We start from the raw sequence: 72,089 nt of genomic DNA on the forward strand, positions 1-72,089 counted from the left end.
ATAAGCTATTGTAATGGTTGTATCCACTTTAAAAATGTGTTCAACCCACATAATCTATTGTAATGGTTGTATCCATGAGCACTTAGAAGGCTTTGAAAATCCTCTCTTTTTTCTTTTTCGATGTTTTTAAGTGGTTTCATAACAACTCCCCATTGACTTTTGGGCATTCTTCATTTGCTCACTATTGTTGTTAGTTTTTATTTTTGTCTTCTTTTCATAAATTTTTCAAAAATGTTTACTTTTTTGTTTTTTTCTTTTCTGAAGTTTTTAAGTGGTTTTATAACAACTCGTCCATTGGCTTTCATGCATTCTTCATTTTCTCACTATTGTTTTTAGTTTTAGTTTTAGTTTTGTTTTACTAATTTTTTTTTCTTTGGAGATTTTATTTATTTTTAAATAAATATATAATTATTTAAATGTCTATTTAATTAACCTTGATTTTATTTATTAGCATTTATGCATTTAGTGTTTTGGTTTTTGTAATTTAACGTTTATCAAATAAAATAAAAAAGTAAGATATTAAAATATATGTTATAAATATTTAAAAACTAAACATTAAAACCTATTAAATATTATTTTTTAGTAATATAATAATAATAATTATTAGTTAATTTTTATTATTATTATATTAATAATCTTAATATTGATATATTGTATATCTTAATTTTTAATTTTATTTGACATAAAGCATATTTACTAATATCTTTAACAATAAAATGTCAAATAGATGTTATTATTTTACTTAAAAATAAACAAACACCCAATAAAAATTGTCATACTAGTGAATTTTTTTTATTTTTATTCATTTAATCTTTTCTTTTAACAATCGTCTCAAATCATGGTTATCATTGACCCTTTTAGTTAACTCATTTAAAACACACTTTAACTAATTGACATTTTAAATACTCACACAAGTACACCTGAGCCTTAGATTTTATATCATTTACCCTATTTAGTCCTAAGACTTTCCTTCTTCACATGAATATACTTATATATATTATTACTTTGTGTTTTTAACAATATCCCACTTGAAAGTATTCATGTGTATCACTTACAAAAAATATTGTCTATATAGTTCTTATCAAACCACACAACTAAGATGATACTTTATAAGATTTGAAATTTAAACACTTATGAAATTTGGCGAGAACCTAATGACATTTTGAGTGAATATATGACATACCATCTCCATGGTAGAATACATAATATAAATTTGATTTATATAACACTTTGTTGTAGAATTTTTCTTGTTACATGTGGTCTACCTATCACTCAACACATATAAATATATATGTCAATGGTTTTGATGCACTTATATATACATCCCACTTGTTGGCGATGTTGATTAATGACTAATATCATGTTGATTCTACCTATGTGATGCATTTAATTCAGATGGGGTTTATTTAAATAATGGATCTACTTGCTTTGAGGATCTCGAATGATTTGGTGATCAACATTATTTCTTCATATTGGATAGTATAGATTTTATGGCAAGGACATTAGGGAAACTACCCTACCTAACCCTACCATCTCTGTCTCATTTTTTGTTTGCTTTGATGGTTATATAGAGCTCTCCTCCGTTGCCTCCACTCCTTTTTAATTATCACTTCAACTCAGAAAAAATTCATCATTCTACCTTTAAATTCTTCAGGATTATGTGCAAAAAATTTCAAGGGAAACCATAAAGTACAATATGAATTTCTTTCTAATAAGATCCATGCAAGCAGTCATGATATGACCTTCATGGAATATTCATAAATTTTTCAAAATATAATTGAAGAACAAAGGTTGTATACTTTATGACTCTGTGGAAAAAACCCCTCTAACCCTAAGATGTAAAAATTATTTTAAACCAAACATGCAGGGCATGACATTTTCTATGTCATGGTAGTAAGGATGCCATACTAGCACCTTTACAAATTTAACCTAGAACAAAATAAAGTCACTTAGAACCTAAATAATGCTTATTAGAGTGTCAGAAGGATGCTAAAGATGATGAACATGAAACCCTTGAACCAAGATGGAATTTTGAAATGCCTATATACCTACAAGAAATTATTGCAAGATAATTAGTAAACACATTCTCTTGTGACTGCATAAAGGAATGAAGAAAAACATATATTTTTTTAGGGATGTTGGTTATACCTTTAAGAAGAATGTAGAAGAAGGACACACTACCCATGTGACCACCTGATAGAGGATTAGAGATAAGGTTATAGAGAAAAGAGAAATGAAAACACTTAATTTGCAGTGATAACAACTAAGGGTTTGAGGTTTTACCTTGCAGCTCCATTGGAAACACTTAAATATTACTTCCCTTAGTAATGGTTGTAGTAACTATGGAAAAAGATTGAATCATGCAACCCTCCTTCCATAAAGAGAACTTGACACTCATATCAATGCATAGAAAAAGGATTAGCAAGAGAACTTGACACTCATATCAATGCATAGAAAAAGGATTAGGAATGCAACAAAAGTAATCACTAATAAAAATGAAGCAATAAATTAAACAATACGGACAAGTAATTACCAGAAGTTGAATTTCAACACTCAGAATACAAAATTGCAGAAAATGGATGTCAGAATCTTAATGAAAACCTGCTTGCAAGAACTCCTGAAGAATTTAATGGTCGCCATCAGAGCAAATGGAAAATGAGACAGAGATGGTAGGGTTGGGTAGGGTAGTTACCATAACCTCCTCGCCATAAAATCTATACTATCCAATATGAAGAAATAATGTTGATCACCAAATGATACGAGATCCTCAAAGGAGGTAGATCCACTATTTCAATAACCCTCCTCAAAATTAAAAGCCTCCCATAGCTAGACTCAACATGATATTTGTCATTAATCAAGAGAGCCAACAAGTGGGATTCATGTATAAGGGCTTCAAAACCTGTGACATATATTTTTATATGTGTTGAGTGATAGATAGACCACATGTAACAAGAAAAATTCCACAACAAAGTGTTATATAAATCAACTTTATATTATGTATTAGACAAGCCTTTTTCTAAGTGAGGCATGAATACTTTCAAGTGGGGTATTGCTAAAAAAACAAAGAAATAATATATATAAGTATATTCATGTGAAGAAGGAAAGTCTTATGACTAAATAGGGTAAATGATATAAAAACTAAGGGTTAGGTGTACCTGTGTTAGTATTTATAATTACAATTACTTAAAGTATGTTTTAAGTGATTTAACTTAAAGGTTGAATGATAACCATGGTTTGAGAGAGTTGTTAAAAGAAAAGATTAAATTAAAAGAAAAAATAAAAGAAATTTGAGCAGTGTGTGAGATTTCAATCTCTTTATTTTTTTACAGTTATTCTATGAGAAAAGTTGGGATGTCACAATTTTTATTGGGTGTTTTTTATTTTTAAGTAAAACAATAAAATCTATTTTACATTTTATTATAGAAAGATATTTCTAATATATTTTATGTTTAATAAAATTAAAAATTAATATATACAATATATCAATATTAAGATTATTAGTATAATAATAATATTAAATATGTGTCAATGTGTAATTTTTTAAATGTTTATAATATATATTTTAACATCTTAACTTTTTATTTTATTTGATAAATTAAATTTAAAATAAATTTACAATTTTTGAAAAAAACCACTCAATTTTGAAAACCAAAACACTAAATACATAAATGCCAACAAATAAAATTAATATAAATTAAATAGACATTTAAGTAAGTATATATTTACTTTTAGAAAATAAAAACTTAAAAAAAAAGTTATGAAAACAAAACAAAAAATAAAAATAAAAAGATAATAGTGAGAAAATGAAGAATGCACAAAAGCGAATGGGCTAGGATTTTGAAAGCCTTCTAAGTAGCCGTAGATACAAATATTACAATAACTTATGTGGGTTTAACACTTTTTTAAAGGCTATAACATTTATATGAAGCCTTTCTCTTTGGATTTCAATAATGCCTTACGGCTGAAGCCTTTCTCTATCTTTTGCAGAGATGTTTATTTTGTCAAGAGATGGATTTATAAATCTACAATGAAGATTTGAAAGTAAAATTCCTTACAATTTCCATATGATTTTTAGTTTTTTTGGGCAATATATTCTTCTATTTCTTCCATTCTTTTATTATTTAGAGTATATTGTCATAGGTGTTTTCCACTTTTTTATTATATTAAGTCTAGCAAATTTCCAGGTAGTATTGCTAATTCATGTTTTTTAAAAAGGTTACGAGATTATAGAATGATATTTTTGATCTAGTATCTCTCATCTTTGCCAAAGAATTTGAGCTAGTATCTCTCATCTTTGCTAATGTATTTTTATGGCCCGACTCCAATTTATGGCCCGACTCTAGTGCAGAGAGACATGATTTTTTGGTCAGACCAACTTACTCTATGATTAAGGTTATGTTGTGTTTGTGGATGTGGATGTTTTCAATTTTTTTCTATTTTTCTTTTGGAATTTTCACAAAATGGAAAAGGAGAAATATGAGTTATACTTCGTTTCAATAGATTATTGAAAATTTTAAATGAGGAGGAAAAAATATTTAGATTTCATTTGATTCATTTGTTTTTAACTTGTCTATTTTATTTTCATGACAAGGATGAGTATGATAGGAAATACATCTATATTTTCATAGCATGGGTGAGTATGGGGTTTTGTTTAATATTCTCCATTTTTATTTATAAGAATATAAACAAAATTTTGGTTGGGTATTTTTTGTTTTTGCATAACATAGTAAAATGTGTTTTACATTTTATTATTAAACATACTCATAAATATATTTTATGTCAAACTGAATCAATACTATATATTAAATTAAATTAAAAATAAAATAAAATAAAATAAAAAATTAGGCACAATCTCAGGCCATCACAAGAGATGCCAAAATTAAGCAAGAGGTGGATTCCTGCCCTCTCCTCTTCATGGCCTTTAATTACTTTTATTTTTATTTCTATTTCATTTTATCTTACTTTATTCTATTTTATTTTTATTTATTTAAATAAATTCTTTTAATCCTTTTTAGATTTCTTAAATAATTATTGCCTTATGGTGTAATATTTAATAATAATATTAGAATTATTTTTGGATTTCTTTTTCTTATATTAAATATTAATTTTATCTAATCTTAAAAACAAATTGATAATTATAATAATAATAATTAATTAAATAGTTTTCTATAATTCCAATTCCCCATAGTTAATTCCTTACCAACACCAATGACTTTTTATTTTTCTATAATTAAATATTACTTTGTTCTATTTTCATAAAAATTTACAATACAAAAAATTAAAATTATTAATATAGTAATAATATGAATTAAATAATAATAATTATTAAAGTATGTGTCTTTTGTGATCCATAAATTAAAATTTGTATTCAAACTTCTGTGATTATTATAATAATAAAACATAAAACATAAATATTTCAAACATATATATTTGTTTTTGTAATATTTAATAATTTGAAATTAAAATCAATTTTAAATTAAAAAAAAAACATGGAAATAAAAAATATAGAAATATCTAATTAATAAATAATTTTATATTTGTTATATATATAATTAAAGAAAAAAATTATATAAAAAAATGGAGAAACTAACAAAATACTTAAAAGAAAAAAAACATCCTGAAAACAAAGTGACGAGATGAGTGTGACTGAAAACACCAGAAAATCAAGAAAGCAAAAAACACAAAAGTTGATAATCTTGTCATTATAAAAGAAAAAAAAAAAGAAAAAAAGCAAAAAAAATTGATAATCTTGTCGTTATAAAAAGGTAGAAAAGTCAAATCACAAAAGCTGATGAGCTTGCCCTTATAACAAATAAAAAGATGAGAAATCACAAAAGTTGATGAGCTTGCCCTTATAACAAAGGTAAAAACCTTAAATGCTCACGGAGCCATTACATTAGATTTTGAAGTTCATACCACCATTACAGATCTCATACAACCACTACAATGGGTTCCACACATTTATGAAGGCCTTAAAATCTATGCATCTGTGTCACATACCCCGGTAACCTCGCATGTAAAAGTAGGGAGTTAGAATTTTTTTATACAAATTACCACAAGTAATTAACCAATTCACAACTCCACAATTCATCATTAACCATTAAATATAATATTCATTAGTACATCAAGTAAATTTCCATCAAGACAGTAAGTTGCATAACCATTGCATAACCTTTAACCACCACTGTGGTAGTGTAATGACATAAATTGTCTCATGAATCCTTGCATCCATTTCTTGATATCCTTAACCATATTAAATAATCATGTACTAGGACATTATGGTTGTCACATCAAATAAAGAACCATCAACATCAAGGACTCATCATTATCAAACTGACACAAAAGGCAATCACACCATTTGAACACCAATTTACCCTGGAAACCCCGTAGGGTGAAAACCAGCAAACGTTTAATCTTATTATTAAACGCTCGTGAGGGATTTCACCCCTCACTCAATGGCTTATAAGGGCTTCCATCCCTTAACCTTTGTTATAAAATCATTACAATGAGTTATCATTAAGTTATCACATAACTAGCTAAAAGCTAATACAATTTCCATGTAATCTTTCGCTTACATACCGCCACATGCAACATTCCTTGTGGCATGATTTCCAATAATCCTTTTCCTGCCATAATGTTAAACATCACTTCCCCTTTGGCACCAACCGCCATTGTTTCCTATCAATGTAGTTGTCAACAAGCTTTGGCAACAATATTAGATACATTATTAATAATTCATTAAACAATCTCTAAAAGTGATCTTTTAACATCTACTCATCTGCATGAGCAGGCATAACATACTAGCTAACTAGTACATCTATTCAAGTAAATTCATGTTCTACTTTTCACAATGCTTATTCACACTTGTACGTATCACTCTCTAAGAGATCTAACCATTAGTTTTACAAGTCCATATTTTCTTTTTAAAACATATAACACAATGATTATGTTTACATACCAGGTAATAACTATTGTTCTGCGCCCTTGCACATGCGTTCCTTTCACATAGTTATTTTCAAGAAATTAACATAGTTTTGCTAACATACAAAGAACACATCTCCATAACACAACGACTGTTCTTTGAGCATCCACTAGCTTATCCTAATAGCCTTTCTTCAGTATATGCAGTGCACATAATCTTTTAATGATACAAGTAAGGGTTTTCAATATATTAGGAACACTATTCATATTTTTTTTAAAAGAAAGAACCTCTATTTTGTTTCCAAGAAAACTCCCCTTGAATCCTTCATCTTCATGCTTGAAGTATGCATTCTTTTACCAAAGAGAAACTATAGAAATGAATAACTATGTGCCCAAAAGCACGTCATTAGCTAACTCCCTCATGCATGTAATGCATTTTTCAAAACATAGAAAGTTAGCTAGAATCATAAAGCATTTAACACAAGATTCTGTAATTTTATAGAAGGAAAAACTACATATACTTAGCTTTTATGTCCACACATTTATTTCACGTTCTCCCAGATGTCATTTGGAAAAACTCGGTCCATGTCCAGGTTCATCTACTTCTGTGAAGAAGTGCCGAAGCCAGATCTTGAAGACCTTCATGGTCGCTGTTGGCATGTTTCTGTCCAGCTAAATTCTCACAGACCTGGGATACGTAGTTTCATTCAGTGGTAGACAAAGTACTGAAGGCGCTCAAGCTGTAGTCTCCCTGCATGCAGGAGAAGCTATATGAACTCTCTTCTTCTCTCACCTCGCCATGGTAATTATCAACTGCAACATTTCCCAATGGGTTTGGTTGCATGTTTCCCCAAGGAAAAGAACGCCATTCGTAAGGAACATCTCTATTCAATATCGAAGCTGAGATGTTGGATTTCTTGCCCTTTATATGCTCAGAATATCAATGTCAAGTAGAGTTCCGGTTACGCTATGATAACCGTCAAGCTGAGCATAGAGAGCGGCTGGTTTTCTGTTTAAACAGTTGCACATTCCTCTGGTGACAAGAAAATAAAACTATTTTGCATTTATCACCAGCGTGCTGAGGCATATCATGATTGAATGTGATGCTAAGAAGAAATATATTCTCCACATGGGACGAGTCAGGTACATTCATGAACATGCCGAGCATGAATGGTCCAGTTTCTTGTATACTTTATATTAAAGAAAAGATCATGTCATCCCTGTAACAGGGTTCATCTGCGGGTTTAATGGACGACAACAGTCCACGATAAGCAACAAACCAGACCTTTTCAAATACCAACTTTACAAGACGCTCTAAAGTGCCTCCTCTTTTACTCTCGGTATCTAACTTCTACAGAGAAAGAATCAATGAAAGAGATAGAGAACCGAAGCTCCGAGGCATAAAACGGTGCAGTAGGCTAAACTCTTCCATGAATCCCTGTCCACGGAACCCATGTTCCCTAGAATGTAGAACTGAAATAAACTTTCTGACCTTCACATATAATGGAATTGCGTCCACGTTTCTGACCAGTCAGTCCATGTGGCGTCCATGCTTCTCATTCAGTTTTTGAGTACCGAGAATCGGTTTCATAACTAACTATCAACTACTCATAACTGAAAACTTACGTTGAGTTATTACTGTAGGGATGTTACATACTCCCCCCCTTAACAGGAACACCGTCCTCGGTGTTCAGCTTTCATTGGAACTTTAGATTTTACTCATGGTATTACCATCTAAACCACACAAAATGTGATCCTTCCTCTTTAAAATCAACGATTTCATTCCAAGAAAATACGACAAACAAAATAGTATTGATATAATCATAAAAAAGATCATTAGTTATAAGCGTCAACAGTCATAAGCATTCATAATTGCAAAAATATGCGGGTTCTAATTGCCACCACTTTATTCAAATTCAAAAAACAACTCTAGATCAACTTACCATTACGTACCATCTACTCCTGAAAATCATGAGCACTTTCACGTAAACATTTAATAGTGGTTGAACAACTCTTCAACCCTCCATGGTAAGTAATCCCTGTAATATATGACTAACAAATTCAATCGCATTAGCTACTATATTTTGAGTCAAATGAAATACTTTTGACTATCAATCAATTGTGCATTGTTAGATGATTTTTAAATCGCAGTACTTTTACAAGTACTTAAAGAGCACTAACAGTAATCATCAAATGATAAATCACTGCTCTACGTGCACACTGAACGAATTTTCACTAAAGACATCCACAAAGTACTTCCAGAAGTACCAAAAGAGCACCTAGCTCTCTAATCATCAAAACAGTCAATCACTGCATCATTTGAAAATGGTCTTAGCCCATACCAAGACTTTCACAAGATTAGTAATACGACAAAGGAATTAAAATTTCCTACAAGATTAATGATACAATAAAGGAATTAAAATTTCCAATAACTCCTTATTGAGTACTAAATTCATTTCCTGTTAAACGTGCATAACATATTTTACACAACTATACATAGAATTCATCTTCAACATATCATATAGATGATTCGTTAATTTCTTTAGCTATGAGTACCATAATAGGCTAAATAATTCCCAACCCATGGGATCTGGTTTCCACAACCAAATCGAGTCATTTTCACATCCAGATAGTTTCTTTTATAGAGACCTTACTAGGTCTAACATAGAATTCCACTGGCCAACCATCTCAAGAATTCTAAGGAGAGGAAATCCGGGCACACAAGTACCATCAACCCCTCCGGGCAGGTAACTGCCATCAACCCAAATCCAGGCAGACAAGTACCATCAACCCCTCCGGGCAGGTAACTGTCATCAACCCAAGGCATTCCAGCCTTTCACAATCTGGGCAGACAAGTACCATCAACCCTTCCGGGCAGGTATCTTCCATCAACCCAAGGCATATCTGCAACTGTCTGGCATGTTAAATTTCTCTTTTATTACTCTTTCTCAAAGTAATTTACACAATGAACCATATGAACATTATCATTAACAAAATAAACATGCATGTACACCATGCATTTACACTTATCCCTCATCATGGGTCCACAACATCTAGATTGATGGGAAACATATCTATCATACATGTTGTATGCATGCAAATTTCCCAAATAACATAATTCATGCATATCATATAACATCATTCTTTCTCATTTATGATTGCAATTCACATTGCAGCAATTTACGTGATGAGTTTTCTTGTTGCCATTAAGCTACCACTACTTAATCCCATCAACAACGTTAGTTATAAATATGCATCAGTTATCACATATTCAATTTCCAAGAATTTTCATGCATACAATATTGTCATGTATAAAAGCATATGCAAATATTCATCAATGTATAAATTTCAACAACAGTTGAGTTAATAATCTAAACATTTCCAATTTTGCCATAGTCTGTTGTCTTAATCCAAATCGTCATTAATGGAGTATTATCTTACGTTTACTATGGCCAACATTGGCCATGCATCATTAATATAATTAAGCATAATCTCTCTAACATACAAAGAACATAACTCTATATCACAATGACTAATCTTTCTGCATACCTTTGCTTATCATATAAGCCCTTCACTAGAATACTCCCGTCATTTCATACAACAAACTACATACCTATTTCTTAAAGGAAGTCATTTTAACCTCATTCTTCTATCTTCCCTTTCAGGGAATTATTAAAGATATCCATCTTTATGCATAAAAATCAAGATACATAACAAGATTTACTTATCCATCCAAAATCAAGAAATTAACACAACTCATCTAGCAAGACAATCTCTTCAAAAGATTATTGTCTTCAAGAAAGTTAACATGATCACTTTCTCTATGTACACAAAGAGTCATAGTTCCAAAGTCACAATAGCTACCATTATGCAACATGTCTTTTCCTAACACAATTACTTTACTTCAATGCACATAGTTCTTCTCATGAAACAAGTAAGGATTTTGTTCCAAGAAAAATGACAAGAGACAAACATTTCTCACACAAGACTCACATGTAGTCTTTCTAGGAGGAACTACCTATTTTCTTTACTAAGAAAACATATAAACAATCAATCTTTACTGTAGAAATCAACCCCATGATATTTCCAACTATTTAGTAAAACGCAACTGATTATTCTCTATAAAGAATAGAGTTACTTATCTTTTCCTTGGTTCAACATGCATAACTAACAAATTAAACCACCCTTACCGGAAGCAATTGCTCTACTTATGCAATTAGAAGCATGATCTCCTAAGTGTCACACATGCACCAGAGTTACCACTTGATGCTAGATGCAACAACTATCATAACACTACTATGTGACCATTTCAGAATAATGACTTCAAGGAGACATTACGAAAATCATTAACATCAACACACTATAGTTATCATTTTCCAACTCCTTAAGCATGGTCAAGGGAATACTCACATGCACATCGAGCACTATCTAGTCATCCCCAGACTTAGCGTCTTCTGCAAGATTCTGACACTCAAAGCTTGCTCTATCTGGTCATCACCAGACTTAGCAATTTATTTTTCCCATCTCCGTCTGTCCCTACAGCATTGTATTCTTCCTTCTCCTTGCTTCCTTTTCCTTTGGAAGCATCTATAGTTGGGGAAGGTAGTTAGAGTTTACTGACAACTGTATTAACACAGGTAGTCTATTTATGAATAATTATCACATGTAATTATACCATGAATGGGTCCTAGAAATGTTACCCACTGAACATGCCTCTACAATTAACTTCACACCGGAATGCAACATGCATAAGAAATCCATCATTCCCATAGTAGAGATAAACTCAACCATCATTAAATCGAGGCTCCAATGGTTTTAATCTCACAACAAGTAGTAATTAACATAAACACATACCATGCTAATGAATTTTCAATTAATTAGAGGGTAACATCATTAAATCTATTAAGACATAAGCATATACTATTCATCATGCATTCTCATGGTGAATAAAATTAAGAACTCTTCTCATAAACAACCGGAACTATAGCACAAAGAGAGTAAAAATCTCCATACACACATTCCATGCATGTGACATCAATCAACCTTCACTTGTTTATGAATTGTAATAATCTTAAGTCCAATTCAATTAATTCATATAAGTTCTATGGGTTAGCCATACAACACTAACCAATCTCAACTACCAATCGTCTTCATGCATCCATGACAAGACTGAATCAAAAGTTAGCTATTACAATCAAGTCTCACTACTTGACTCATTGTTTACTTTCAAGTCTAAGGGGTGCTTACAATGTTTTTTTTATAAAAAAAACTATATCATCATATCCAAGGATATTCCCCACATTCTACATTCATGCATGGACTTATTAAAATTAGTTCATTGTAACTTCAATCATGTTCATTAAATGCATCATTGTTATTGCCATATTTGCAAATCAAAACTTGGTAGTTGATTGTCACTTCCCTCAATGAGTGTTCAATATTGTTCATAAGTGTAATGAGTACTCAATATTGTTCTTAGGTGTGACAAAAGTTTCATTGTCTTTTATCCTCATCAGGAATCTAGTTTCATGAACATAGTTATGCAACATCTTTATTACTTACTACTCAAAGCAGTTATCAACATGAATCACACATATCATGCCGAAAGTAGTGTACTACATAAATCAATATGTGAATGGTTGACTCATACATGAGTTAATGACCACTGACGGCGTACCTCAATTTCATTTCGCTTACCAATTCCCAAAGGTGCCAGTACTGCAACCTTTAGCTCTGATACCACTTGTCACATACCCCGGTAACCTCGCATGTAAAAGTAGGGAGTTAGAATTTTTTTATACAAATTACCACAAGTAATTAACCAATTCACAACTCCACAATTCATCATTAACCATTAAATATAATATTCATTAGTACATCAAGTAAATTCCCATCAAGACAGTAAGTTGCATAACCATTGCATAACCTTTAACCACCACTATGGTAGTGTAATGACATAAATTGTCTCATGAATCCTTGCATCCATTTCTTGATATCCTTAACCATATTAAATAATCATGTACTAGGACATTATGGTTGTCACATCAAATAAAGAATCATCAACATCAAGGACTCATCATTATCAAACTGACACAAAAGGCAATCACACCATTTGAACACCAATTTACCCTGGAAACCCCGTAGGGTGAAAACCAGCAAACGTTTAATCTTATTATTAAACGCTCATGAGGGATTTCACCCCTCACTCAATGGCTTATAAGGGATTCCATCCCTTAACCTTTGTTATAAAATCATTACAATGAGTTATCATTAAGTTATCACATAACTAGCTAAAAGCTAATACAATTTCCATGTAATCTTTCGCTTACATACCGCCACATGCAACATTCCTTGTGGCATGATTTCCAATAATCCTTTTCCTGCCATAATGTTAAACATCACTTCCCCTTTGGCACCAACCGCCATTGTTTCCTGTCAATGTAGTTGTCAACAAGCTTTGGCAACAATATTAGATACATTATTAATAATTCATTAAACAATCTCTAAAAGTGATCTTTTAACATCTACTCATCTGCATGAGCAGGCATAACATACTAGCTAACTAGTACATCTATTCAAGTAAATTCCTGTTCTACCTTTCACAATGCTTATTCACACTTGTACGTATCACTCTCTAAGAGATCTAACCATTAGTTTTACAAGTCCATATTTTCCTTTTAAAACATATAACACAATGATTATGTTTACATACCAGGTAATAACTATTGTTCTGCGCCCTTGCACATGCGTTCCTTTCACATAGTTATTTTCAAGAAATTAACATAGTTTTGCTAACATACAAAGAACACATCTCCATAACACAACGACTGTTCTTTGAGCATCCATTAGCTTATCCTAATAGCCCTTCTTTAGTATATGCAGTGCACATAATCTTTTAATGAATTAAGTAAGGGTTTTCAATATATTAGGAACACTATTCATATATTTTTTAAAAGAAAGAACCTCTATTTTGTTTCCAAGAGAACTCCCCTTGAATCCTTCATCTTCATGCTTGAAGTATGCATTCTTTTACCAAAGAGAAACTACAAAAATGAATAACTATGTGCCCAAAAGCACGTCATTAGCTAACTCCCTCATGCATGTAATGCATTTTTCAAAACATCGAAAGTTAGCTAGAATCATAAAGCATTTAACACAAGATTCTGTAATTTTATAGAAGGAAAAACTACATATACTTAGCTTTTATGTCCACACGTTTATTTCACGTTCTCCCAGATGTCATTTGGAAAAACTCGGTCCATGTCCAGGTTCATCTACTTCTGTGAAGAAGTGCCGAAGCCAGATTTTGAAGACCTTCATGGTCGTTGTTGGGGTGTTTCTGTCTAGCTAAATTCTCACAGACCTGGGATACGTAGTTTCATTCAGCGGTAGACAAAGTACTGAAGGCGCTCAAGCTGTAGTCTCCCTGCATGCAGGAGAAACTATATGAACTCTCTTCTTCTCTCACCTCGCCATGGTAATTATCAACTGCAACATTTCCAAATGGGTTTGGTTGCATGTTTCCCCAAGGAAAAGAACGCCATTCGTAAGGAACATCTCTATTCAATATCGAAGCTGAGATGTCGGATTTCTTTCCCTTTATACGCTCAGAATATCAATGTCGAGTAGAGTTCCGGTTACGCTATGATAACCGTCAAGCTGAGCGTAGAGAGCGGATGGTTTTCCGTTTAAACAGTTGCACATTCCTCCGGTGACAAGAAAATAAAACTATTTTGCGTTTATCACCAGCGTGCTGAGGCATATCATGATTGAATGTGACGCTAAGAAGAAATATATTCTCCACATGGGACGAGTCAGGTACATTCATGAACATGTCGACCATGAATGGTCCAACTTCTTGTATACTTTATATTAAAGAAAAGATCATTTCATCCCTGTAACAGGGTTCATCTGCGGGTTTAATGGACGACAACAGTCCATGATAAGCATCAAACCAGACCTTTTCAAATACCAACTTTACAAGACGCTCTAAAGTGCCTCCTCTTTTACTCTCGGTATCTAACTTCTACAGAGAAAGAATCAATGAAAGAGATAGAGAACCGAAGCTCCGAGGCATAAAACGGTGCAGTAGGCTAAACTCTTCCATGAATCCCTGTCCACGGAACCCATGTCCCTTAGAATGTAGAACTGAAATAAATTTTCTGACCTTCACATATAATGGAATTACGTCCACGTTTCTGACCAGTCAGTCCATGTGGCGTCCATGCTTCTCATTCAGTTTCTGAGTACCGAGAATCGGTTTCATAACTAACTATCAACTACTCATAACTAAAAATTTACGTTGAGTTATTACCGTAGGGATGTTACAATCTGCTTGTTGAGGATTATCTTTGTCGAGGATGAAGATATAGTCCTACAAAGCTTGCAAAAAAAAAAGTCAATTGCATATCTATATCAAATTGAAAAAAAAAGGTAATGAGGAATTAACATATAATATTATTATAAATTACTTACATTCATTCTTCCATGTCCATCCTTCCATGTGCTAGTTTCCACAAAAAAGAGACAAATTTTCACGCCATTTTGTTCCATAATTAATTTCCTTAACTCTCATTTGTAAATTGGGGATTGAATCTCACATCTAAGAACCCTCCTTAATGGTAATTTTTTATTATTAATTTTATTATATAATTTTTTTATTTATAATTATCCCTTCTACTTTTTAGGTATTAGTTTTTTATTTAAGGGAAATGGAGAAAAACATGTGTTGAATTATTGTTTTGTTTACAACATAAAGAAAAATGGTAATTAATGAGAAGTTACGTCTCTCATAAATATGTTGGAGGGTAACATCAGAGATTAACCTCTAATTGTCAGGGAAAACTAATTGAGTAATTATGCCTAAGGAGACACAAAAAATAACAAGAAGAAAAGAACTTTGTGTTGTCTTTTTGAATCAAAAAGAAATAGTAGTTATATATGAAAAGGAAAGAGAAGATACACATTGATAATATAGGGTGAGAGATAAATACCATCTGGTGTAAATGATATAAAAACTAAGGGTAAATGATATAAAAACTAAGGGTGAGGTATACCACAATGAATATTTATAATGTCAATTAGTTAAAGTATGTTTTAAATGAGTTAACTAAAAGGGTGAATGATAACCATGATTTGAGGGGAATTTTAAAAGAAAAGATTAAATTAAATAAAAAATGACCAGTGTGTGATATTTCAATCTCTTTATTTTTTTATACAGTTATTTTATTAGGAAAGTTAGGATGTGGCAATTTTTATTGGGTGTTGTTTATTTTTAAGTAAAATAATAAAATATATTTTACATTTTTTTATTAAAGATATTCCTAAATATGCCTTATGATAAATAAAATAAAAAATTAAGATATACAAGATATCAATATTAAGATTATTAATATAGTAATAATATAAATTAACAAATAATAATTATTATTATATTACTAAAAGATAATATTTAATATGTTTTAATGTGTAGTTTTTTTAGATGTTTACAATATATATTTTAGTATCTTAATTTTTTATTTTATCTCATAAATTTAAATTTAAAATAAATTTATATTTTTGGAAAAACCCAATGAAATATAAAAACCAAAACACTAAATACTTAAATTCCAATAATTAAAATTAATATTAATTAAATAAACTTTTAAATAATTATATATTTACTTTTAAAAAACAAAAAGTCTAAACTAGATCCTTTTTTTTTGAAAATAGAACAAAAATTAAAAATAAAAGTAACAAGATTGAGAAAATGAAGAATTCTGAAAATCCAATGGGTGAGTTTTATAAAACCACTTCAAAAGTTTAGAAAAAGATAAAAAGAGTATTTTGAAAACCTTTTAAGTAGCCAAATACAAACATTACAATAGCTTATGTGGGTTGAACACATTTTTAAAGCCTATAACATGTATGCGTCTACATATTTAAATTTAGATGAAGCATTTCTCTTGGGCCTTAGTAATTCCTTAAGACTGAAGCACTTCTCCATTCTTTGTAGCAGTGTTTATTAGGCCAATGGATGGATTTCTAAATCTACAATGAAGATTTGAAAATATTTTTTTTAGAATTACCATGTGTTTTTTAGTTTTTTTTGGCAATATATTTTTCTTTTTCTTCACTTTGTTTATTATTTAGAGTAGTATTGTCATCAATATACTATTGTTAACTGGATAGAGTTTCATATTTCTTTTGGAATTTTCACAAAATGGGAAAGGAGAAATAGGAGTTACACATTGTTTCGATGAATTATTGGAAATTTTAAATTAGAATGAAAAAATATTTGGCTTTCATTGCTTTCTTTTGTTTTTAACTTCTTTATTTTATTTTCTTACCAATTAATTTATTTTACATTTTATTATTAAGCATACTCATAAATATATTTATGTAAGTTTGAATCAATGAGATATATTAAATTAAAAAAAATAAATTAGGCACAATCGGCATAATCATTCCCGTTACTCAACTTTAGCTGAACATGCTGTGAAATCTAAGCACCATGCATCGCAAGAGTTGATCATTTCCATCATATGAAGTTAAGAGAGAGCATCGATATTGAGAAGCATGTGATCAATCTCAATTCATTTCCATCATATGAAGTTAAGAGAGAGCATCGAGATTGAGAAGCATGTGATCAATCTCAAGCACCGTGTCTGCAGGGTTGATCACTTCCATCATATGAAGCTAAGAGAGACCATTGAGATTGAGAAGCATGTGATCAATCTCAAGCACCATGTCTGGATTCTTACGTCATCAGAAGGGTTTATAACTTCCTTCATATGAAGCTAAGAGAGACCATTGAGATTGAGAAGCATGTGATCAATCTCAATTGTTGGAATTGGAAATTAAGAAAGAGGTGGATTAGTGCCCTCTCCTCTAATGACCTTTTATTACTTTTATTTTTATTTTTATTTCATTTTATCTAAATTTAATCTATTTTATTTTTATTTATTTATTTAACTAAGATATTTTCTTTTTTTAGTTTTTTTAAATAATTATTCCCGATGATGTAATATTTCATAATAATATTACAATTATTTTTTGATTTCTTTTACTTCTATTACATATTAATTTAATTTAAAAATAATGATATTAATAATAATAATTAATTAAATATTTTTCCATAATTTTAGAATTCCAATTCTCATCAACCCATGAATTTTTCTTATTTCTATAATTAAATATTACTTCATTCTCTTTTAATTAATTTAGTTTTATTCTATTTTATTAACAACAAAAATTAAAAAACTAAAAATTAAAAATTAAAAAATTAAAAATAAAATTAAAAACAAAAATAAATAATAAATCTTCTATTATGCTTATTCCAAACAACTAATTCCCAACATCTAATTCATGACAACCAATTCCTAGAAGCTAGTTCATTATTAATAAAAATTTACAATACAAAAAATTAAAATTATTAATATAGTAATAACATCGATAAGCTTGAAGGCTATTTAGAGGAAGGAGGATGTGATGGCACGATCTTAGCGACATCCTTCTTCTCTATGTTGATGATATTGTTGTTTTGGCAAGGTGCCCATCTGATCTTGATAAGCAACTCAAGCTTCTTAAGGATTTCCGCTCTACCATGGGTATGACTGTTAACACTCACAAGACAAAAGTTATGATTATCAAATCCAAGAAGGACACTTACGCTAATTTTATGTATGAAAATAATAACTTGGAGGAAGTGTATTCTTACAAGTACCTAGGAATTGATGTTCATCACAAGCTTGACTGGAACCTTAGCATTGAGAAAAGGATTAATGGGGCGTGGAAAGCTTATTTTGGTCTTGAAAATAATTATAAAACAAGAAACCTTGTAATGTGGGATAAAATGAAGTTCCTCTTTGAAAGTTTATTCACTCCTGTTATCTTATATGGCTGTGAGGTTTGGGGTTGCAGCATCTCCAGAGAATCATAGAGAAAGATTGAGCAAATCCAGAAGTGTTTTATAACCTATAACATGAAAATTAAAAGTAATACACCCTATCCTATTCTCCTTATAGAAGCAGGTCTTTCCCCTATTGAGAGCCTAACTATGATTAGGTTTTTATTGTACAAGCACAAACTCAATAACATGGATGATCATAGACTTCCTAAGCTAGCTTTAAATTCCAACAAAAACCACCTAAGGCTCAATCGGGAGTGGCACAAAGACACAAGGGCCTAGTTAAAATATTGGGAGATCAACGAGAATGATGCATTACAAAACATAAATAACATTAAAGATATTGTTACTTCTAAGTTCAAAGAAAAAATGTGGTGTGAGAAAGATTTAGCGGCGAAAAGAAAATTAAGTTATTATAAGAAGGTCATCAACCCCACCCTAGAAGATCAAAAGTATCTATTTATTTTAACTAGCTCAAAGAAGAAAATTAATATAGCAAAGATTAGATGTAATTCTCATGAGCTCCATAGTGAAACAGGTCATTGGGTAGTTCCTAAAATCTACCATATATGTGAGAATAGGAACATCGAGGATGAAAACCACTTCCACTTTGAGTGCCCCGCTTACAACCACATTAGATCTCAGTTTCACATTCTTTGTTACAATACTGACCTTCCTAGCCTTTTACAATGTCAAAATTATAGTGAGCTTCGGAGGCTTCTCTCCAAGCTTTTTGTGCATAGGAATAAAATCTTAAATCAAAATAAATAATTTGTTTCTTTAGGTCCAATAGACCAATGTTTGGTCTCAGAGGACGTTAACCATCATCATCATCATCAACATGAATTAAATAATGATAATGATTAGTATAATAGTAAAACATAAAACATAAATATTTCAAAGATATATTTTGTTTATTTTCTTGATATTAATAAATTCAAATTCAAATTAATTCTAAAATTTATAAGAAAATTCATAAAAATGTTTAATTAATGAATAAAAGTTTTATCTGTTATATCTATATTTAAAATAAATATATATTTAATTAAAAAAATAGAAAAAACTTTAAACAAGAACAACTAAAAAGTAAAAAAAAATAAAAAAAAAAATTCAAGAAAGGAGATCAGATGAGCACGTTATAATAAAAATTTAAAATAAAACCAACAAAAAATGAAACATCAAAAAATCAAGAAAGCACAAAAGATGATAATCTTACCGTTATAATAAAGAAAAAAAAGCTCGGAAAAACAAGGTGCAAGGATTCTATAAACCGAAACGATAACTACAACATCAAGAAATCAAATCAAGAAAGCACAAAAGGTGATGGGCTTTCTCTTATAACAAAGCTAAAAAGAATCTTGAAACCGAAACGATAAGCGGAAAATAAAAAAAGCACAAAAGCTAAAAAGATTCTAGAAACCGAAATAAAAAAAGCACAAAAGCTAAGGAGCTTGCACTTATAACAAAGAAAGCACACAAGCATTTTGAAACCAAAGTGCAACAAAGAAAGCACACAAGCATTCTGAAACCCGTAAACGCTCGCTCATACAGCCATTACAGATCTCATACAGCCATCTCATACAGCCATTACAGATCTCATACAGCGACTACAATGGGTTCAACACATTTATGAAAGCGTTAAATCATATGCATCTGTGTGTTCATGATGCTCTTTGTCCATTATGTGCGGCGGTGTTTATTTGACATAAAAAGCATATGCATCTGTGTGTTCAGGATGCTCTTTGTCCATTCTGTCCACCGGTGTTTAATTCATATAAAAAGCATATGCATTTGTGTGTTCATGATGCTCTTTGTCCATTCTGTGCAGCGGTGTTTATTTGACATAAAAAGCATATGCATCTGTGTGTTGAGGATGCTCTTATCTGTGTGTTGAGGATGCTCTTTGTCCATTCTATACAGCTGTGTTTATTTCGCAATTCCACCGGTGTTTATTTCGCAATTCCAGCGGTTTTTATGTCGAGAGTACGAGTTGAAATGCATCGAAATTCGCTTAACCGTGTTTTTGAAATGTTGGATTTCTTGAAATGTATTAGCTGTGTTTTTGAAATGTATGAGCTCTGCACATTCTAATGTAATGGCTCTGCGAGCTTTTTGGGTTTTCGGAATCCTTTCCCTATTTTTTATAATGGCAAGCTCCTCAGCTTTTGTGCTTTCCTGATTTTGTGCTTATCGTTTCGGTTTCTAAAATCCTTTTAGCTTTGTTATAAGATAAAGCTGATCATCTTTTCTGCTTTCTTGATTTTATGCTTACCGTTTCGGTTTCTAGAATCCTTTCACCTTGTTTTTTCTGAGTTTTTTGCTTTATTATAACGGTAAGATTATCAGCTTTCAAGGCTTTTTTTTTCTTTATTATAACGGTAAGATTATCAGTTTTCAGGGTTTCTTTATTTTTAGGCCGATAGGCCTTTCCTATGCATCAACTTTTCGTCAACACTTTTACTTTGATCCGTTAGATTAGATGAAACACTTTCAACCGTTGATCTGAACCAGAAAACAAAACAATGGAAAATCAAGAAAGCACAAAAGCTCAAAAAAGATTCTATGCAAAAAAAATCAAGAAAGCACGAAAAAGATCATAAAAATCAAAGATGGAAAGAAAAAAGCTCAGAAAAGCAAAGATTTTTGAGGATTTTTAATTTTTAAATGCAATGTATTATTACTTTATTTTTATAATTTAATTGAAATATAAATTTTAAATTTTAAATTTAAAAATTAGTTTACATTTATTTTTAGTTGTAAGTTTATTATGTGTTAAGAGGGATTTTTTTTGACACTTTGATTTTTTAAGAGTGAAAAGAGATTTGATTTTTTTGGCATTTGGTAGATGTAGAGTTAAAATGAATTTAGATTAGTTTAAATATTAACCTTTAAATAACTCACATTAGAGAAAAATACCATGGGAAAAAACCATAGATTAAAAATATGATAAGGAAAAACCATGGGTTGGAAAATTTTATATTTTATATTTTAATTTTAATTTGACTAAGTCAAAATGTTAAACATTGTAAAATCGCTCTAAAATAATTAAATTCAATTTAATTCCATGCTAGCTCCCATCATTTTGCTGCTCAAAAGATAGGCGTTCTCAACACCTTAGCTACTTCGGCGGGCTTTGCAAGTTTATGACGAAAATCACCTTGAAGATGAGAAAACTTATCTCCTGGAAGTTTTTAATAAGAATGGTTATAGTAGGTCTCAAGGTCTTAAGGCTTTTCAAAATGCTGAAAAGGGTCCTAAGAGTAAGATTGACCCCAAGGATTGGTCTTCCGGTGTTCATCTTCCCTTTATTCAAGGGACCACGGATAAAATTGCTAGGATCTTGAGGAAGCATGAGATTCATTCTTCTTTTAGACCTCTTAACACTATATGAAGTTCTCTTCATTTTGTTAAGGACCCGATTAACCCCAAGGATTAGAAGGGTGTTTATATCATTCCCTGTTCTTGTCGAGCTCCTTATATTGGTGAGACTGGTCAATCCATTAACCAAAGGATTTGTGAACATGCTGCTGACATCAAGCATGGATGGTTTCGCTCCTACGCTTTGGTAGAGCATGCAGAAAAAACCAATCATCACATCTCCATTGAAGAGGCTAAAGTCATTGCGAGGATTGACCATTTTCATTATCGTACATTTAGAGAGGCCTTAGAAATTGAAAAAAAAAGACTTGTTAATTTAAATAGAGATGATGGCTGGAGTATCAACAGATGCTAGATTCCTGCGCTTTCTTCCTAAAAAATTATTTTTATTTATTTATAGATTAATTAATTAATTTTTTTTGTTAATCCCCATATTGCTTAGTTTATGACTCTCTTAAATTATTTTTGGTAATATGAATAGGATTAAACCTTAATATTAATATAATATTATATATAATAATATTCATTAATAAGATTATATAGGGTTATGAATCCTTTCTCACTTGAGGGGGGATGTGAAAAAGAGAGCAATGAGGGCTCTGTCGGCAGGAGGACTCGAACCAGGGCAGCCTAGGCCATCGACCTAGGGTGCTGCAGACTAGACCTCATTTTGGATGACGAAGACTAGGAGGTACGGGGTGGGTCAACAGGTTTTTTGTGGAGATGGTCCATACAATGGCCATGTAGGCCGTGGGTTGGATCCAGGGTGCTCAATCTGCAGGGATCCCAAGGAATATGTTTACTGGGACAAATTTCATCTAACTGAGAGGGTACAGTGGATGATTGCAGAGGAGGTTTTGGGTGGGGATTCTTCCTTCGTTTCTCCCATGAATCTCAAAGGCTTGATCCAGTACACAAACCCCACCCCTTCCCCCTTTGATCCTTTATTTACGTAATAGATTATACCCTAAATTATTCATTAATCGAGCATGTCCAAAGGTATGAATCAACAATCCAACTGTATATATTTGTGATGCTCACTGGTGCAAATTTTCATTTTTTCACAAATGCGTAATAGCAAATAGATTTACCTTAAATTATTCAACGTCCAAAGATATCAATCAACAATCCAACTGTATAGGTATATGTGTGACGTTTACTGGTGCAAATTTTAATTTTTCACAAAAGCAGAATCGTTGTCAGGGTTTACCGGGAAGAGTTGTGGCAGTGTAGGAAACCAGGCTGATTGAACCAATATCTCTTCTAAAAAAATTCAACAATTCCAATTTAATAATCCTATCGGCCTCTATTTGTACCTTTTGGGACAATTGCTAGTTTTTACTAGTGTTGTTGTTTTCATTGGCAAGTCGATTTTTTGTTTTTCGCCATTTTTGGAGCCTTAGTTTTTGTTTTAATTATTTTTTATTTTTATTTTTTTTAATTAAATATATATTTATTTTAAATTAGATATAAGAAATAAAAATTGTATTTATTAATTAAATATTTCTTTATTTAGTCTTTTATGTTTTTTCTCATAAATTTTAGAATTAATTTGAATTTCAATTTATTAAATATCAAGAAAATAAACAAAATATATGTTTGAAAAATATTTGTATTTGTGGTTTTTAGAAGGTTTTCAAAATCCTCTCTTCTTTTTTCTTTTTCTGAATTTTTTAAAGTGGTTTTATAACAACTTGCCCATTGGATTTTGGCAATTCTTCATTTTCTCATTTTTGTGCTTTTATTTTTAATTTTGGGAATTCTTCGTTTTCTCATTTTTGTTGCTTTTATTTTTAATTTTTGTTCTGTCTTCATAAAAAAAAAGTTTGGATGTAGTTTTGAGTTTTTAATTTTTAAAAGTAAATATATAATTATTTAAATGTTTGTTTAATTAATATTAAGTTTATTTATTGACATTTATGTATTTAGTGTTTTGGATTTATATTTCAGTGATTTTTTTTCGAAAATATAAACTTAATTTAAATTTAAATTTATTAAATAAAATAAAAAATTAAGATACTAAAATATATATTATAAACATTTAAGAAACTGCACATCAAAACATATTAAACATTATATTTTAGTAATATAACAATAATTTATTACTTTTTAGTAATATAATAATAATAATTAATTGCTTATTTATATTATTACTATATTAATAATATTAATATTGATATATTGTATATCTTAATTTTTTATTTTATTTAACATAAAACATATTTAGGAATATCTTTATTAATAAAATGTAAAATAGATTTTGTTATTTTATTTAAAAATAAATAACACCCAATAAAAATTGTCACATCTTAACTTTCCTCATAAATATAAAAAATAAAGAGATTGAAATATTACACATTGGTCATTTTTTAATTTTATTTAATCTTTTCTTTTAACAGTCCTCTCACATCATGGTTATCATTCAAGCTTTTAGTTAACTCATTTAAAACATACTTCAACTAATTAACATTATAAATACTAACACAGGTACATCTCACCCTTAGTTTTTATATCATTTACCCTATTTAGTCCTAAGACGTTCCTTCTTCACATGAATATACTTATATATATTATTACTTGTTTTTCTTTAACAATACCCCACTTGAAAGTATTCACATGTCTCACTTACAACAAGTGTTGTCTATATTGGTCTTATCCAATTACACAACTAAGTCAATACATTGCAACCTTTGAAATTTAAACACTTGAGAAATTTGCCAAGCACCTAATCAAATTTTGAGTGAATATATGACATAGCATCTCGATGAGAGAATACATAATATAAAGTTTATTTATATAACACGTTGTTGTGGAATTTTTCTTGTTGCATGTGGTCTATCTATCGCTCAAGACATATAAGTATATATGTCACGGGTTTTGAAGCCTTCATACTTACATCCCACTTGTTGGCTTTATTGATTAATGGCTAATATCATGTTCAGTCTAGCTATGTGAGGCTTTCAATTTGGAGGAGGGTTATTGAGATAGTGAATCTACCTCCTTTGAGGATCTTGTACGATTTGGATATCAACATTATTTCTTCATATTGGATAGTATATATTTTATGGCGAGGAGATTAGTGTAACTACCCTAGCCAACCCTACCGTGTCTGTCTCATTTTCAGTTTGCTCTGACGGTGACCTAGAGCTACACTCCATCGCCTCCACTCCTTTGTAATTCTTGTTTCAACTTGGAAAATGTCCATCATTCTACCATTAAATTATTGAGGAGTTCTTTCAATAGTGTTTTCATTAAGATTTTGACACCCTTTTTCCCTAATTGAGTATTCCTAGTGTTAAAATTTGGTTTCTGGTAATTACTTTTTTTATTATTTAATTTCTTGCTTCATTTTTTTTAATGGGTACTTTGATTGCATTTCTAATCACTTTTCTATGCACTGATATGAGTATCAAGTTCTCTTTATGGAAGGAGGCTTGCATGATTCAATATTTTTCGATAGTTACTACAACCATTACTAAGGGAAGGAATATTTAAGTGTTTCCAATGGAGTTGTAAGTTAAAACCTCAAATCCTTGTTTCCTATTACTTTACAACCTCCATCAATAATGCTAGTATAATAACGTATTTTTCTAGTATGATGTGTTGAATATTTATTTAATATTTAGAAATAGACTAGAAGCTTCCATGTTCGTCTTGAATTGTCTTGTACAGGAAATACTCTTGAGTTGTTCCTCTAATTGTAAGGTAAATCAAAGAAGATATCTGGAGTTCTAGCCTACACACCCTATGCAGCATCCTAGAAACCATTTCCTAGGTTTACTAGTGTTCCTCTCCCACTAGAAAGGGTTAACCAAATACTATATTTATCTCCCAAATTATCTTATTCATATTCCACGACAAGGTATTTATCTCTCACCCTATATTATCAAGGTGTATCTTCTCTTTCATTTTCATATATAACTTTAGGTATTTCATTTTTATCCAAAAAGACAACATGGAGTTCTTTTCTTATTGTAATTTTTTTTTGTGCCTCCTTGGGCATAACTACTCAATTAGTTTTCCCTAACAATTAGAGGTTAATCTCTCATGTTAGCCTCCAACATATTTATGAGAGAAATAATTATTCTGACATAACTTCTCATTAACTAAATAAAACAATAATTCAATGAGGTAATAAAGAAGAGGATTTGGAGAGAGGAGTCATAAGGAAAGATAATTTGTGGGAGATTTAGGTCATGCTGAGGTCATGGACCCAAATATGTTGGCATCGAGGAGTCAATTCCTCCAAATAGAACATTATTAGTTAATTGATACATATTACCCAACTTGTAGAGAAACTTAACAAAGACCCACATGATGACATGAACAAAATTATTATTTTTGTGAATGATTTGGAAAGAAACCTATGGTCAATGCTTGCCTTTTTGGCGAGCATGCAGAGGGGAAAATGGTTCCTACAACATAAATTGTATCACTTTTAAGGAAGGGTGACCTATATGGAGAAGCGCACTCACTATGAAATTATGCCTCCTCTGTCACCAGGCTCTAGACTAGACTACCCTATCAGATTAAATTCATATGATGTGTAATAGTAACTAACTACATATCAATCTTGAAGGTCCTATTTTATAATGTTTCTTTTGGTAATTACCTATTGGCCAACAAATATGGTATGAGAAAGGATGGTAGGATTTTCTAAAAATGTATAAAACAATGTAATGTTTTTATATAATTGAAATTCTTAGATAAATAAAAAAAAAACATATATATTCATGCAATAGAGTTTAATTGTTATTCAAAGAATTATACATGTCGTAAATTTTAATGAAAATGTGTATTTTAAGACTTTGAAAGCTCAATGGAATTCCTAAATTCTCAATTCAAATATATTGATAAATCTATTTTCTTAGGGCTTAAGAAACTTGATCGACCACATACAAATGTATCGATTGGGCCGTTAAACTGTTTGATCTAGTGCTCTTTTTGTTTACCTAAACACTCCCTCTCTGGCTAGGATATGAAACCAAGATCCATGCTATCATCCATATATATATATATATATATATATATATATATATATATGGGGGGAGAGAGAGAGAGAGTAAAGTTCTTATTCATCAGTGGTACATCATAGAATCGTTTCTCCATTAATGGTCCATGATCATAATGGAAAAGCATTCCATGGAATCCATTGCTCTGAGTTAGTGACTAAAAAAATTGGTAATGTGCATGCATGATGGTGTTTATAAAGAGGATAATGGAAAGGCATATATACAATAACATATAAAAATTATTTCTACTCTATTTTATCATATCAAAGTAGGTATGGATAGAATATTAAATTAGCAATTATTGCTAAAGTTAGAAAAAATTGAAAATGCAAAAAATAAATATCCTTGAAAAAATGATATTAGAGGTTTTCTTTTCCTTTTTCCTCATGTAGTCTAACTGATAGAAAAAATGGCCTTTTTCTCATAATTCTTTCTAGCTAATTTGAGTCAATGAAAGATCACAATATTTCTTGAAAGATCACAATATTTATTCTATTAGAAATAATATTATTTATATTTAGTGTTTTATTTTTAATGATGGTCCTGCTAAATATTGTATTTCTTCAATATTCCTTTTCCTTGTTAAGAGTGATTCATAATACAATAATATTAAATTATAAATTAGATTCCCTAAATACAAAATGGTATATAATATATTTATATTAACTAATATAAATTATTATTATAATATTATTGATAATGAATATTAAGAAAATATTTTTGATTTATTATTTTCCTAAAATATTTATTAATTAGCGTAGCTGATTATTATAACATTTCAAGAATCAGGATATCATGTATAAAAATATTATGCACAATATTTTATATTTTGTTAATATACCATGTAATAATAGATTTTCCCTAATAATTTGAAATAGGATGTGGTTATGCAAAATAATGATAATTTCAAGTATTTTTCCACTATGCACATATCTAGGAATAAATTGAAGATAAGTAATCATTTCTAGGTTAGAGAAAAAAATAAGTGATTCACACCTCCATAGTAATGCTTGAGAACAACAAATTTTGGAGATTAGTTGGTCCATTTTAAGAATGATAATTATTGAAACAAGAATATAACTTGAAATAACAAAAAATTATGTTTGTTTCAATTTTCTTGGATTTTGTAAGAGTGTGATACCTTTTTAGTTATAATGGAGTAATCACCTTTGTTTTATCCTACAAAATCTCACACAAAAGTATGCTAAAACATGTAAATTGTTTTTCTATTACATATTCAATTCAAAGTTTAACTAATTGGTACCAACTAAACCCTTTAACTTCATAAATTTGGTTCTCATATTCAACGAACGAAGTATCTCCATTGACAACAAATACCAAAATCTAAAGGTGTCAAAAATAAAAATTTAAATACTCTTATTGAAGTCTACTATCCATATTCAAGAAAGTCATAATGTTATTGATAACAAAGTGTTGTATGCACAACTAGTTTATAGGGTTATATGTCAAGTAGATTTGATTGAATTTATTGTTCCTCCACATTTAAGGTATGTTCTAAATTATTTATTATAGCAAGGTTACTATATGTCAATTTCAAGCTAAAATTTAGGTAGAAATGGGTTCTATATTTTATGTTTTATGTTGAAACTACCAATTTTTTACTTTAAAAGCAAATAAATATTATTTTAAAATTTAACTTTTAATTTTTTTTGCTTTGCCATCAACCATTCAGTCTTTATAACTTTGAAATTGTCAATCTTTTACCTCAAAAGAAATTAATTGTTGTTTTTAAATTTAACTTTTAATTTCTTACTTGGCATATTTTAAAATTTAAAGATTAATTATTTTAGTTTTTTTATTTAAAATTACTTTTGCTTTTGTTTTTGAATTTCACTTTTAATTTTTTACTATGCATTTTAAAATTTTAGGGTTATTATTTTGCTTTGTTTTTTAGTTTTTTTTCTAATTTAACGTTACTTTTCTTTTTGTGTGTAGAGCTTTAACGAATCTAATTAATATTCCCTATTCTATATTTAGGTAACTTTTTACTTTTTGAGTAACTTTTTGCCTTTTTGGGCTGTTAACCATAACATTTAGTTAAGGGAATTCGAGCAGTTTGGATCTGTATCTTTGTTGAGATACTGAATATATGAAGGTCGTGTGTTTTCTGTATCTTTGTTTGGTCAGACTGAATATATGAAGGTCCTCTGTTCGATGTTTGGACTGAATATATGAGTTCGGCTTCTCTGTATCTTTGTTCCTGCGTTCGATCCAATCTCCTCTTTATCTTTGTTGGGAGAGCAGCTTTGTATCTTTTTTTGAGAGCGTTAATTATTTTAGTTTTTTTATTTAAAATTACTTTTGCTTTTGTTTTTGAATTTCACTTTTAATTTTTTACTATGCATTTTAAAATTTTAGGGTTAATTATTTTGCTTTGTTTTTTAGTTTTTTTTCTAATTTAACGTTACTTTTCTTTTTGTGTGTAGAACTTTAACGAATCTAATTAATATTCCCTATTCTATATTTAGGTAACTTTTTACTTTTTGGATAACTTTTTGCCTTTTTGGGCTGTTAACCATAACATTTAGTTAAGGGAGTTCGAGCAGTTTCCAGGCGGATCTGTATCTTTGTTGAGAGGGCGTACTGAATATATGAAGGTCGTGTGTTCCAACCACCGTCCTCTGTATCTTTGTTTGGTCAGACTGAATATATGAAGGTCCTCTGTTCGATGTTTGGTCAGACTGAATATATGAAGGTCCTCTGTTCGATCAACGCTTCTCTGTATCTTTGTCGGGTCCTGCGTTCGATCCAATCTCCTCTTTATCTTTGTTGGGAGAGCAGCTTTGTATCTTTTTTTGGAGAGCGTGAGACTGGCTCAGACCGAATATAGGAAGGTCGTGTGTTCGATCCATGCTTTTCTGTTTTGTATGTTTTGATCTGAATTTGACCAAGAAGATCAGCGAGAAGGGATGCATGGACGGAAGAAAAGAAGTCAATGACATGAAGGGATGTATTTACAATGGAGAAAGGTAACCAGAGAACTGTAATACTGATATTTGTTAGAACCATGATAGCTATGTTTCTTGTATTTATTAATTATATTAATATTCATGAGTTATTCTTTGGTTTTGTTTGCATCTATTGAAGTAGAATTTTTAACCGAACCGGCCTAATGTTAATGTTTTTAAATCTTTATTCTTTGTTATTTCTCTCTGGATCTCATTAATCCCTTAAATCTACTATGTACTTTAATCTCTCTTCTTAATCTTAAATCTACTATTTACTTTAATCTCTCTTCTTAGTACGCCCTTTCTTTCTATGTAGTTTTCGATCTTTAACCCTGCTCTGTTCTGTTCTTTCACTGTAGTTTTTTCTCTCTTCTTAGTCCGCCCTTTCTTTCTATGTAGTTTTCGATCTTTAACCCTGCTCTTTTCTTTCTATGTAGTTTTCTTTAGCCCAATTATGGGTAGGTTTCTTTCATCGTGAATGATACTAAGTTTATGTTTCTTGAATTAAAATAGTTGATTTAAAGAAACCTCCATTACTCTCAAAGCAAAACCCAGTCCATTCATCTCAATTTTATTATTCCATTTTCCTTCTGGTTTCCTCGGCTCTCTACAGTTTCTTCTTAACTCATTTCAGCCGTTATAATCTCATTGAATTAAAATTATTTTCTCAATCCGTTTCATTGTTTTATGTTGCATCGTTTGAAGCAGAGTAATACAAACCTCCATGGGCTTCAATTACAATTACAATTCTATTTCCTCTGAGCAAATATTCCTCTCCAGAGTATTCAGGGGATCCGTTCCAGTGTTTTATGTTGCATCGTGTGAAGCAGAGCCATACAATTACAATTACAGTTCTATTTCCTCTGAGCTTTACTCTCAAAACACACCCCAATCTTGTAATTTCAGCAGATATTCCTGAGTATTTCGTAAGTTTCCAAGGATCAACCGTGGAATTTTATACTCCGCAAATTTCAACTAGATATTCTTAACTATTTAGAAACTAATAGCTAGTGATTTGCAAAGAGGAGTTCTCAATAATAACTAGGTATGGAAGAAATTATGAGTCAATTTCTGTAGCAATAATGAATAATTTTTCACATCTAAAATTTAAGTATAAATCAAATCTTTTGGCATACTGACTTTTCTTTGATGTTTTTTGTAGTGTGTCCTTGGGAATTTGATTCTATAGATTATACTATTCCTTAATTTTTAATTATTTATTTTCTTTCAAATAGAAGTAATCTAGAATATTTATATATTAATAAAATAGTAAACATTGTTCTTGAATCTGGACTAGGAGAAGAAAATACAGAAATTGGAGAATTCCAAAAATACATAGAAGAATATTCAATTTTATTTAATAATTATTTTTTTCCAACCTTCTAATTACTAGAATGCCAAATCACCAACAAGAATAAGGTATAGGGTATTTTCAATTAATATTTTCAATATTTTATGTTAAATATCTCAAAGCCACCTGCCTTTACTTTGTCATAGATGTAGTTTGTATCCATCCTCTAAGCTCTGCGCTTCATGGAAACCTAATCCTTTCATTTCAGTTTTAGTTATGTTAATATATTTAACACTGTAATGATATAGTTTTATGAGAGTGGGTTTTACTGATTTTTTTAGTTGGGCTTGTTCCAATTTGTATTTCACTCCTTTCAGATTATTACATTTATTCATTGATTTAGTTTATCTCTGTGAAAGTTTGTGGTTTTATTTAAATTGGTTTCTTACTTTTACATTTACATGTCTGTGAGTTTTCTTTCTCAATTAAAAATATAGTTGACTTGACCTATGCCTCTCAGAATCAGTTTTGGATGGGCCCTCCAATTATATTTTTAAATTTTACAAATATATTTTTCATTTAGAAATATATTTTTTATTTATGTTTTATAAGATATGGTACATTCGAATTTTTAGATTATTGGATTTCTCTAAATGAATTTCAATTATATTTTTATATTTTACAAATATGTTTTTCATTTAGAAATATGGTCTTTATTTATATCTTATAACTTATGTTACATCTTCTTTTTACATTAGTATTGTGGTTAAATTCAATGTATTTTAAATTGTATATTCATACATTTAATTTATTTTAACCAAATTTTGTTATATTTGAATTTTTATTAATGGTATTTAATTTAATTTGTTTTTGAATGATTTTTTATTAATGTTGTTTAGTTTAATTTATTTTTTCAAATGATTTTCAAATTTAAATATTTAATATGTTATTTAAGTTCTGCACTATATTTATTGATGGTACAATGATGTATGATATATTTTTTAATTAGAATAACATAATGTACAAAGGAAAATGTTTGAATTTATATAATATAAAGTGATAATGCTCTTAAATTTAAATATTTATGATAAAATTAAATTGTAATGTAAATATCCTTTAAAATTGCTTTTGAATATATATTTTATTAAGATTTTCAACTACAACATCCTTATATATAAACTTTTAGGAATCTACATTGTGTTAGACTAGGCAAGACTAAGCTAGAGTGGGCTAGTGGGCTAGGATAGACTAAATTAGACTAGGCTACAAAGAGGATAGAATAAGTTTAAGCTAGGTTAGGCAAGGCTAGGTTAGGTTAGGCTAGGTTAGGCTAAGCTAGGCTAGGAAATGTTAGGCTAGGTTATGCTAGCCTAGGGTAGGCTAGGTTAGGTTAGCTTAGGCTAGGTTGGGCTAGGGTAGCTTAGGTTAGGCTAAGCTAGCTTAGGCCAAGGTAACTTAGATTAGGTTAGGCTAGGTCAGGCTGAAGTAGGCTAGGGTAGGCTAGAGTAGACTAGAGTAGCGTAGGTTAGTTTAGGTAGCTAGGTTAGTCTAGGCTAGAGTACGTTAGGCTAGATGCTAGATAGAGCTAGGTTACGCTAGAGTAGGCTAGGCTAGGATAGAGTAAGCTAGGGTAGGCTAGAGTAGTCTAGGCTATGCTAGGCTAGAATAGGCTAGGTTAGGCTAGGAAAGAGTAGGTTAGGCTATGCTAGGCTATGCTAGAGTAGGCTAGGCTAGGCTCGACTAGGTTAGAGTACGTTAGAGTAGGCTAGGGTATAGTAGGTTAGAGTGGGCTAGGATAGGCTAGGCTAGGCTAGAGTAGGCTAGGCTAGGTTAATCTAGGCTAGAATAAGTCAGGCTAGGCTAGCCTAGAATAGGCTAGGGGCTAGGCTAGGGTAGGCTAGAGTAGGCTAGGCTAGGCTAGCGTAGGTAGAGTGGGCTAGACTAAAGAAGGCTTGAGTATGTTAGGCTGCTAGAGTAGGCTAGGCTAGTTTAGTCTAGGCTAGAATAAGTGAGGCTAGGTTAGGCTAGGCTAGTTTAGGCTAGGCTAGAGTAGTTTAGGGTGGCTTAGGCTAGGTTAGGCTAGGTTAGGCTAGAGTAGGTTAGGCTAGGATAGACTAGGTTAGGTTAGGCTAGAGTAGGCTAGGTTAGAGGAAGCTAGAGTAGGATAGACTACTCTAGAATAGGCTAGGGTAGGCTAGTTTAAGCTAGGCTAGAGTAGGTTAGGCGAAGTTAGGCTAGGCTAGAGTAGTTGAGGCTATAGTAGAGTAGGGTAGGTTAAGCTAGTTTAGGCTAGGTTACGCTAGACTAGAGTAGGTTAGGCTAGTGTAGGCTAGGGTAGGCTAGAGTAGGCTGGAGTAAGTTATGCTAAAGTAGGGTAGGTTAGGCTATAGTAGGCTAGGTTAGACTAGGTTAGACTAGAGTAGGCAAAGGCTAGGCTAGATTAGGCTAGAGCACACTAGAGTAGGTTAGGCTAAGCTAGAGTTGGCTAGGGTAGGTTAGATTAGGATAGCTAGGGTAGGTTAGGCTAGGCTACGTTAGGCAAGGCTAGGCTACATCAAGCTATGTTGGGCTAGGTTAGGCAATGCTAGGTTAGGAAAAGTTTGGTTAGGTTAGGTTAGGCTAGGCTATGCTATGCTAGGTTACGGTAGGCTAGGCTAGGTTAGGCAAGCTATGTTAGGCTAGGTTAGGCAAGGCTAGGCTAGCGAAGGTTAGGTTAGGTATGGCTAGGTTAGGCTACAGGCTAGGCTAGGCAAGGTTTTTCTAGTCTAGGTTAGGATAGGTTTGGCTAGGTTAGGTTAGGTTATGTTAAACTAGGCTAGGTTAGGTTAGGTTAGGCTAGCTTAGGTTAGGCTAGCCTAGTCTAGGTTAGCCTAGGTTATGTTAGGTTAACTTAGCTCACCTTAGGTTAGGCTAGGTTAAGATAGGCTAGGATATAGTAGGCTAGGTTAGGCTAGAGTAGGCTCGAGTAGGTTGGGCTATGATAGAGTAGGGTAGGTTAGTTTAGGTTAGGTTAGGTTAATCCAAGCTAAAATAAGTTAGGTTAGGCTAGGTTAGGCTAGTTTAGGTTAGGCAAGAGAAGCTTAGGCTAGAGTAGGCTAGGCAAGGATAGTTTAGGTTAGAGTAGGCTGTAGTAGTCTAGGCTAGGCTACGGTAGAATAGGCTAGGCTAGAGTAAGCCAGGCTAGGTTAGGCTAGCCTAGAGTAGGGGCTACACTAGGCCCGCCTACGTTAGAGTAGGGTCTACATTAGGTAAAGTTAGGCTAGGCTAGAGTAGTTGAGGCTAGAGTAGAGTAGGGTAGGTTAGGCCAGTTTAGGCTAGGGTAGGCTAGGCGAGAGTAGGGTAGGTTAGGCTATAGTAGGCTAGGTTAGAGTAGGTTAGGCTAAAGTAGGCTAGGCTAGAGGAGGCTTGGCTAGGCTAGGTTAGGCTAGAGCAGGGTAGAGTAGGTTAGGCTAGGCGAGAGTAGGCTAGGGTAGCTTAGGTTAGGCTAGGCTATGTTAGGCAAGGCTAGGTTAGGCTAGGTTAGGCAAGAATAGGTTAGGAAAGGTTAGGTTTCATTAGGCGAGGTTAGGCAAGTCTAGGCGAGGATAGGAAAGGCTATTTTAGGCTAGGTTAGGCAAGGCTAGGCTACACAAGGTTACGTTATGTTAAGCTAGGTTAGGCTAGGCTAGGCGAGGTTAGTCTAGTCTAGGTTAGGCTAGGTTAGGGTAGGCTAGGCAAGGTTAGTCTAGTCTACATTAGGCTAGGCTAGGTTATGTTAGGTTAGGTTAGACTTGGCTAGGCTAGCTTAGGTTCGTCTAGGTTAGGTTAGGCTAGCTAGTCTAGGTTAGGCTAGGTTATGTTAGGTTAACTTAGCTTAAGCTAGCCTAGGATAGAGTAGGCTAGGTTAGGCTAGAGTAGGCTCGAGTAGGCTAGGCTATGATACAGTAGGGTAGGTTAGTTGAGGTTAGGCTAGGTTATTCCATGCTAGAATAGGTTAGGTTAGGCTAGATTAGGGTAGGAGAGAGTAGGTTAAACTCGAGTAGGTGAGGCTAGGCTAAGTTAGGCTAGAGTAGGATAGGCTAGAGTAGGCTAGGGTAGACAGGAGTAGTGTAGGCTAGGCTAGGCTAGAGTAGGTTAGGGTATAATAGGTTAGAGTGTGTTAGGCTAGGCTAGAGTAGGCTAGAATAGGCTATGCTAGAGTAGGATAAGCTAGGATAGAGTAGGCTAGGCTTCACTAGGATAGAGTAAGCTAGAGTAGGCTATAGTAGGTTGGAGTAGTCTAGGCTAGAGTAGGCTAGCCTAGGGGCTAGACTAGGCTAAAGTAGGCTACGCTATGTTAGGCTTGGCTAGAGTAGGCTAGGTTAGGCTAGGATTGGCTAGGGTAGGGTAGGAAAGGCTAGGTTAAGCTAGGCTATAGTAGGCTAGGCTAGGCTAGGCCATAGTAGGCTAGGGTCTAGGATAAGCTAAGTTAGAGTAGGCTTGGCTAGACTAGGCTAGACTAGGCTAGGCTAGTGTAGGCTAGGTCAGAGTAGACTAGGCTATCTAAGGGTGGGCTAGAGTCAGCTAGGCTAGGCTTGAGTAGTCTAGGCTAGGCTAGAGTAGACTAGGTTAGAGTAGGCTAGAGTAGGCTAGACTAGGCTAGGCTAAAGTAGGCTAGACTAGGCTAAAGTAGGTTAGGCTAGACTAGAATAGGCTAGGCTAGGCTATGCTAGGCAAGGCTAGGAAAGGCTAGAGTAGGGTAGCGTAGGGTAGGTTAGCCTAGGTTAGACTAGGCAAGATTAGGTTAGGCAAGATTAGGTTAGGCTAGGTTAGGCTAGAATTGGCTAGGCTAGAGTAGGTTAGGCTATGTTAGAGTAGGCTAGGTTAAGATTGTTTAGTCTGGGCTAGAGTAGTTAAGGATAGGTTAGGCTAGAATAGGTTAGGCTAGGATAGGCTAGGATAGAGTAGTTTAGGCTAGAGTAGAGTAGGATAGGTTAGGCTAGGTTAGGGTAGGTTAAGTTAGGCTAGAGTAGGCTAGAGTAAGCTAGGCTAGAGTGGGTTAGGCTATGCTTGAGTAGGCTAGACTAGGCTAGTTTAGTCTAGGATAGAGTAGGTTAGGCTAGGATCATGGAAAATTTTAGGGGCTAATGTTCGCCCAGTGGGCTAATTTTCCATGATTTTTCCAAAAAAAAGATTCGCCAATTTCCAATTTTATAAAAGACGATTCGCCCAAATTTTAGAATATAAAATTATTTTACCTTAAAAATCGCCAACATTATAGAGAGACTATATATAAAATAGTTATAAATTTGATTAATTTTACAAATATATCAATAAACATTTATAATTTGCATATTAGGGATTAGTGAGATTCGCCAATGTTTTAAACTTCAAGAAAATTTTCCATCCTTAAAATTTTCCTTGGCTAGGATAGAGTGGGTTAGGCTAGGTTAGGCTAGGCTAGAGTAGTTTAGGCTAGCTAGAGTAGGTTAGGTTAGTTTAGTTTAGGCTAGGTTAGTATAGGCTAGACTAGGTTACCCTAGGGTATAATAGGCTAGGGTATAATATGGTAGAGTGGGCTAGGCTAGGCTAGAGTAGGCCAGAGTAGGCTAGGCTAGAGTAGGATAAGCTAGGATAGAGTAGGCTAGGCTTAGCTAGGCTATAGTAAGGTAGAGTAGGCTATGCTAGAGTAGGCCAGAGTAGCTTGGAGTAGGCAAGACTAGGGTAGAGTGGGCTAGAGTAGGCAAGACTATGTTAGGCTACACTAGAGTAGGCTAGAGTAGGATAGGCTAATGTAGGCTAGGCTAGAGTATGCTAGGCAAAGATAGGATGGGCTAGGGTAGGGTAGGCAAGGCTCGGTTAAGCTAGGCTAGAGTAGGTTAGGCTACACTGGATTAGGCTAGGTTAGGCCATAGTAGGCTAGGCTCTAGGCTAGGCTATGCTAGAGTAGGCTAGGCTAGGCTAGTGTAGGCTAGGTCAGAGTAGGCTAGGCTAAGCTAGAGTAGTTTAGGCTAGGCTAGAGTAGACTAGGCTAGAGTAGGCTAGAGTAGACTAGGCTAGAGTAGGCTAGGCTAGACTAGATGGTGCTAAAGTAGGCTATGCTAGGCTAGAATAGCCTGGGCTAGAGTAGGCTGGGCTAGACTAGACTAGGCTAGGATAGGGTAGGCAAGGCTAGGCAAGGCTAGAGTAGGGTAGGGTAGGCTAGGTTAGACTAGGTTAGGCTAGGTAAGCCTAGAGTAGAGTAGGGTAGTCTAAGTTAGACTAGGTTATGCTAGGAAAGAGTAGGTTAGGCTAGATTAAGTTATGCTATGTTAGTATAAGCTAGGGTGGGCTAGACAAAAATATGATAGGCTACTCTATAGTAGGCTAGGGTAAGCTAGAGTAGACTTGGCTAGCCTAATATAGAGTAGACTAAGGTAAGTTAGAGCATCCTAGAATGGGCTTGGAAGAGCTGGCTTGAGGCTTGGAAGAGCTGGCTTGAAGGCTTGGAAGAGCTGGCTGTAGGATTCCTAGGATTTGGAGTGGCTTTCTTGTGGTTGGGTACTTTGGTGAAGCCATCAAATTCAGGCTTGTCAGAGGCACCTCGTGGTGAGGGTTTTTGAGTTAAAGGACAATCCCTGAATAAGTGGCCCAGGGCATGACATCTTCTACATCTAAACGGTACATGCTCATAGTCAATCAGATAAATCCATTCATTATCATCGTCGAATATTATTACCACAGCCGGGAGTGCCTTGTTGAGATTCATGTACACACATATTCTTGCATAAGAGGTGTATCTTTTGATTTTTGTTTCCTCTGCTACTTTGATGAATTCTCCCAGAACATTGCCAATTTCTTGTAAGGAGATTTCCTCCCAATACTCCACAGGAAGCGAATAGAGCCGAATCCAAACCAGAGCCCAGCTAAGGTCCTCTTTGTCAGGGTTGAAGCGTTCTACCCATCCTATGAGATACAAACCAATGACATTGAAGAAATATGGACCTCCATCCAATACCCTCTTCTTGTCCTCCAAGCAGTTAAAAATGGTTGTAAAGAATTCTTTAGGCCCCAGCTGCAAGGTAATGTGTCCTTTTGGACTCCATTTCACTGTGATCAAACCCCGGATCGCCTTCTCAGTCAGCGAGATTCTGATGAACTTGCCTATTGGTGCATGATCCCTCATATATTGTATTTGTGCATTTATCCGATGGCTGGGAAACTCTACTTTCGGCCTTTCTGCTGCCACTGGTTTGCATGTGGTCGAACTCACTCTGGATTGCTCTTTGTCACCTTTTTTTCTATCTGCGAGTTCAGATATATGTGATCCCCATTCTAGAACTTCGGTTGCTCACTTTCCTTGTTCTTCTGCCTTTCTTCATTGTTCACTCGGGGAGGTACTTGGTCCTCCCCTCGAGGGGGATTCATAGTACCTTAAGCTACTTTGAAGGATTTGGAATAGCGCGATGTTGTTGTGTCTGGTAGGTCTGTAGTGCTCTGGTGAGGTCTGCCATGATAGAGGTTTCAGAAACCCTAGCTAGCTAGTTCGCTCAGGACCGATCTCTCATCTATTTTTCTAGGATTTATAACACTATAGTTACAAAATACTTTTTAAAATATTAAAAAATAGCACTTAGGGTTAAGGGTTTAGGGTTTAGGATTTATAACACTTTAGTAAATTCTTTTAATAAATAGCTCAATAAAAGTTTAAAATGCTTTTTAAAATGTTATAAAATGATTAGGGTTTAGGTTTTAGGGTTTGGGGGTTTATGGTTTAGGGTTTCGGGTTTATGGTTTAAGGTTTATAACACTTTAGTAAACGATTTTAATAACACTTAAATAAAAGTTACAAAACACTTTTTAAAATGTTGTAAAATGCTTAGGCTTTAGGTTTAAGGGTTTATAACACTTGATTAAATGCTTTTAATAATCACCTAAATAATATTTTGAAAAGGAATTTTAAAATGTTATAAAATACATAGGGTTTATATTTTAGGGTTTCATGTTAATGTTTGGGGCTTAGGGTTTAGGTTTTATAACACTTTTATTTTAATAAACACCTAAATAAAAGCTACAAAACAATTTTTAAAATGTTATAAAATGATTAAGGTTTAGGGTATACGGTTTAGGGTTTGGGGTTTACGATTCAACGCTTAGGTTTTAGGTTTATAACAATTTAGTAAACTATTTTAATAAAAATTTAAATAAAAGTTACAAAATGCTATTCAAAATGTTATAAAATACTTAGGGTTTAGGTTTTGAGGTTTTTGGTTTAGGTTCTAGGGTTTAGGGTTTAGTATTTATAACTCTTTAGAAAATTATTTTAACAAACACTTAAATGAAAGTTACAAAACACTTTTTAAAATGTTATAAAAAGATTAGTATTTAGGGTTTGGGGTTTTGGTTTTGGGATCTAGGGTTTAGGGTTCATATTTTATGACTTAGGGTTTATAAGGATTTAGTAAATTCTTTTAATAAACACTTAAATAAAAGTTAAATAAACTCTTTTTAAAATGTTATAAAATACTTAGGGTTTAGGGTTTAGTGTTTGGGGTTTAAGGTTTAAGGTTTAGGGTTTATAAGGGTTCAGAAAATGATTTTAATAAACACTTAAATAAAAGTTACAAAACACTTTTTAAAATGTTATAAAATGCTTAGAGTTTAGGATTTAAGGTTTAGTGTTTCAAGTTTTGGGTTTAGAGTTTAGGGATTAGTGTTTAGGGTTTATAACGCTTTAGTAAATTATTTTAATAAACATTGTAATAAAAGTTACAAAAAGATTTTTTAAATGTTATAAAATAATTAGGGTTTAGCATTTAGCATTTAGGGTTTGGGGTTTAAGGTTTAGAGTTTAGGTTAGTTTAGCATTTATGGTTTATGGTTTATAAGACTTTAGCAAATGGATTTAGTAAATTCTTAAATAAAATTTACAAAATTCGTTTTAAAATGATATAAAATTCTTAGGGTTTAGTGTTTATGGTTTGACCTTTGGGATTTAGAGTTTAGGTTTTATAAGACCTTAGTGAAACCTTTTGATAAAGACTTAAATAAAAGTGCCAGAATGCTTTTTAAACTATTATAAAATTCTTAGGGTTCAAGGTTTAAATGCTTAGTGTTTGGTGTTTGGTGTTTGGGGTTTAGTGTTTGGGGTTTAGTGTTTGGGGTTTGGGGTTTGGGGTTTGGGGTTTGGGGTTTGGGGTTTAGGGTTTAGGGTTTAGGGTGTAGGGTTTAGGGCTTAATGTTCATGGTTTGGCATTTAGGGTATAAGGTTTAAGGTTTAAGGTTTATGATTTAGGGTTTAGGGTTTCACGTTTAGAGGTTAGGGTTTAGGGTTTATAAGACTTTAGTAAATTCTTTTAATAAAAACTTAAATAAAAGTTTCAAAATAATTTTTAAAATGTTATAAAATGATTAGGGTTTAGGATTCAGTGTTTGGGATTTAGTACTTAGGGTTTAAGGTTTGGGGTTTTTGGTTTAGGTATAGGGTTTAGTGTTTAGGGTCTACAAAATTTTGGTAAATTATTTTAATAAACACTTAAATAAAAGTTACCAAACAATTTTTAAAATGTTATAAATTGGTTAGGGTTTAGGGTTTACAGTTTTGGGTTTAGGGTTTGGGGTTTGGGGTTTAGGGTTTAGGTTTTGGGGTTTAGGGTTTATGTTTTTGTGTTTAGGGTTTAGGGTTTTGTGTTTATGGTTTAGGGTTTATAACACTTTAGTAAATTCTTTTAATAAACACTTAAATAAAAGTTACAAAATTCTTCTTAAACTGTTATAAAATTCTTAGGGTTTATGGTTTAGGGTTTAGGTTTTGGGGTTTAGGTTTTAGGGTGTATGGTTTAAGGTTTATAATAATTTAGTAAATTCCCTTAATAAAAACTTAAATAAAAGTTACAAAACACTTTTTAAAATGTTACAAAATCCCTGTGGTTTAGGGTTTACTTTATAGGGTTTAGGGTTTATTCTTTATGGTTTAGGGTTTAGGGTTTAAATTTTATAGCACATTAGTAAATTATTTTAATAAACGCTTAAATAAAAGTTACAAAACTATTTTTAATAGATCATAAAATGCCTAGGTTTTAGGGTTTAGGGGTTAGGGTTTGGGTTTTAGGGTTTAGTGTTTAGGGTTTAGGGTTTATAACACTTTAGTAAAATATTTTAATAAACACTTAAATAAAAGTTACAAAACTATTTTTAAAATGTTATAAAATGCTTAGGGTTTAGGGTTTAGGGTTATAACACTTTATTAAATATTTTTAATAAACACTTAAAAGAGTCACAAAAATGTATTTTAAAATGTTGTAAAATTATTAGTGTTTAGGGATAGGGTTTATGGCTTATGGTTTTGGATTTATAACACTTTGATAAATTATTTTAATAAGAACATGAGAAGAGTTGCAAAACGCTTGTTAAAATGTTATAAAATGCTTAGGCTTCAGGGGTTTAGGATTTAAAATTCTATAAAATTCTCATGGTTTAGGGTTTAGAGTTTAGGATTTAGGGTTTATGGTTTTTAACTTAAAATTTTATAAAATGCATACGATTTAGTATTTAGGGCTTATAACATTTTAGTAAATGCTTTTAATAAACACTTCAAAAAAAGTAACAAAAATCTCGTTAAAATGTCATTGAATGCTTAGGGTTTAGGATTAGGGTTTAAAACATTATAAAATGTTTAAGGTTTAGGGTTTAAGGTTCACAAGACTTTAGTAAATTCTTTTTATAAACACTTAAAAAAAGTTACAAAATGCTTTTCAAAATGTTATAAAATTCTTAGTGATTAGGGTTTAGGGTTTAGGTCTTATAACACTTCAATAAATTCTTTTCATAAACACTTGAAAAAAGGTTACAGAACACTTTTAAAATGTTATAAATGCTCAATGTTTCTGGTTTAAAATGTTATAAAATTCTTAAGCTTTAGAGTTTAGTGTTTAGGTTTTATAGAACCTTATTGAATCCTTTTAATAAACACCTGGAAAAAAGTTACAAAACACTTGCTAAAAAGTTATAACATGCTTAGGGTTTAGGTTTGAGGGACACTTTAGTAAATTCTTTTAATAAAAGCTTTAAAAAAGTTACAAAACTCTTGTTAAAATTTTATAAAATTCTTAGGTTGTAGGTTTTAGGGTTTAGGGTTTATAACACTTTAGTAAATGCTTTTAATAAACACTTAAAAAAAAATACAAAACCCTTATTAAAATGTTATAAAATGTTTAGGGTTTAGGGTTTTAAAATGTTAATGTTTGATAAATTGAATAGAATGCTTAGGATTTAGGGTTTGTAACAATTTATTAAAGTCTTTAAATAAACACAAAAAAAGTTACAAATGCTTGTTAAAATGTTATAAAATACTTACGATTTAGGGTTTGGGGTTTAAAATGTCATAAAGAGCTTATGGTTAAGGGTCTAGGATTTAGGTTGGGGGTGTGGGTATTAGGGTTTACGGTTTATGGTTTATAATGCTTTAATAAATTCTTTTAATAAACATATAATAAAAAAGTTAAAAATCGGTTTTTAGGGTTTAGGGTTTTTTGCGGTTTAGGGTTTTTGAGGGTTTAGGGTTTCTTAGGGTTTATGGTTTATGGTATTTTAGGGTTCAGGGTTTTTTATGGTTTGTGGCTTCTTTAGGGTTTTGAAGGTTTAGGTTTTTTAGGGTTTAGGGTTTGGGGTTTAAGGATAAGGGTTTATGGATTAGGGGTTTAGGGTTTATAACACTTTAGTAAATGGTTTTATTAAACACTTAAATAAAAGTTACCAAACACTTCTTAAAATGTTAGAAAACCCTTAGGTTTTAGGGTTTAGGTTTTATGTCTTACGGTTTAGGGTTTAGGTTTTGGTGTTTAGGGTTTAGAGTTTATAAGACCTTAGTAAATGCTTTCAAGCTTTAGGATTTAGGGTTTAGGGTTTATAAGACCTTAGTAAATGATTTTAGGGTTTATCCTTTAGGCCTGAAGCATTAGGATATAGGTTTTGGGGTTTGGTGTTTACAGTTTAAGTATTATAACACTTTAGTAAATTCTTTTAATAAACACTTAAACAAAAGTTACAGAACACTTTCTAAAATGTTATAAAATTCTTAGTGTTTAGGGTTTACAGTTTGGGGTTTATGGTTTGGGATTTAGGGTTTTGGGTTTATTGTTTAGGGTTTAGGATTTATAACACTTTAGTAAATTCTTTTAATAAACACTTAAATAAAAGTTTAAAATGCTTTTTAAAATGTTATAAAATGATTAGGGTTTAGGTTTTACGGTTTGGGGGTTTAGGGTTTAGGGTTTACTGTTTTCCTAAAATATATTTATTAATTTGTCAATAACCATCAAAAATTTATTTTTTTATATTGTAATATTATTCTCTTCCAAATGACATGGAAAGTGTCTTGCACATCTCACCTTCATTCAAAAGGGGGCTTTTATTATTAACGAGGTTAGTGAAACATCAATATGTGTATAATGGTTTCATTATATTTTTATTTGTATCCTTTAAATTATACTTCTAAAGAAATAAATGGGAATGCATTCGATATTTGCATAATATCAGTAAAAGTCATTAAGACAAACTAGGAAAGCTACATAAATTAAATGAATCGAAGTGCAAATAAATTTCAATACATGATAACCATAAAAATGGTTACTCCTTTATTCCCATTACATTTCATAGATTAAAAAAATAGATATTAATTAAATTATAACTTTATTTAAAATTATATTGTGATTATTTATAAAAAAATAAATTTTGCATGCATATTTCAACAACAACAACAAAAAATCTTAGTGGAAAAGTTACGCAGATAAATATGTCAATATGACTATGAATGTTCAAATATATTCCATGGGGTTTAAATATATGCCATCAACTTAATAACTAAATTATAACTATGGAAGATCTATTCTTCCGATTAGCATAATTGTAGGCATATGTATTTTGGAATTTATAATCAATTTAAGTTCAAATAAAATATTAACATTAAATTAACAAACTAGGGAAGCCATATAAATTAAATGGATTCATATAAATTAAAAAGATCGAAGTGCAAATAAAATCCAATCCATGATAATCAAGAAACGAGTACCCCATTATAGATATCACATTTTCTAGATTAAAAGAAACATAAAAATTAACTAAATTATAGTTTTATTACAAGTTATATTGTGATTATTTATAATAATATTTGTTTACATGCATATTTCAACAAAAAATAATCTTAGTGGAAAATTTTAGCAGTGAAATTTAGCCCTTGGATGAAATTAAATGGTTCCAAATTTTCACTGAAATACTTGTTTGTATCATAGTGAATTATTAATAGTAGGCACAAAATTATTTTAAAAGAAACTTAGGTATGGAGTTTAGAACTGCCTTATTTTAAGGGAGACATGGAAAAAGTAAAATAGCTCCTGAAATTAGGAGCTACTAATTTCCATTTACCCCAATTTTCAAGGACAAGGATTTGTGGTAAACATTTCTCCCCTCTCATTTGGTTTAAAATGGGCTCTTTATTTCAGTGGCCCTTATATCATGGTATTGAGACTAATTTGTAGAGAACAAACCACATTTAAGTGTTTGATATTCTTCTTTCCAATTTTTAAGTTTTCATACTAGGCTTGTGTATTTTCTTTACATTCCAATACCTAGAGCATGCTCTCCGTTCCCTCTTGAATTTTTTGTTTGGAAAATCCCAAAAGTTTAAAAATTACACTCGCATTATTAAAATTTTTTTATCTAATGTTTGGAGAAAAATATCGTTTAGTTTTTAATTTGTAGCGGCCATGTGGGTGGGGTTGTATTTAAGTTCATTGAATCAACCTCCAATGCTTTCATTTTTTTCTTGAAGTCTAGCCTTTTCTACAACACTTTTCTCTTTTGTATTACTCTTGGAATTCATTTATAGTCTTCATTAATGCATATAAAATTTTAGGGGAGATTTTTTTCGAAAGTTGAAATTCGAGGGTTCGAAACTTTGGGGGTTGAATTTTTATCCAAATAGTAACTAAGGATGATTATCCAAAATATTAAGTTAATTTTTTTATATTTTATACCATTAGGTCCCCATAAAATAAAGAGTAAGTTCATAGGAACAAGACTTCCCATCCATGTATAATGACCAAACACTCAATTAACCTTGACGTTTAGAGTCCATAATTTTCGTAAGTGATTTTCCTTAATTTCTCAAACAAGGTTTTTATTTAAACTAATTTCCTTGCACCTCATAAAATTAGGGTTTTATGGAAGTGTTTCACACATGTGTTTCAATCATGGAAGTATTTTTCAATCTCCCATAGAATTTCAATTTCTCCAATGTACTTTCTTTTGTTTTTGTAGAAAAAAAATCACGGATGACATCCTCCATTAATATTCATGGTTTTATGGTTATTTATGTACTAAATGTAACTTAAGTAAACTTTATATCCATAGCTTTCCATTAATTACATCGTTTCTAAAGGGTTATGCTATTGACTAATCAATTCTCATTCTGGTGCACCCAATCGAGGAGGAGAAGATTGCGTTGATAATCGAGAAGATTTTGTTAATAAAATATATATATATATATATATATATATATATATATATATATGTATATGTATATGTATATGTATATGTATATGTATATGTATATGTATATGTATATGTATATGTATATGTATATATAAGCATGATATACAACTAGAGAACTATGTCTTTCATATCAAAATTTTATTTGTTTATGAAAGAAATATTTGTTTATTATTTTTTGAAGTTTATGAAGTAATATTTCAATAGGATTTTGCAGACACATGTATTCTCATATGTTTTTTTTCAACTATTACATGAATAGTAAACTAAGATATTGGTATTTTATTAATTTTTTTTGGTTTTGAAAATTTTGTGTTATTGTTTCTTCAATCGGCCTCTTTAAATTTCTCCAAAAACATTGAAGCATTATGCTTAAGAGAAAATAGATGAAGAAGGTGATATGAATTATAAAATTTAAAACCCATATGCCATTGGATAGAATATTCCTTCATCAATCCAACATGATCTGATCCACCACCTAAGGACAAATTTTTGCCTAATTTCACTAGGTTACAAAAAGCTATTGTAGAAAATTTTGTATAAGGGGTACTGGAAATCTGTATTTTAAGACTTTAAAAGCTCAATGGAGTGCCTAAATTTTCAATTCAAATATATTGATAAATCTATTTTCTTAGGGCTTAAGAAACATGATCAACCACTTACAAATGTATTGATTGGGTCGTTAAATTGTTTGATCCAATGCTCTTTTTGTTTACCTAAACACTCACTCTTTGGATAAAATATGAAACCAAGATCGGTGCTATCATCCATATATATATATATATATATATATATATATATATATATATATATATATATATATATATATATATATATATATATATATATATGGAGAGAGAGAGAGAGAGAGAGAGAGAGAGAGAGAGAGAGAGAGATATTCATTAGCGGTACATCATAGAATCCTTTCTCCATTGATGTTCCATGATCATAATGGAAAAGCATTCCATGGAATCCATTGCTCTGAGTTAGTGACTAAAAAAATTGGTAATGTGCATGCATGATGGTGTTTCTAAAGAGGATAATAGAAATGCATATAGACAATAACATATAAAACTTGTTTCTACTCTATTTTATCATATCAAAGTAGGTATGGATAAAATATTAAATTAGCAATTATCGCTAAAGAGTTAGAAAAAATTGAAAATGCAAAAAATAAATATCCTTGAAAATTTGATAATAGAGGTTTTCTTATTGATAATTAATATTAAAAAAATATTTTTGATTTATTATTGTCATAAAATATTTATTAATTAGTGTAGCTAATTATTATAACATTTCAATAATCAGGATATCATGCATAGAAATATTATGCACAATATTTTATATTTTGTTAATATACCATGTAATAATAAACATTCTCTAATAATTTGAAATAGGATTTGGCTATGCAAGATAATGATAATTTCAAGGATTGTTTCAATATGGGCATGTCTAGGAATAAATTGAAGAGAAGTAATCATTTCTAGGTTAGAGAAAAAAATAAGTGATTCACACCTCCATAGTAATGCTTGAGAACAACAAATTTTGGAGATTAGTTGGTCCATCTTAAGAATTATAATTAATGAAACCAGAATATAATTTGAAGTAACAAAAAATTATGTTTGTTTTAATTTTCCTGGATTTTGTAAGCTTGTGATATCTTTTTAGTTATAATGGAGTAGTCACCTTTGTTTTATCCTACAAAATCTCACACAAAAGTATGCTAAGAGTCATGTAAATTGTTTTTCTATTACATATTCAATTCAAAGTTTAACTAATTGGTACCAACTAAACCCTTTAACTTGATAAATTTGGTTCTCATATTCAACAATGATAGAGAATGAAGTATCTCCATTGACAACATATACCAAAATATAAAGATGTCAAAAAGAAAAATTTAAATACTCTTACTGAAGTCTACTATCCATATTCAAGAAAGTCATAATGTTATTGAGAACAAAGTGTTGTATGCACAACTAGTTTATAGGGTTATATGTCAAGTAGATTTGATTGAATTTATTGTTCCTCCACATTTAAGGTATGTTCTAAATTATTTATTATAGCAAGGTTACTATATGTCAATTTCAAGCTAAAATTTAGGTAGAAATGGGTTCTATATTTTATGTTTTATGTTGAAACTACCAATTTTTTACTTTAAAAGCAAATAAATATTATTTTAAAATTTAACTTTTAATTTTTTTTCTTTGCCATCAACCATTCCGTCTTTATAACTTTGAAATTGTCAATCTTTTACCTCAAAAGAAATTAACTGTTGTTTTTAAATTTAACTTTTAATTTCTTACTTTGCATATTTTAAAATTTAAAGGTTAATTATTTTGGTTTTTTTATTTAATGTTACTTTTCTTTTTGTTTTTAAATTTAACTTTTAATTTTTTACTTTGCATTTTAAAATTTAGGGTTAATTATTTTGGTTTGTTTTCTTTTTATTTAACGTTACTTTTCTTTTTGATTGTAGATCTTTAACGAATCTAATTAATATTCCGCATTCTAAATTTAGGTAACTTTTTGGTTTTTAGGTAATCTTTTACTTTTTGGGTTGTTGTAATTAGTATTTCTTGAATTCAACCATAGCATTTAGTTAAGTGAGTTCGAGCAGAGCCATTTATTCATAGTCGTTTCATCATTGTTCAGAGCGGTTTCAAATGGAAATCTGTCGCAATTGTTTCAAAATGTGCTCAATTGTTTCAAGACCATAAGTCAGATTGAATATAAGCCAGAGGGAATATATGAAGTTCATGTGTTCGATCCTCAATGTTGTTGCCTCTGTGTCTGTATATCTGTTTGACGATAAGTCAGATTGAATATAAGCCAGAGGGAATATATGAAGGTCGTGTGTTCGATCCACAATGTTGTTGCCTCTGTGTCTGTATCTTTGTTGGGAGAGCCTCGTGTGTTCGATCCTCAATGTTGTTGCCTCTGTATCTTTGTTTGGAGAGGGTCAGACTGAATATATGAAGGTCCTCTGTTCGATCCACGCTCCTGTTTATCTTTGTTTGGAGAGCGGCTCTGTATCTTTGTTTGGAGAGCGTGAGACTGCGTCAGACCGAATATATGAAAGTCTGTGTTCGATCCACGCTCAACGCAGCTAGCACTTCATAATTTTGCTTCAAATCACATTGGATATAGTTTCTGAACAATTCTATTTGTACATTTGAAACTATGCATCTTCATTGAATTTTAAAGTAAGGTGTATAATTTTTTCATACAACTACAAATAGCGTTTATGGATAATTTTGTTTTCACATTTGAAATGTTGAGCACTTGTTTATAATTCTTTTTCTGCAACTATAAGAAATACTTATTGATATTTTTCGTGTTCTATTATACTTTTGTTAACACATTGAAAACTTTGAGCACTTTGTCATCGAGATTCGGCCTCAAGTACTATATAGGCTAAATTACTATATCGGGCGAATCGTGTGGACTGATTTTTTGGATTATGGTTAACAAGGCATCAATCATAGGTACCTGTAAGCACAAAATTATGATCTAAAAACTGAGATTACAACCTTGACTTCATAGAAATTCATGGAAACATGCATCTCTTTGGGGGATTGTCAAATGATGGCTTCAAAAAGTTTTTTGGGTGGGTGATACACTTTGATGTCCTTTTTTTAACTATATCTTAATATGAAAATGGATTCAACTTTTTTTAATTGGAATTGGAATTTGGTACTAAAATTATATATTTTTGAAATTTTTAATATACAAATAAATTTAACTTTGTAAATTATATTTTTAAATATAAAAATGTATTTTTAATATTTTCAAATATAAACATGTAGAAATAATGTAAGAATTGGAATTTGACACTAATATCATATATTTTTGAAATTTTTAATACACAAACAAATTTAAAATAGTTAGAATTATTTTTATTTTTTTTAAATATAAGAGGAAAATGTTGTGAGGTGTGTTTATTTTTTTTAATGTTCACAACTCTTTCAACTTTGATATTGAAAATCATAACTTCTATTTTGTTATAATAGTTGAAATAGAATGAAGGTATCAAAATACTTCTTAGTGTGCCAATACATTAGAAATACACCAATACATTAGATGTACTACTTAGCAACCAAGGTATTGAAGGAATACCAACAGTAATCTTGTGTTTCAACCACCTTAACCTCATTTGGTCCAATGACTGGGAAGATATTTGTAGTTCCATTTGAAGCTACATATGTGAGATTATAATATCATTAATATTGGTGTTCCACCGTACTTAGTGGAGGTTTTATGAAGTTTGGTTGTGTTTTGTGTCTATAAGTTACTTAGGGGTTTCAAGAATTTATGTCTATGGGGATTGAGTTTTTACTTTATTTTATTTTTTTAATATTTTATATAATTAATATATTTATTTTAAATAGTTTTGGAAATTAAGAATATGAGTTGTGTTGCTTTTCTTTATAAACTTTACAAAAAAAATAAAAATAATTAAATTGTTGTTTTCATAATTACTTATTTATATTGTAAATTGTTATACATATTACTTGCTATGTTATCATGTATATATTGATATCTATTATCACTATAAAGAATGAATCAATAAGTATCATAAATAAAGGGAATGAAATGATATGTAATTTTGATTTCTTTCTTAGGTTTTCTGAGGAGGCCAAGGGGGAGGTGGAGGTGGAGGTGTTGGAGGAGGAGGAGGTGAAGGTGGTTGTGGAGGACGTGGAGGTGGAGGTGGAGGTGGAGGTGGAGGTGGAGGAGAGGGGGAGGTGGAGGTGGAGCAAGAGGACATGGTGGAGGAGGAGGTGGTAGTGGTGGTGGAGGTGGAGGAGGAGATGGTGGAGGTTGAGGTGGTGGAGGAGCTGGGAGTGGAGGAGGAGGAGGAGGAGGTGGCAAAGGTGGTGGAGGAAGAGGAGGAGGAGCTGGAGGTGGTGGAGGAGGTGGTGGAGGAGGTAGAGGTGGTGGAAGAGGTTGTGGAGGAGGAGGAGGGGGTGTAGGTTGGGGAGGTGGTGGAGGAGGGGGTGGTGGTGGTGGAGGAGGAGGAGAAGGAGGAGGAGGAGGTGGTGGTGGAGGAGGTGGCAGAAGCAGAGGTGACGGAGGAGTGGGAGGTGGAGGTGGAGTCAGAGGCAAAGGTGCAGGTGGTGGAGGAGGTGGAGGTGGATGTGGAGGAAGAGGAGGTGGTTGTGGTGAAGGTGGAGGTGGAGTTGAAGGATGAGGTGTTTGAGGAGGAGGAGGAGGTGGTGTTGGTGGTCGAGGTGGAGGTGGAGGTGGAGGTGGAGAGGGAGAATGAGCTGGAGGATGAGGTGGAGGATGAGGAGGATGCAGAGGTGCTGGCGGAGGTGGAGTTGGACATGGAGGAAGAGGAGGTGGTGAAGGGAGAGGTGGAGGTGGAGGTGGAGGTGGTGGAGGAGGAGGAGGAGGAAGGGGACAAGGAGGTGGAGGTGGAGGGGGATGAGGAGGGGGAGGAGGAGGAGGAGGAGGTGGAGGTGGAGGAAGATGAGGAGGAGGTGGAGGAGGAGGAGGAGGAGGAGGAGGTGGTGGTGGTGGAGGAGTTGAAGCTAGAGCTAGAGGAGGAGGGAGTGGATGGTGGAGGTGGACGAGGAGGAGGTAGAGGAGGTGGATATGGTGGAGGTGGAGGTGGAGGTGGTGGTGGAGGTGGAGGAGGAGGAGGAGGTGGAGGAGGAGGTATAGGTGGATTTGGTGGAGGTGGTGGTGGTGGAGTTAGTAGTGTGAAGGTGAGGTGGAGGTGGAGGTAGAGGATGTGGTGGTGGAGGTGGAGGTAGAGGAAGTGGTGGTGGATGTGGAGGTGGAGGAGGTTATTGGGGAGGTGGTGGTGGAGGAGGAGGAAAATTCAGAAGAGGAGGGAGAGGGGGAGGCATAGGTGGTGGAGGTGGTTGAGGTGTAGGTGGAGGAGGTGGAGGTGGAGATGGGGGAAGAGGAGGTGGTGGAGGAGGAGGTGGTGGAGGAGGAGGTGGTGGAGGAGGAGGTGGAGGTGGAGGAGGAGAAAGAGGAGTTGACTATGGAGGTGTAGGTGGAGGGGAGGAGTTGGAGGTGGTGGAGGAGGTGGAGGTGGAGGTGGTGGAGGAGGAGGTGGTGCGGGATGTGTAGGTGGTGGAGGAGGTGGAGGTGGAGGTGGTGGTGGAGGATTTCTTGGGGGATGTGTAGGTGGTGGAGAAGGAGAAGGAGGAGAATGTGGTGGAGGTGGCGGTGGTGGAGGAGGAGAAGGTGGTGGAGTTGGACGTGGTTGAGGAGGTGGAGGTGAAGGAGAGGAGGAGGTTGATTAGGATGAGGAGGAGGAGGAGGAGGAGGAGGTGGAGTTATGCAACCTAATTTAAGATTCATGTCTTAAATTCAAATATTAATTTGTCACTCTCTTCTCCATTGTTGAAAATGAAAGCTATAGTATCATGAATCTAGAACATATCTCTTGACATACATAATATCCTACCATTAAATTATAAGTAATACATTTAGGAATATTTCCTCTATGCACAAATATAGTCATTCAAGTACATGAAATTTATTTAACGTTTAGATCTAATATCTTGGCCAAGAATTTGAAGCATTTTTCAAGATTTTTTTTTTAACTTTTATTAGTCCCTTAAACACTTTTAGTTCTCGTTTTATTGTACAATGAACCATTTCTTTGGGAATGCCTCGTTTCATCTAATTATCATTTATTTAAGAATTGTTGGGTTAAAGTTAACATTGTTTCTTGAATAAGGAGGCTTATGTTCTTTTTTTTTATGTTTCCTTGAGAAACATAGGATATTAGGAATAATATATGGATTTTTTTTATTATTTGGGTATTCCACATATTTTGCGTAATTATTATTACTTTTTTATATATGTAATGGTTTAAGGAAAAAAATTAATTCCTAGTTCACTTTCTTTCATGACCTAAGATTCTTCAGTTTTTCTGTTTATCTTGTATTTTGTCTCAAAATATTTATTAGTAAAGGGAAATATGTTCTACTTGGCTATTTGTATGGAAAAATGACCTATGCTCTAGCTTCCTATGTGTTCATTGTACGGGATCTATTGTCATGGGAACAAAATTCTTTTAATGAAATTATACTTTTGAGGGAAAGGCTAAAGGAGAAATACATGTAATTAGTGGAGGATCAAAGACTCTCTTGTGTATTATCATTTTTCAAGTTGAAATAATTTGATGATACTTATTTTTTAACATGTTATACTAAGTAATGAACACTTTTCTTTGTGCGCTGAATTTTTGAACTTGAAAATTGTGTCTTTATATGAGTTTGTGTTAATTTATTTTTTTATCATATAGGAAATTAACTTTCATTACATATTTTTTCTTTTATTCAATCTCACTCAGCATTTTGTGTAATTCCAAAAAATTGTGTATTCATCAAGAATTATAGAGTTTATATTGAAGAAGAAATCACAATAGTTACTATAATATTTACACACCAAGGAGTTGAAAAACTTATAGATGGTGATGAACCACCAAATCCTAAAGATGTTGTTTTATTTGAAGTGAAGTAATTGGATAACTATTTTTCTATTAGAGAATCAATGCATAAGAAGGAAAAAAAAATTGATGTAAATATTAAATGAGGGAACCAATAATTTACAAGATTTTATAATTAACTAAATGATTCACTAATATTTTACAACATTTTATATTTTAGTAAAATATTCCAAAAAAATGATATATAATATACAGTGACCGTTGGTTACTAGTAGAAAGGAAAACAAGAAATCACAGGAAGATAAGGAACATAGGAATAGAAGAGAAGTGATGTAGCAGAGAACCAGCAAAGTGTTACTTTATATTATATTTTCTTGAGAATCCAATCACAAAAGATATATGATGCATACATACATACATACATACATACATACATACATACATACATACATACATACATACATACATACATACATACATACATATATACATACATATATAATACATATATATACATATATATATATATATATATATATATATATATAATTTGATACATCATAAATTAAAAAATGTAAATGCTTATAATGAAATACAAGTTTGTCCATCAGGGTGGTCGGCTAATTAGCATATCTAGTTTCATGGGAAATGAGAACTTCTTGAATTACACCTGCAATATTTAAAATGTGGATTCCTCTTATTTTGCCTTCCCTATGAGACCTATTGGAACATTCAACTTCAATTTCCTAATTGTGATGTTGTTGTTCCGAAGAGAGACCACATCCTAAAAGCTTGGCTTAAAGAATTTGAATTTATGTTGTAAGAAAGATGACCGAGATGATTGTGCTATTGCAGGTGTTGGTGCTAAAGTCATATGGAATGTTGTTTGATAAGTAGTTGGTGCAAGCACTTGAAGATGTCGATCAAATATAAACCATTTTCATACAAATATACTTTTAGGGGCATCAAATTATTTTAAATATTACAAATGTTGTACATTGTCGGCTAGTGATATGTACCCTGACAATTGTTGATCTACTCGTAGTTGATGTTCTAATTGTTGCACTTTATTAACAATTCCATGAAAATAATCAATAACATTGTCATCTTCTACTTTTACTCTCTTCCCTTCTCTAAACCACTATCTCTCCTCCTGTTGTAGTTGGCATTAAGATTTTTCTCTTTTAAAACCTAATTTTCATAGGTAGACTTTTCTCAAGGTTGAGTTACATGTCGCAAGAAAAATGATCAAATTAGAAATTATTGAGTTTATATCCGATTGCATGTCGATGATAAATATATTGAGAAAATATTAAAAATATTGGGCTTTGTGATATAATGTTTGTTCTAACTCTTTCTTTTCTTGGGAAAATTCTTCATGAGCCTTTTGAATTATAGTGGATATATTTTCATTCCCTTGAACTATGAGTTTATCTTGAAATTTATTTACATGAGCCATTATTTTCTCACTCTGGTTGACCAACTGTTGTACAAACTATTGGATTGCAATAAGTGGATCATCAGTTCTACTTGGATTGTTGTTATTAAGTTTTTCTATTTCCTGGTTCTAACATTCTAACTAAATCTCCATTTTTTAATTGTTGTCCCTGCTAAACTTGCTACAATCCAACATCCAATTTTGTAATTATCATTATTCAGTGAATCTTTAAGAATCAAATTATTTTCTAATCATTTTTAATCATTATATATTGATAATTAGTTACAAATACATGTTTTATGATGGTAGAACGTTAAATATTTGTGTTTTTATTTTATGTAATGTACTGGTTTGTTTGTATGTCAATAAATTATTTAACACAAAAAAACAATTAGACTAACTTTATACCGATAAATTATGTGATGATTTTAAGCATGCAGAGTATCCAATGCAAGAATTACACTTCAAATGAATTGAATTCTTGCATAACTTACCTATGTTAAATTTAATAAAAGTTCACTTATTTTAGTAAATGACCATGAAATCATGAATGACACTATATTCTTTTTTGTAACAACCACTATTCAATGTGTGTATTTTAAAATCACAACTATTTTTAATTAAATATATTCTTATTATTAATTACAATTTTATATTTTCTGGTAGAATTTCAAATTCTTTTGATTATAGTTTATTTTGTGTATATGTTTGTGTTTGTGCATATATAATGGTTTAAACCAGACATAAATATCATATATAGAAACTACACTTTAAATGAGTTGAATTTGGGCATTAACCTATTTTATGTGCAAATTGATATCCAATTTAAGAACATCCCATTTATTTCTACAAATGATCATAACTTCTATTAATTAACACACATTTCAATAATAAAAATAACTATAATATCACAAATGATTATGATGATAAAATTTTTGCAAGCAAAATTACTCAATACATTTAAAATATATACCACAATACATTTAAAAAATATACCAAAAAACGTTTATCATAATCTGCTAGAAATTTTGTACTTTATAAATTAATTAGCTGGAAATTGATGCTTTATAGTGATAGAATTTTCAAATGTGTTTTTTATTTTTTTATTATGGGTTTATTTTTGTGTTCTTTCTTTCCTTTTTCTGTAATGATTTTACACATACATAATATCAATCTAATGAGAGGAAAAATTTGAATCCTTTATTTTAACTCACTTATGTTGATTTAATTTGTTTACAAATATTTTAATCAAAATATATTTCAAAAATACAAATGTGGAGTTGAATTTTTATCCTTTGATTTATATTTGTCTTTAATTTAATAAATTAATTTTCAAAGAAAATGTATAATTCATTTAAAATATGTACAACTATCTTTTTTAAACATGCTAAAGATGTATTTTTCAAGGTTCTTATGTTGCCTCTAATTGCAAAAGTGAATTGTAATAAGCCTTGGTAAATTTTTATTAGGACCCTTTTAATTTAATATGCCACTAACAAGTCAAATTGGGTCAAATGATGTGTCATAGATGTGGCATATGACAATGTAAATATTTATTTTTAGTAATATAAAAGAAAATTTGGTTTTTTGTGTTCTCATTCTTGAAAATTTATTAAAGGATTACATGTGAGATTAGATTTATAATTCACAAGGAAAGAGTTATGTGCAAGAAGAGGCAAGATAAAAATGTAAAAAAGAAAGGTTCTCATTTTTTCTTGAGTTGAATTGTTGGTTTTGTAGAAAATCAAGAGAACACATGTCTCAAAATAAAAATTTCATGAGTGCAACTCACTTAAAAGGTTTTTTGGAGATAGAACGTGTTGGATAGAATATAAAGGGATATTAGGAAAGAATTATTGTTATGATACCGCAAATGTTTCAAGATGTTGTTAATGGTCAAGGAAAGGTAAATTGAAAAAGGACTACTATTTCTTCTCCTAGGGAAGAAGCTTCTTTGGATGAATAAATATATAACCACACACAGTAACCCTTATTCACCTGTAAAAATATAATTTGTTGTAAGATACTATAGAAAAGAATTATTGCAAGTAAGAAAAATAAATTTATACATAGTTTAACTTGTAGAAAAATAAATGTATCCCTAGTTTAGCTTGCTATAGGCCAAAGGACTGGAATCATACCAATTGGCCATGGAACAAACAGTCTTGGGTAAATTAATAATAACACCTAAAGTACAACCTTTCTAAACTCCCATGACATGGGTTCAACACAGCTCTTGCCTAATTTGTGTATTCTCTTCTTCAAATAAAATGATAGTAATAGTAAATTATATACAATCGTTATGTAGAAACAAAATATATTGAGTTGACATGAATATCTAATGTGTACTCATAGAATATAAATAGAACAAATATTATAGTATTGTAAAATTTTGATGGAATCACTGCGTTACATTGTACTATTTTGTCATAATTAAATATTTTCATTAACAAAGAGAGGGTAAATCCCTTGAATTGAAATCGATATACGTGGCTTGTTTTGTGTGTGGGCCCTTCTGGTAAAAGCCCTAGCTAGATAAGGGTTTTCTTTACACTTGAACAACATCAAATTTCCTGGCAGCCAACATTAAGTGAAAATCGCATCCGACATTGAAACCTGTAAACAAGAAGCATTGGACAAGTACTTGAAGGCCAAAGCGTAGGCAAAAAAACTTGCATGAATTTTAACCCAAAAACAATGTCGCAAGATAACCCAAGTTGGTCTTAGAATAACCTACACACACAAGAAAGGAATACCTTATTTTGGATTGGAGTCACTTTAAATTAATCAGGCAAATAACGTTATGAATGGTAGTAGAGTCTAACCTTAGTAATATAGATGACATCCTTTAATTTGATGCTTTGCTGTAAAGGGAATGACATTAGTATTTTACACATATTCTTGTACAAAGAAAAATTATATCGAGATGAGAATTGAGTTATGGTTTAATAATAGCATGAAAATTATGGAAAGATTGTACAATATTCAAAGGAACTCCGACCATAACCAACCTATGATACATTGCAACCACAAAGTTAGAAGTCAAAACATACAATAATATACCCAATATGCAAGAATGGCTATACTATAACAAAGATAAGTGAATGTAGAGGAACCAAAGACCTTGTGCTGGCTTACCAAAGGATTGCATCCGTACCACATTTTGCAAGGAGTCTTTTTCTAAGAGAGTGAGAGGAACAAATGTTTTTAACATAAATTGCACATAGACTCGCATCATCCCAAAACATAAATGTTGCATTTTTTAAAATCCTAATTGAATGAACTATATTCAATATACTAATGGTCATTCCTTCAACTACATAGTTTTGTTGAGAATTGTATGGAACTATGCTCTAGTGTTGAATCCCATGCTTACAGAGAAATTTTCATATTCATTAGAGTACGTTATCCTCCATTAACAATATTAAGTGAGCCAATATGTGATTATACTTCATATCCAATCCATACCTGAAAATCCTTTAAAGTTTTGAAAGCTTGAGATTTACTTTTCAATAAGTAAACCCAACACATTCTAGTGTAATCATCAACATAATTCTTCGTTCATTTAATTTCAATAGCATAAGTAAAATTCTTAGAACCACAAAAATCAAAATATTTATGTCCAACTTTTCTACTTGAATAAAGGGGCATTGCTTGCTAATGTGAACAAGGAGCAAGTTTTCCCAACAATAATAGGAGACAAAGAAGAAGAATTTAGAATTTATTATTCATAGATATAGACCCATACAAACAAGGAAGTGGAAAATCCAATATATATTTAGTAGGGTACTCAATTAACATATTTAATACTTAAAGTAGTTAGGTATAATGAAAAAACATGTTGAGTTGTCATTATTATGGAATTAAATCACCCTTGAAGAGGAAGGGGCATGACTAAGTAGAGAGAAAAATGAGAGAATATTGATGGATAATGTATGAGTAGGATAATTTATGAACTCTTGGTAAAACAAACAATGTTCCAATGTAAATAAGCCCGATAATTTTTCACTTAGTAGAGAAATTTATTGGGGATAATAATTTAGAGTGGGTTAATATTCCATGGTTTTACAAAATAAAATTAAAAAAAAAAAATAGTTGTAATTTTTTTGGGGATAATATTTAGAGTGGATTGCTATTCCATGGTTTTTCAAAATAAAATAAAAAATAAAAAAGAGTTGTCAATTTTTACATTTTTTTTAATTTATTGGCTCAAAGTCTATACTTTAAAGTTATTTTAACTTAAAAATTATTAGAACTCTCAATATTTTTACGAAAATATCATTGAACATTTTATATTATGTATATTATGGAGTACTAATATTAGCCAAGGTTTATAAGCTTTAAAATAAATTTAGAAGAATGAAAAAAGATGGCTTTAGTTATAGTTGTGGAAAATATATAAAATAATTGAGTGAGTAAAAGAGAAGAAGAACATGAGACATTGTTTAGCAAAACTAACATGTGGGGAATAACTAACATGGAATAAAGTTGTGGGTCATTTAATGTTTACATGTTGTGGAAAATATATAAAATAATTAAGTGAGTAAAAGAGAAGAAGAACACGAGACATTTTTGAATAAAACTAACATATGGGGGATTTTCATTAAAATGTGAAACATTAAAAGGTGTATAATGGTTTCATTATATTTTTATTTGTATCCTTTAATTTCTACTTCTAAAGAAATAAATGGGAATGCATTTGGTATTTGCATAATATGAGTGAAAGTCATTGCAATTGAATTCAAAATCACCTTAGATTTCAATACAAAGCCTCAACATATAACTTAGATTTGATTAGAAAAATTGAAAACAAAAACAAAACAAAAAATTAGATACAAAAAATAAATAAATAAAAAAAAATCATATTATATGTGTGTGTGTGTGTGAATATTAATGATTAAAAAAATATTGGAATACATAATTTAAAAATTTTAAATACATATAACTAAATTTTTGAAAAAATATTTATGATTCCTTAATTTTGTTTTGTTGATACGTGTGTATACCTTATAATAGGATTTCTAGAATTCTAATTTAATTATCAATAATAGATAGGATGATGCTATAGATTCAATAATCAATAATTAATATTTCTAATATTATTCATGAATAAAGCGCTGAGATTTATTTAAAATTTAGTTACATGATATCTATTCCTTCTTAATAACTAAAAAAAATATTTCAAAATCAATTTAAAATATACTATATATAGAATATTTTTACTGTCAAATCATTTATTGGTTTTATTATAGCTATTGCGACCATGTAGTTAAAGGGATTGAAAATTTCTATAGCCATCACTCTATTTCTATTATTATTATGGAAGTTATACAATATATAAAAATATGTTTATCCATGTATATTCACCCACACTATTATTATGGAAATCCTTTAATTGGAAACAATTCTTCTTACATTACCATGGCTTAGAAATACCACATGCCCAATATGATGTGTTGACATGCCATTTTCTTAAATTAATTAATTTGAGATAATTTAATTAATAGAGTATACCTAACTTGGATAGAAATATTATCATTGATATGTCAATATTACCATGAATATTCTTACATATTCCATGGGTATAGAAATCTTATCATTTATATGTCAATATTACCATGAATATTCCAACACATTCCATGGGTTTTAAATATCTACAATCAACCTAATAATTAAATTATAACTATGGAAGATCTATTCTTACGACTAGCATAATTATAGGCATATATATTTTGGAATTTATTTTCAATTTAACTTAAAAAAATATATTAACATTAAATTAAGACAAGCTAGGGAAGCCACATAAATTCAATGGATCGAAGTGCAAATAAAATTCAATCCATGATAGCCATCAAAATGGTTACTCCATTATTCCTATCACATTTCATAGATTAAAAAAAACATAGACATTAACTAAATTATAACTTTATTAGAAATTATATTTTGAAACTTTTAGCGATTAAATATTTCAATATTACTATGAATGTTCCAATAGATTCCATGGTGTTTAAATATATGCCATCAACTTAATAATTTAATTATAACTATGGAAGATCTATTATTCAGATTATGATAATTATAGGAATATCTATCTTGTAATTTATTTTCAATTTAAGTTAAAAAGAAAATATTAACATTAAATTAACAAACTAGGGAAGCCATATAAATTAAATTGATCAAATTGCAAATAAAATCTAATCCATGATAATCATCAAAAGAGTACGCCATTATACCTATCACATTTCCTAGATTAAAAGACACACATAAATTAACTAAATTGTAACTTTATTACAAGTTATATTGTGATTATTTATAATAATATTTGTTTGCATGCATATTTCAACAAAAAATAATCTCAGTGGAAACTTTTATCAATGAAATTTAGTCCTTGGATGAAATTAAAGGGTTTAAAATTTTGACTCGAATTTTTTTTTCTATGTCATAGGGAATTATTAATAGTAGCTCAAAAATTATTTTATAAGAAAATTAGGTATGGAGTTAGCATTGCCTTATTTTAAGGGAGACTTGGAAAAAATAAAATAGCTCTTGGAATTAGGAGCTACTAATTTCCATTTACCCCTTTCTCCCTTCTCATTTGGTTTAAAATGGGCTCTTTATTTTAGTGGCTGCCCTTATATCATGGTAATGAGATTAATTTGTAGAGAACAACCCAAATTTAAGTATTTAATAATCTTGTTTCAATTTTTCAAGTTTTACATTCCAACACCAGCATGCTCTCCTTTCCCTCTTGAATTTTTTTTGGTTCAATTTTTGGGAACTGTAATAATATTTTGCTTCGAAAATCCCCAAAATTTGGTCTTGGGATTTAAAGATTACACTTGCGTTATTACAATTTTTGTGTCTAATTGTTAAGGTTGGAGACAAATATCCTTTAATTTTTAATTTGATGCAGCCATATTGTTGGGGTTGTCTTTAAGTTCATTGAATTAACCTCCAATATTTTTCTTTTTTTCTTGAAGTCTACACTTTCCTACAACACCTTTCTCTTGTGTATTACTCTTTGGAATTCATTTATAGTCTTCATTAATGCATATAAAATTTTAGGGGAGATTGTTTTTCAGAAAGTTGAAATTTGAGGGTTCAAAACTTTGGGGGTTGAATTTTTATCGAAATAGTGACTAAGGATGATTATCCAAAATATTAAGTTAAATTTTTTATATTTTATACCATTAGCTTCACATAAAATAAAAAGTAAATGCATAGAAACAAGAATTCCCATCCCTATATAATGACCAAACACTCAATTAACCTTGATGTTTAGAGTCCATAATTTTTGTAAGTGCTTAATTTTTATAACAAGGTTGTTATTTAAACTAATTTCCTTACACCTCATAAAATTATGGTTTTATGGAAATGGTTTCACAAATGTGTCTCGATTATGGAACTTTTTTAAAATCTCCCATAAAATTTCAATTTCTCTAATGTATTTCGTTGCGGTTTTGTAGGAAAAAAATTCACTCACGACATAATCCATAGAAATGCATGCTTTTGTGGTTATTTATGTACTAAATGTAACTTCAATAAACTTTATATCCATACCTCTTCCATTAATTACATGGATTCTAAAGGGTCATACTATTGATTAATCAATTCTCAGTTCGGTGCACACAATTGAGGAGGAGAAGATTGGGTTGATACTCGAGAAGATTTTGTTGATTATTTATATATATTTATTTAGGAAAAAATATATTTTTTATTATTCTTTAATGTTTATGAAGTAATATTTCAATTGGATTTTGCAGAAGATGTGTTCGCTGAAGTTTTTTTGTCAACTATTACATGAATATTAAACTAATATAGTGCTATTTTTTGAATTTTTTTTAGTTTTGAAAATTTTGTGTTAGTATTTTTTCATTCGGACTTTTTAAATTTGTCTAAAAAAATTTAAGTAAATATCATATGAATTACAAAATTTCAAACTGATATGCCATTGCATAGAATATTCCTTCACCAATCCAACATGATCCAATCCACCACACGAGGACAATTTTTTCCCTAATTTCACTAGAGTACAAAAAGCTCTTGCAGAAAATTTTACATAAGGGGTGCCGGAAATGTGTATTTTAAGACCTCAAAAGCCCAATCGAGTGCCTAAATTGAAAATCATTCCACGGAATCCATTGGTGCTCTGATTTAGTCACTACAAAACTTGGTAATGTGCATGGATGATGGTGTTTATAAAGAGGACAATGGAAAAGCATATAAGCAATAACATATAAAAATCATTTCTACTCTATTTTATCATGTCAAAGTAGGTATGGATAGAATATTCAATTAGCAATTACCACTAAAGTTAGAAAAAATTGGAAACACAAAAAAAATTTCTTTGAAAAATTGATAATAGAGGTTTTCTTTTCTTTCTTTCTCTCGTAGTCTAACTGATAGAAAAGTGGCCTTTTTCACAGAATTGTTTCTAGCTAATTTGAAACAATGAAAGATCACAATATTTCTTGAAATTGTACTAATGGATTCTAATGAAAAGGCCAATTCCTTTATAAGACTGTACCTTTTTTTTTCAAACAATATTTATATAATATTTATTTTATTAGAAATAATATTATTTATATTTAGTGTTTTATTTTTCATGGTGGTCCCTCTGAAATATTATATTCCTTCAATATTCCTTTGCATCGTTAAGGGTGATTCATAATACAATAATATTAAATTATAAATTAGATTTTCTAAATACAAAATGGCATATTCTATATTTATATTAACTAATATAATTTATTATTATAATCCTATTGATAATTAATATCGTGTCAATCCAAAGTCTTAATCCTAGTTGAAAACAACTCTGAATATATAATATATTATATTTTTATTAATTAGCGTAACTAATTATTATAACATTTTAAGAATTAGTCTATATGTATAGAGAATATCATGCATAAAAATATTGGGCACAACATTTTATATTCTATATTTGAAATAGGATTTGGTAGGAAACATAATGATAATTGCAAGGATTGTTTCAATATGGATATGTCGAGGAATAAATTGAAGATAAGTAATCATTTCTAGGTTAGACAAAAAAACAAGTGATTCACACCTCCATAGTAGTTATTGTGAACAACAAATTTTGGAGATTAGTTGGTCCATATTAAGCATTATAATTATTGAAACAAGAATATAATTTGAAGTACAAAAAAATTATGTTCATTTCAATTTTCTTCGATTTTGTAAGCTTTTGATACTTTTTTAGTTATATTGGAGTAGTCACCTTTGTTTTATCCTACGAAATCTCACACAAAAGTATGCTAACAGTCATGTAAATTGTTTTTCTAATACATATTCAATTCAAAGTTTAACTAATTGTTACCAACTAAACTCTTTATCTAGATAAATTTGGTTGTCATATTCAAATTAAAGTTGGAGAACAAAGTATCTCCATTGACAACATACACCAAAATATAAACATGTCAAAAAAAATAAATACTCTTACTAAAGTATACTATCCATATTCAAAAACATCATAATGTTATTGAGAACAAAGGGTTGTATACACAACTAGTTTATAGGGTTATATGTCAAGTAGATTTGAATGAATTTATTGTTCCTCCACATTTAAGGTGTGTTCTAAATTATCTATTATAACAAGGTTACTATATGTCAATTTCAAGATACAATTTAGGTAGAAATTTGTTCTATCTTTTATGTTATTTTAAATTTTAACTTTTAGTTTTTTGCTTTGTCATTAACCATTCCGTCTTTCTAACTTTAAAATTGAAGATCTCTTACCTCAAAAGAAATTAAATGTTCTTTCTAATTTTTTTTATTTTTTTAAAAGTTACCTTTCTTTTGTTTGTGGAGATTTCACGAATATAATTAATATTCTACATTCTAAATTTAGGTAACTTTTATTTTTTTTAAGGTTACCTTTCTTTTTGTTTGTGGAGATTTCACGAATATAATTAATATTCTGCATTCTAAAATTTGGTAACTTTTAGGTTTTTTGAGTAACTCTTTGCTTTTTTGAATAACATTTTGATTTTTTGGGTTGTTGTAATTAGCATTTCTTGAACTCAACCTAACCTTTAGTTAAGAGCTGGTAGAAGAATTCGAGCGGTTTCCAAGCGGTATTTCTTGAACTCAACCCTCACGTTTAGTTAAGAGCTAGTAAAAGAATTCGAGTCGTGCGGATTTCACAATCGTAATCTCTTCAACCCTAGCATTTAGTTAAGCGCTGATAGAGGAATTTGAATCTGAGCAGTTTACTTCATAGCCATTTCCTCATTGTTCAAGGCGGATTTCAAAATAGCAATCTCTCCCAATTGTAAGATGTGCACAATTATTTCAATAAATATTATATGAGGATGTTCGACCATAAGTCAGACTGAATATATGAAGGTCGTGTCTTCAATCGACAATGTTATTGCCTCTGTATTTGTATCTTTGTTGGGAGAGGGTCATGTGTTCGATCAACGATGTTGTTGCTTCTGTATCTTTGTTGGGAGAATGTCAGGCTGAATATATGATGGTTGTGTGTTCCATCTACTCTCCTCTCTCCTGAGAGAGCCTGACATAGAGAGAGATCGTGACACAGGTCGTATGTTCGATCCACAATGTTGTTGCATCTCTATCTTTATTGGGATAGCATCACATTGAATATATGAAGGTCATATGTTCGATCCACACTCCTCTATATCTTTGTGGTAGAGCATCGCAGTCTGTATCTTTGTTGGGAGAGCGTCAGACTAAATATACGAAGGCTGTGTGTTCAATCCACCCTCAATGCACCTTGTTGAGATTTTTCTGTTAATTAATTTTTGGAAAAAATCTCATGTATGTGACAACAATAGGATTATTTTCTATATTGGCTCCAGTATTTTTTGAGGAGGAGTTAATGCATCCTATATTTGTTGTGAGGGAATTTATGATTCAGTTTTATACTCCAGCTATAGGAAATGTAATCCCGTAGAGGATTGAGTGTGTATGTAGAGAATGTAGAGAAAATAGGGTGAGCTCAGAGTATGTGTGAAGAATTAAAATTGTTGTAATCTCCTGTTGAATAATAAGATTGTCGATGCCTCTGTTCTGGTGGACGTAGCCCAGATTGGTTGGGTGAACCACGTTAAATCTATGTGTTATGGTTTTGTGATTGTTTAATGTGTTGTGTCTGTTTGTTTATTTTTATTTCCGCTGCGCATTGTTTGGTCTAACAATTGGTATCAGAGCAGCACAGCAGAAGCGTGGAGAGCCCATAACCTACAGGTCTCTGGTTGTGGAGTTGGTGCGTGTGACAGAGCTGCTGAAGGTGGAGTTTTGGTGATTGGCACGGTTTCGGCAGAGACAGTCGCGCCAATTTCTGACAGAGATCGGGTTGGCGCGTTTTATTTTGGAACACACACGCTAGTGGCGTGGATCCTAGTTTAATACTCACGCCAGAGCGCCAATATCCCGATTGGCGTGGAATCGACGGGTTTAGGGTTTAGGGTTTAGGGTTTACGATTTATAACACTTTAGTAAATTCTTTTAATAAACACTTAAATAAAAGTTTAAATTATTTTTAAAATGTTATAAAATGACTATGGTTTATGTTTTAGGGTTTGGGGGTTTAGGGTTTAGGGTTTTTGGTTTATGGTTTAAGGTTTATAACACTTTTGTAAAGGCTTTTAATAAACACTTAAATAAATGTTACGAAACACCTTTTAAAATGTTGTAAAATTCTTAGGGTTTACGTTTTAGGGTTTATAACACTTTAGTAAATGATTTTAATAAGCACCTAAATAAAATTTAGAAAACGCTTTTTAAAATGTTATAAAATACATAGGGTTTAGGTTTTAGGGTTTCAGGTGTAGTGTTCGGGGCTTAGGGTTTAGGTTTTATAACACTTTAGTAAATTATTTTAATAAACACTTAAATAAAAGCTACAAAACGATTTTTGAAATGTTATAAAATTATTAAGGTTTAGGGTATAGGGTTTGGGGTTTATGGTTCAGGGCTTAGGTTTTAGGGTTTATAACAATTTAGTAAATTATTTCAATAAAAAGTTAGATAAAAGTTACAAAACTCTTTTGAAAATGTTATAAAATACTTAGTGTTTATGGTTTAGGATTTTGGGTTTAGGTTTTAGGGTTTAGAGTTTAGGGTTTATCACACTTTAGAAAATGTTTCTAATAAACACTTAAATGAAAGTTACAAAATGCTTTTTAAAATGTTATAAAATGATTAGTACTTAGGGTTTGGGTTTGGGGTTTAGGGTTCATGTTTTAGGATTTAGGGTTTATAGTGATTTAGTAAATTCTTTTAATAAACACTTAAATAAAAGTTAAAAAACTCTTTTTAAAATGTTATAAAATACTTAGAGTTTAGGGTTTGGGATTAAGGGTTTAAGGTTTAGGGTTTATAAGGGTTCAGTAAATGATTTTAATGAACACTTAAATAAAAGTTACAAAACACTTTTTTAAATGTTATAAGATGCTTATAGTTTAGGGTTTATAACACTTTAGTAAATTATTTTAATAAACACTATAATAAAATCACAAAATGATTTTTAAAATGTTATAAAATGATTAGGGTTTAGGGTTTAGGGTGGTTTAGCATTTAGGATTTATGGTTTATAAGACTTTACTAAATGGTTTTAATCAAGGCTTAAATAAAAGTTACAAAATTCTTTTTAAAATGATATAAAATGCTTAGGGTTTAGTGTTTATGGTTTGGCCTTTGGGATTTAGGGTTTAGGTTTTATAAGACCTTAGTAAATTATTTTAATAAAGAATTAAATAAAAGTTCCAAAATGCTTTTTAAATTATTATAAAATGCATAGGGCTTAGGGTTTTGGGTTTTTGATTTTGGGTTTTAGGTTTAGGGTTTAGGTGTTAGGGTTTATAAGACTTTTGTAAATTCTTTTAGTAAACACCTAAATAAAAGTTACAAAATGGTTTTTAAAATGTTATAAAATGCTTAGGATTTAGGGTTTACGCTTTAGGGTTTAGGGTTTTGGTTTCGGGTTTAGATTTTAGGGTTTAGGGTTTATAACACTTGATTAAATGCTTTTAATAAACACTTAAATAAAAGTTATGGACTACTTTTTAAAATGTTATAAAATGCTTAGTGTTTATGGTTTAGAGTTAAGGGTTTAGGGTTTATTACACTTTCATAAAATATTTTAATAAATACTTAAATAAAAGATACAAAAGACTTTTTAAAATGTTCTAAAATGATTAGGGTATAGGGTTTAGGATATAACGTTTAGGGTTTAAGGTTTAAGGTTGATGGTTGAGGGTTTAGGGTTTAGGGTTAGGCATTTGTAGTTTAGGCTTTAGGGATTAGGGTTTACAGTTTAGGGTTATTAAAACTTTATAAAATGCTTAGGTTTTAAGTTTTAAGGTTTTCGGTTTAGGGGTCATGGTTTTGGGTTTATAAAACCTTAGTAATTGTTTTAATAAACACTTAAATAAAAGTTACAAAACAATTTTTAAAATGTTATAAAATTCTTAGGGTTTAATATTTAGTATTTGGGGTTTAGGGCTTATGGATTAGTGTTTGGGGTTTTCGGTTAAGGGTTTATGGTTTAGGGATGAACCACCCCACCTTGGGGGGGTATCCACTACTACATATTACACATAATGCATTCATCCCATGGAGCCTCAAGGAGTTATGAAGAAAAATAAATAAAAGGAAATAGGTTTATGAAGAAGGATGGAAAAACAAAGGTCGAGGCATCTCATGTACCACAATTTTCTCCCTCCTACACTCACATACCCAGGTGTGGTCTTCCCTTATTATAGATACTCATAGAATAGGGTTTATGGTTTAGGGATTAGGGTTTGGGGTTTAGGGTTTATAAAATTTTAGTAAATTATTTTAATAAGCACTTAAATAAAAGTTACAAATAGTTTTTAAAATGCTATAAAATTCTTAGGCTTTAGTGTTTAGGGTTTAGGGTTTATAACACTTTAGTAAATGTTTTTAATATAAACTTAAATAAAAGTTACAAAACACTCTTTAAAATGTTATAAATGGAAGTTCGAAAGAGACATAGAACTGATGAGAGTTGAGTGAATGCAACAAAAAATAAAGAAAAAAAGTGTTAGATATCATATTGAATTACCAAGCAGATTGATATTCAAAAGGTCCCATACAAGAATACTATGTCATAATATATATTAAAGGAAATTCTAGCAAAAATTAATTTACAAATAGACATTACCTCAACCTCACCTACAACTAGCGAACAAGTTCCTCTAGTAGAGTCAACTACACCCAACACTTGAGCTCCATAAATAAAGAAAGGGTAAAAGAAACACCTAGTAAAAAAGTTGACTTAAGGCATGCTTGAGATACACAAATATTTGAAGCCCTAGAAAATTTTATGAGATCAACCAAGAAAATTTTTTAAAGAAGGGTGTTGGATAGTAGCAAGATTTAGCAAAGACAACAATAACAAAGGGATATTTAGTTAGAATGTTAGAACGAGTAAATAGAAAAACTTAATATCAATAATCCAAGAAGAATTGAATATCCACTTATTGCAATATAATATTTTGTACAACAATTGGTCGACCAGAGTGAGAAAATAATTTCTCATGTAAATAAATTTCAAGATAAAGTGATAGTTCAAGGGAGTGAAAATATATCCACTCAAATTGAAAAGGCTCACCAAGAATTTTTCCAAGAACAGGAAGAGATAGAAAAAAAATTATATCACAGAGCCTAATATTTTTAATATTTTCCCAATATATTTATCATCCACGTGCAATCAGATATAAACTAAATAATTTCTAATTTGAGAATTGTTTCTCCCGAAAAGTAGCTCAACCTCAAGAAAGGTCTACCCATGAGAATTAGGTTTTATGGGAGAAAAATATTAATCCCAACTACAATAGGAGGAGAGATAGTGGTTTAGAGAAGGGAAGAGAGTAAAAGTATAATCTTCCAATGCCATTAATTATTTTAATGGAATTGTTAATAAAGTGCAACAATTAGAACATCAATTAGTACTTCATCAACAATTGTCAGGGTACATATCACTAGCCAACAAGGTACAATATTTGAAATATTTCATATAATTTGATGCCCATGAAAGTATACTTGTATGAAAATGGTATATATTTGATCAACATCTTCAATTTCTTGCACCAACAACTTATCAAACAACATTCCATATGACTTCAACACCAACACCTGCAATAGGATAATCATCTCGGTCATCTTTCTGACAACATAAATTCAATTTCTTTGATGCAAGATTTTAGGATGTGGTCTCTCTTCCGAACAACATCACGCTCAGGAATTTGAAGTTGAATGTTCCAATAGGTCACCTAGGGAAGGGAAAATAAGAGGAATTAACATTTTAAATATTGCAGATGTAATTCAAAAGGGTCTCACTGACCATGAAACTAGATTTTCTAATTAGCAAACCACCCTTATGGACGAACTTTTATTTCATTTTAAGAATTTACATTTTTTAATTTATGGTGTGTGAAATTTTGTACAAATTTTCTAAGACTTCAAATCTTCCCTTCCTTGTCACAAAGAAAGAATTAAGGGTAGGGCAGATGTTAGAGGGGCTAGTCATGTTAGTTGACCATCCAAAATAATTCAAGAATTGATATTATAAATTCGATCAACTCTCTAGTCGAGTCAACAGTCTAAGTTAAATAGGCTAAATTGGTTTTGAAAATTAAATATAAAGTGACACTTTGTTGGTTCTTTGCTACATTGTTTCTCTTCTATTCCTATGTTCCTTATATTCATGTTATTTCTTGTTTTCCTTTCTACTAGTAACCAATGGTCATTGTGTAGTATATATCATTTTTTTGGAATATTTTACTAAAATATAAAATGTTGTAAAATATTGGTGGTTCTTTCAATGAATTGTAAAATCTTGTAAAATATTAGTGAATCACTCAATTGATTATAAAATCATGTAAGTTGTTGGTGAACCCTTCATTGAATATTTACATCAAGTTATTTTTCCTTCTTATGGATTGATTCTCCAATAGAAAAATAGCTATCCAATTACTTCGCTTGAAATAAACCAACATATTTAGGATTTGGTGGTTCATCACCATCTATAAGTTTTTCAACTCCTTGATGTGTAACTATTATAGTAACTATTTTGTTTTCTTCTTCAACCAAAACTCTAATAATTGTTAATCAATACACATTTTTTTGAATTGAAATTACACAAAATGCTCAACGAGATTGACCTAAAGACAAAATATGTAATGAAAGTTAATTTCCCATATGATAAAAAAATAAATTAACAGAAACTCATTTAAAGCCACAATTTTCGAATTCAAAAATACAGCCCACAAAGAAAAATGTTCATTACTTAGTATAACATGTTACAAAACAAGTATCATCAAAGGATTTTAACTTCAAAAATGACAATACACTAAACAGTCTCTCATCCTCCTCTAATTACATGTATTTCTCCTTTAGCCTTTCACTCAAAAGTATAATTTGATTAAAGGGATATTGTTTCCATGACAATAGATCCCCTACAATGAACACATAGAAAGCTATAACATTGGTCATTTTTCCATACAAATAGCCAAGTAGAACATATTTCTGTTTCCTAATAAATATTTTGAAATAAAATACAAGATAAACAATGGATTCTCTAAAAAGTGAAGAATCTTAGGTTATGCCAGAAAGTGAACTGGAAATTAAATTTTTTCCGTAAACCATTAGATATATAAAAAATTAATAATAATTACACAAAAGATGTGGAATACCCAAATAATAAACAAATCCATATATGATTCCTAATATCCTATGTTTCTCAAGTAAACCTAAAAAAAGAAATAAGGCTTCTTATATAAAAAAAGAATAATTACACAAAGATTACCAATTAAAACAATCCATATATGATTTAAATCCTATGTTTTCAATAATATAAAAAGAAACATAATCTTATTAAAGAAACAACGTTAACTTTAAACACAATATGATAATGATGAAACCAACCATTCCAAACAAAGGTTCCTTAAACAATAAAACGAGAACTATAAATGTTTAGGGACTAATAAAATAAAATAAATAAACACAATCTTTTATTCTTAAAAAATGCTTCATATTCTTGGCCAAGATATTAATTATCATTTAATAGTAGGATATTATGTATGTGAAGAGATCTATTCTAGATTCACGAGATTTTAGCTTTCATTTCCACTAGTGGAGAATAGAGTGAAAATTTAAAATTGGAATTTAAGAACAATAATTTTAGAAGGCGAGAAAGGCTTTCATTAGAATATCTCATATGGATGGTCATTGTCCAAGTTTATTTAACCTTCATGGCCTATTTTGATCATAGGTAGAACT

At 31.1% G+C, this 72,089-nt stretch overlaps 1 protein-coding gene across 1 annotated transcript; it reads right to left on the reverse strand.

Moving 5' to 3' along the window:
• Nucleotides 1-37,837: 37,837 nt before the first annotated feature.
• LOC149140478 (uncharacterized) lies at nt 37,838-38,581 on the reverse strand. Its single transcript, XM_089450993.1, has one exon. It carries the CDS (start codon nt 38,579-38,581, stop codon nt 37,838-37,840), a length of 744 nt encoding a protein of 247 aa, XP_089307119.1.
• Between the last annotated feature and the right edge of the window lie 33,508 nt (nt 38,582-72,089).

The sequence above is a fragment of the Pinus tabuliformis genome, chromosome X (assembly GCF_031772625.1).
Source record: "Pinus tabuliformis cultivar Carrire ecotype Pingquan chromosome X, CPIR1, whole genome shotgun sequence".
Classification (NCBI taxonomy): Eukaryota; Viridiplantae; Streptophyta; class Pinopsida; order Pinales; family Pinaceae; genus Pinus; species Pinus tabuliformis.

Bases quoted from the DNA above. Each gene is read 5' to 3' on its own strand.
- LOC149140478 (XM_089450993.1), bottom strand. From the start codon at position 38,581: ATGAGGGATCATGCACCAATAGGCAAGTTCATCAGAATCTCGCTGACT.